The following is a 72089-nucleotide window of genomic DNA, read 5'->3' as shown; positions in this document are numbered from 1 at the left end:
TATGGGCAAATATAATACGTGAGTTTTAATTATGGAGGCATGTATTATTTTAAAACTATAATGGCTGAAAACTGAGAAATAATGATTTTTTTTCCGTTTTTTTCTTATTCTTCCTGTTAAAATGCATTTACAGTAAAGTGGCTCTTAGCAAAATATACCACCCACAGAAAGCCTAATTGGTGGCGGAAAAAACAAGATATAGATCAGTTCATTGTGATAAGTAGTGATAAAGTTATAGGCTAATGAATGGGAGGTGAACATTTCTCACGTGAAAACGACGGAACCTGAATGGGTTAAGTAGGAGAGGAGAACAATTTGTTAATGGTTGCCACTGCTCATCATTAACAGTACAGTACCAATGAAGAGCTAATAGACTGGTTGTAAGAGGGTCCCTTGCCCAGGGGTCGCTGTGGGGTCACAACCTCTGCATCCCCTATTATGGCTACACCACTGAATCCTGCTCTGCTGTTGTGGCTCCCTTGTCAACTCGCACAGTGCAGTGAGCCATGCTGTGTGAAGCACACAATGCTGACAAAGTAATTTCACAGGGAGATTTTCTGTATGCCACTAAGGCTACACATTAGCCTCAATAACAGGTTCTTTGACTGTCAGATCTGCACTGAACCAGTCTGGGGTTGACCTAGTCAGATACAGAGGCAGCAGCATTATAAAGGACATGCTGAATCTTGCTCTACCTATCAGGGCCATCGTGTTCAAGGAGCTCCTAGAGGGACCGTTGAGGGGAGGCTATGGATTCCTCTCATCTTTCAGGGTCATTAGTTCTGATGATGGTAAGAATGACCTTGAGGACTGGAGTGATGTTGTTTGCACAACTGTAACTTTACCCTACTACACATATGAGGAAAAGAGGTGCCCAAAGTAGGGTTAAATACAGACTGGGGTGCTCAGAGTTTGGCTCCATTATTATTTTTGGCACAATTATTGGCCAGAGGAAGTGGACAAAAGCCCACGAAACGCATCGCCAATCTTTGTTCAATAAACTATTTTTGGGGATTTTCTAGCATCATCCTTGGAGGCGTACGCCGACTTTCTTTTTTTCTCATTTTAATTAGTTTTATCCTATCTTGGACGCCTCTTTGTTCCTTAGCATAACTTAAAACTCCTCCCTTTTTGGGCGGGACACTGGTCCCCAGCAGCACAGCTATTAGCTGGTACCGTGCTTGTTTCAAGAGGGTGTGACCACTCCTTGCCTGTCCAGGAACAGCCGCGTGAAGACGGGAGGATAATCTCAAACCTGCCTCATTGGTTGGTTTCCCTTCTAGGAAGCCCATTTTGTGAGAACCATTCTGTCCATTTCCACTTTCATCACCATCCTAGTACATATTGCACTATTTGGGCTTCTGTTGTCATGTCATCTTATCTTACCCCGCATACTACACATGAAGCCGTGATCTGTGTCGTAATCGGCGCGGTGAAACGATTTGTACACCACGTAAAGTGCAGCGGTGTAGTAATAGCCATAGCAGCTGCTATGGTCCCTGAAGCAGAGGGGGCCCAGAGGATACTTAATGTATTCGCCAATAACTTTCTTGTGTTTCTCCACCCTCTAACTTTGTGTTAGGCCTGGTCCACACTAGGTCCGGAAACGTATCCGTGGCTGCGTTTTTCAAACCTGATGAAAAACGGAGTCTCGGATACTAATGTTCAAAATAGCAGCCAGCCTCACCCAAGTAAAAAACGGATCCGTCTGCGTTTGCGGGGACCCGTTTTCAAAACCTGAACGGAAGGTCCGGATCTGCTGCATTTTCACGCAACGGATCAGGACCACGGATACACGCAGGGGTAGTGAAAAGCAATGAGAAAACGCATCTCCAGCTCCACAGGCAAAAAACTGATGTGAAAACGGATAGCCTGAGCTTTATGTTTGGCCAAAAAAAACCCTCCCACTCCTTCCTAATGATAGAGACGTTTTCTGTCAGGGAAAAACTGAACAGAAACTGATGCAAAACTGATGCACTTTCATCAGTTTGCAGTACGGTGGTACTTCCCCTAATCTTCCCCTGATCCGGACTGCAGTGTCCGTCCTGCAACTGTGTCTAGTGTGGACCTAGCCTTAGTGAACATGAACTATGTACCGTTTTTATTGCATAAGAATGTAAATTGCCCAATTAACTCATATCTATAGGGTGGGGGCAGGTGGCATTGCTTAAAGAGGAACTTCAGCCTAAACAAACATATTGTCATTAAGTTACATTAGTTATGTTAATTAAAATAGATAGGTAATATAATCTCTTACCCACCCTGTTTTAAAAGAACAGGCAAATGTTTGATTTCATGATGGCAGCCATCTTTTTGGTTGAAAGGAGGTGACAGGGAGAATGTCCTGTCCTGTGTGCTGATCCCAGTTGCTTGGCAGCGTGAATAACAACATAGGAAATCCCATCATGCTTTGCACAGCATCAGGGAAAAAAAGCCCGGGCAGTCTTCTTTGATGGGGCGGAGCTTAGCTAAAAATGCAGCTAAAAATGAGACTTCTATAAGAAAAGCAAAGTTCTGATGCTGTGAAACTGTTAAAGAAACACAAAGCCTTTTCAGTGCTGCTGAGTAGATTTTTAGTCTGGAGGTTCACTTTAAAGAAAACCTGTAACGAGAAAAAGTTCCCTTGGGGGGTACTCACCTCGGGTGGGGGAAGCCTCCAGATCCTATCGAGGCTTCCCCCGTCCTCTTGTGTTTCGCTGTGCCCCTCTGAACACCGGAGATGTAAATATTTACCTTCCCGGCTCCAGTGCAGGCGCAGTATCGGCTCTCCGCTCGGAGATAGGCGGAAATAGGCGATCGCTGTCGGGCCGCACTACTGCGCAGTTGCAAGTCTCCTGCGCCTGCGTAGTAGAGCGGACCCGACAGAGATCGGCTATTTCCGAGCGGAGAGCCGCAACAGCGCCCCCGCTGGAGCCAGGAAAGGTACATAAATCTAGCTTGTCAGGCTTGTCTAGCCAGGATTGCGGGACGCTTCAGGGAAACCAACGCTGGATTGCCTGCAGCTCATGCTTCCAGGACTTTTTCACTGTAAAACTACACACACATCCATTTTTTTTTTAATAAATAATTACATTTTTTTTACATTTATAATTAGCTGTTAACCTCCCACATACAATTTTTAATACCAAAAAAAAAAATTACAATAAAAAACAAAACCATAAATAGTTACCTAAGGGTCTGAACTTTTTAAAATATGCATGTCAAAGGAGTATATTAATATAATTTTTTAAAGTATGGGCTTTTAAATGGTGATGGATGCAAATTAAAAAATGCACCTTTATCTCCAAATAAAAAATCTGTGTGTAATGATCCGCTCAGCTGTCTGCACAGGCAGACAGCTGTTTGTCCATTCTTTGGGTCTGAGTGTTGCAGGTCTCTGGAAAAGAGACCTGTCTTCGCTATGCAACTTTCAAAGTTGCTGTGCTGGTGAGGAATTTGCATATACTTGTCATGCAAATTGTTTAGCTGCCTCCTTTGATGGCTTGCAGTATAAATACCTTTTGCTCCAAGAATTCCTTGCTGGTCATGATGGTTTGTTCCTGCTAAACTCTCCTGGAGTGTCAGTCTTGCTATTGTTTGCTAAAGATTATCTTAGAGTATTCCTTGGGACTGCACCAGGCATCCCTTCTGGTGCAGTCAGGTTGTATTATCTGTATTGCCTTGTTCTGTCTCTCTGTCTCGATTGTCTTGTCGCCAGCGGTGGTCGACAGGAAATCGTTCTGTCTGTCTAGGAGTGTAGGCCAGAGCTGCGGTTGCTACTGGCTGCTCCATCTGTCTGGATTGCATTCGCCCTAGTGGTAGTGGCTGTGCTTCCTTCTGTATTCTGCCTTAGGGGTGCTAACCAGAGCAGCGGTTGCTACTGGTAGCCCTATCTGCTTGTCTGTCTGGATCGCATCCGCTCTAGCGGTAGCAGCGGTGGTTCCTTCTGTATTCTGCCTTAGGGGTGCTAGCCAGAGCAGCGGTTGCTACTGGTAGTCCCATCTGTCTGTCTTGTCTGGTACGAACGCTTGCTGTAGGCTCGGTGAGGTAACCGTTTAGCAAGCGTTCGCGTTCTCTATTTCATGTTTGTGTTTCATTGGTTAGTTAAGGTGGCACGCTTATCACTGGGCGCCTAACGCGCGGTGATCGTGTCTTAAACGTGTTCGCAGTTGCGAATGAGTGCGGTGTTCGCGTTTAGCTAGCGTTTGTTATTTTCCTTGTTGTTTTGATCGTTGTTATGTGCTATGTCTTTCTTGTTACATTTGTGCTCTGTCTGATTCAGTCGTGTCACTTTTGGCAATCGCCACTCTTGCGATTGCGTTTCCACTTCGTTTCCCCTGTTGTGTGTTCACCGTCGCTGGGTGGCGACTAGATTGGTGGACACACATACATTCTGTCTTTGTGCTCTTTCTCTACACTTGTGCTCAGTATAGTTCGGTCTTGTGTCACTATTGTCAATTGCTACACTGCGATTGCGTTCCCACTTCGTTTCCGTTGTTGTGTGTTCACCGTCGCTGGGTGGCGACTAGATTGGTAGACACACATACATTCTGTCTCTGTGCCCTCTTGCTACTGTCGTGCTCTGTCCTGCTCGGTCTTGTGTCACTGTTGGCAATCGCCAGTCTTGCGATTGCGTTCATACTTAGTTTCTGCTGATGTGTGTTCACCGTCGCTGGGTGGCGACTAGATTGGTGGCCACACATTCATTCTGTCTCTATGCTCTCTCTCTTTTAGGGCTATCCAGCCCTGCATTGCTTCAACTCGTACAATTCCCATCTAGCATCTGTGGCTGTGCAGAGGCTGTGTTCGTCTGCACTCCACAGCTCCATCTGCCGGTGGGAATCTCCCTCTACAGGTGCATAGCACCATAGCTGGGTTCTCTCTAATTACACGCTTGTGGAGGATTTCCGTAGTGTCGGCGCGCGTCCTGTGCGCTGACCACGGAAATAATTCCGCAATCGTTACACTGTGCTATACATTGTGATAGGGACATAATTTATATGGTGTAATAAGCTGGACAAATGGGCAAATAAAATACATGGGTTTTAATTACAGTAGCATGTATTATTTTCAAACTATAATGGCCAAAAACTGAGAAATAATGATTTTTTTTTCCATTTCTTTCTTAATATCCCTGTTAAAATGGATTTAGAATAAAATAATTCTTAGCAAAATGTATCACCCAAAGAAAGCTTAATTGGTGGCGGAAAAAACAAGGTTGTGATGAGTAGTGATAAAGTTATTGGAAAATGAATGGGAGGTGAAGTTGCTCAGATGCAAAAAATAAACAACCCTTCGGGCTTAAAGGTGCGTACACACGCACTACCAAATGCAACGACGGGTCCGCCGGACCCTCCCGCTGGGCGGTCTTTAGCCGACAGTATGCGTGTGTGTACGCGCTGTCGGCGGACTGATAAGGCTGTTTCTGAACAATCCGCTGAGCGGATCGTTCAGAAACAGCCTTATCAGTCCGCCGACAGTGCGTACACACACGCGTACTGTCGGCTAAAGACCGCCCAGCGGGAGGGTTTGGCGGTCCCGTCGTTGCATTTGGTAGTGCGTGTGTACGCACCTTATGTGGTTAAACTGACACACCTTTACTGATAACACTAATGATACTTTACCTGTGCTAGACCCTGACACCACTGATACTGTTTGTATTGGGACTGCTGATATTAGTTTTTTGTGCCAAACTGTGTTCCTAAGTGTCTCACAGGGAGAGGAGCCCTCTGATTAATTTTACTGGGTGTTCAGCTGCTGCTGGAGGCTACAGTGCCCTATACAGTGAGCTACAGTCTTACTAGGCTACTAGAACCGCATCCTCCTAGACCTAGCAGAATCATTTCACCTATGAAGATACTGTACACAGGTTAACTGCCCCCTGCTGGCCACCGAAATGCTCAACACCAGCTTTGAAAGTGTGACGAAAATAAGATCGAAAAAATCCTTATTAAAAATGATAAACGAAAAGGCATAAATAATCTAGCCTCTTCACTGCACATATAACAATGTTTAATAAAAAAAATGAAATAATGCTCCAATTAATATGGTTACCTGCATTATTCAATTGCTTTCGGTATCCTTGTAATGTGTTATGACTGTTTTTTCAGGATGTAGTGAAGAAGGTGGATTGGGGAATGTTTTCCACAATACTTGAGCAAATCACAAGGTCCCTTAAAGGACAACTGAACCCTGAGGGATGTGGAGGCTGCCATATTTATTTACTTTTAAAGGACAACCGAGGTGACATGTGACATGATGAGATGCCAAGCACACAAATAACTATGCTGTGTTCCTTTTTTTTCTTTCTCTGCCTGAAAGAGTTAAACATCAGGTGTGCAAGTGACAGTTTCTGTCTGGGTCAGACTATAGCATAACTCTCACTGATAAGAAATTACAGCCATAAAACACGTTCCTGTTAGTAAATGGCTTCTCAGAGCAGGAAAGAGATACAAAGGATCTAAATAGTTCACATATATGAGCTCGAGCACACTTCAAGGAAGGTGTCATTGAGCAAAAACAGTAAAAACCTAAAAACTAGATGTAAATATAAAATAAAACAGTGGGGTATCCAAAAAAAGTCATTTTTAGGAGAAAGACAATAGATAAAATTGTTTTTCTCACCAGTTTATTTTCACATTGGATGTCTTTTAAGTAATACCAGTTGCCTGGCTGTCCTGCTGATCCTCTGCCTCTAATACTTTTAGCCATAGCCCCTAAACTAGCATGCAGCAGATCAAGTGCTTCTAATATTATTGGCAGATTTGACAAGATCAGCTGCACGCTTGTTTCTGGCATTATTCAGACACTACTGCAGCCAAATAGATCAACAGGGCTGCCAGTCAACTGGTATTGTTTAAAAGGATATAAATATGGCAGCCTCTATCTACCTCTCACTTTATTTGTCCTTTAAAAGCGGGAACCTGTGAAAAACAGCATGCCAGGCAGAGGCTGCGGTAACTGCGCATATTGCCCAGGGTTTGCCATGTCCCCAGCTCTGTTTACCTAGCAGATGGGCACACACATTCTCTGTATGCCACCTTGCGATTATGACACATCTCTTGATCAACTATTATCTTTCTCTCAGCCGCAGGGCAATGTGCGCACACCCAGTACAGAAAGGAACAGGCTGTTTGCACAGTAGAGACGCCCGGTGCCAACAGGGGGGTAGAATGGGGATGAGGCTGCCGTATAAGCAAACAGCAGAAGCAGACAGCAAACAGACTCACTGCCTTTTACTGCTACTCTGCAGTCTGCATGTCATAGAGAATTACATACCATAGGAAGACAAAGAACCCATTATGATTTTATTTGTCTTAGTATACTTTCTCGTAGTGGTTTATATGCATTGAAAGACGACATACATTTTATTTGAATCGCTGTATGGATCATTTGAAGTGTGGTCCAGTGTTAGTCGAGGAGCAGAAATGCAGACATCAAACCAATAATTGTTGATTCCGGTGATATCTTTAAAGAGAAACCGTGACCAATAATTGAACTTCATCCCAATCAATAGCTGATACCCCCTTTCCCACAAGAAACCTTTTCCTTTTCTCAAACGGACCATCAGGGGGCTCTCTATGGCTAATATTGTGGTGAAACCCCTCCCACAGTGTGATGTCAGGACCATGGTCCTGACAGTTTCCTGTCTGTGAACCTCATTGCATTGTGGGAAGTAACATATGTTTTACTGTTTACAGGTGTTTCCAACTGCCAAAAAAGCAAGCAGCATCTCCTTCCACTGGCATCACCTACCAGCAGTAAAAATGTCACCTTGTGATAAATGTCAGAATGTAAATTATGGAGAGTAAAGATTTTACAATGATTTTAGATTTTACTAACTAAATCATTTATACATAATTATTGAAAAAAATGAAGCACTTTTTTTTTATTACATTAGTTCCTATTTAATGACTAACTGTACAGGGTTTATTGCAAGCTTTCGAAACTTTAAGTTTCTTCTTAAAGAGAACCCGAGGCTGGTATTTTAATTCTTAAGAGGACACATAGACATGTTCTGTGCATAATCACATGCCTCTGTGTCTCGCTATTGCCGCCTCTAGTCTCCCCAGGGTCTCCTGTGCCCCCCTGAAAAAAGTGCCAGGCTAGAAGTACCTCCCAGGTCGCGGCTTAGCCTCCGATTGGAGGAATCTCACGGAGGCGGACAGTGGCGGGGACAGAGGCTCGGGAGCGCAGAATTTTTGACAGGCTGCAGGTAAATAGAAGACTAGCGACAAGTAGATTGTCGCTAGCCTGGTGCTTTTTTTCAGGTAGGCACAGTAGACCCCGGGGGGGGGGGGGAGGGAGGGGGGACTAGAGGTGGCAATACAGAGACACAAAGGCATGACATTGTACACAGAACATGCCTCTGTGTCCTCTTAAGATTTAAAATACCTGCCTTGGGTTCTCTTTAAGGCATTATACAGAACTGGATCAAAACCGTACAATAAGAAATTTTGAATCACACACAAGGGCTTATACGGCTATCTAAATTGGATAAGGGGTGCTACCTGGTACTAGGGGAACATCTGGCTAGCAATACTGGGGAGGGGGGCTACCTAATACTGGCTGCTCCTCTGGCTATCTAAATTGGGTAAGGGGTGCTACCTGCTAGTGGGGGAACATCTGACTAGCAGTACTGGGGAGGGGGGGCTACCAAATACTCACTGCTCATCTGCCTATCTTGATTGGGTAAGGGGTACTACCTGATACTAGGGGGAACATCTGGCTAGCAATATTGGGGAGGGGACTACCTAATACTGACTGCTCATCTGGCTATCTAAATTGGATAAGGGGTGCTACATGATAGTGGGGGGACATCTGGCTAGCAATACTGGGGGAGGGGGGGGTACTACTTTATGCTGGGTGCACATTTGCTACCTATACTGGGTGGGTACAACTGGGGGCACAATTTGGAATCTGCCTCTAGTGCTGGAGAACCTTGTTCCAGTCCTGATTAGTATAGATGAAAACAGAACAATAACAATGTAAAAACAAAACAAAACTACATTTTCAATTTATTTTTAAGAAAATATGTAATCAGTTTTATTTGGATTAAAGTTTTACTTTATTTATTGTAAATAGGCATTGGTCAAAAATGACCACCTTTTCTATTCTCCTGGGACGGGTTGGACGTCTGGGGGTCCCTTATTATCATTATATACCACCACTGGGAATCCCCAGGGATTCTCCTCACTTTACACTGGACGGGGGCAACTTATAGAGCCATAACAATTGATTACAGTCGAAAATGGGGCTACAAAGCCACCCCGGCTTTGTAGCCCCATTTTTAGACTGTAATCAATTGTTATGGCTCTAGTCCTGCTCAGGGGTCATAACCCCGTGTTGGTGAGCCCTAAATTGTTGGATTGTACCAGCCTGCATTAGGGACAAATAACTTTGGACAAGCCCCGAGATGTACGAAGGGGTGGTATGGTGGATGCAGGGCCGTTTCTTGGGCAGTCTGGGCAGGGCGACTGCCCTGGGAGCAGACCGGCAAGTAGAAGAAGGGGGGTACAGGCGGAAGGACATAACCGCTGGTGATGCGCAGTGCAGCCAAATGGAATAAGAAAGAAGATTACCAGCGCAATCACCTTCTTCAACTCCTCCTGGGCTGCCTGCATCAGACGTCAAGTTATCATGATGTCACCACCATGTGATGACACTTGATGTCCTGTAGCAGTACTGCAGGCTGTCAGTGCGCGGCGTCCATGGAGGAGTCGGCTTTCTGGGCTCTCTTCGCCTGTGTGTTTTCCTGGTCCCTGCTTCCTCCTGGATGAGCGGCTGGTCACTAGTAAGTAGGCAGATCTACTTGTGACCTGTGGCTGTGTGACTGTCCCTAAAGAGTAAGGGTTCACGAGTCCACGGGGGTGGTGGGAAGGGAGCGCAATTTTTACACCCTCGCCCTGGGTGCAATTTAGCCTAGAAACTGCCCTGGGTGGATGGATTTCTATAACAGTACGGGCAGTTTAAAGAAAACCTGAAACGAAAAGTATATGGAGGCTGCCATATTTATTTCCTGTTAAACAATACCAGTTGCCTGGCAGCCCTGCTGATCTATTTGTCTGCAGAAGTGTCTGAATAACACAAGAAACAAGCATGCAGCAAATCTCATGCAGGGCTGGATTTGTACTCTTTACCGCCTAAAGCTACTGTTACCAGCCTCCCCCCTTCAGTATAGGTAGCCAGATGACCCCTCCTCCCCTTCCCTCTAATATAGGTAGCCTAATTCCCCCTCCCCTGTATAGGTAGCCAGATGATCCCTCCCCCTTCCCTTTAGTATAGGCGGCCTGAAGACCCCTGGTGACTGGAGGCTGCTATTCCACTTCCTCCGCTTGCAACTCTGCAATGCTGCCTGAGTCCGTAGCCACCCTTCACAATGCCAACGTGCACAGAGAACAGGGTGGACGCTGCACAGACGGCTAGCAGGAGAGTAACACAGTCAGTTGGCTCACCCAATCTCCCTGCACTGCAGCATTTGCAAGCTAGCAAATGCTGCACCAGTTTAGCCTGCTGCCCATCCGCCCTTGCTCCTGTGGTGCTCTAGGCCATGGCCTAGGTGGCCTTTGCCTAAATTTGGCCCTGATCTCATTTCAGATCTAACAATAATGTCAACAACACCTGATCTGCTGCATGCTTGTTCAGGGTCTCTGGATAAAAGTATTAGAGGCATATGATCAGCAGGGATGCCAGGCAACTGGTATTGCTTAAAAGGAAATAAATATGCATAGCTCCCAACTGTCCCTCTTTTGGAGCCTTGTCCCTCTTTCCCCCTCATTTGTACCTCTTTCAGGACTTTGTCCCTCCTTCCTCCTCATTTGTCCCTCTTTCAGGACTTTGTCCCTCCTTCCTCCTCATTTGTCCCTCTTTCAGGACTTTATCCCTCTTGCTATGTAAATATATATATTTCTCTACTAAAAAATGTGTTTGACTGACTCTAAACTTTATTCCCTTCCTTTATTGATATATTACTAATTTTAAAATGTTAACATGAAGGAAATTGAACCAGGATAGAAAGGTCCAGTGTGGTTTGAATTATAAAACAACACATTTTTCTTATGAAATCTTTAAGGTATGCATGGCTACGGGTGTGATGGGGGCGTGATCAGTGGCGTGGCAAGGGCGTGGCTTAAGTGTCCCTCTTTCTCATCTCAAAAAGTTGGGAGGTATGAATATGGCAGCCTCCATAGCTCTCTCACTTCAAGTTCCCTTTAAATGTAATTCTGAGTATAACAGAAAGCCAGTGAAGGATATTGTGAAGTGGAGCAGCTGATGAGGAGCAATTGTTACACATACAGAGCTGGGGGGGGGGGGGGGCAGTGGTAATTCTGCACTAGTAGCTACACCACTGAACCCTGGCATACAAATTCCACTTTGGTAACTGGATTTCATATAGTTTCAGTCTGTGAATGGGTTACCGAGGTGTTTGTTCCACTTTATTAGTATATTCTGTATTATAGTCCACACAGCAGCCATCTTGGCCGATGCGGTCTGTCTGCACAGACCACATGATGCTGTTATCTGTGCGGCAGTTCTTTTGTGTTTCCTGTGTATAACTAGTGTTTATAAGCTGTGCGTTTTTCATTGCTTTATTTACTAGTAGCGAGGCGCGGAGTGGCCGGCGAACGTTTACTGCACTCCCTTAAAACGCATGCAGCCCTCCACAAACATGTTCCCGTTTATTTTCACTTCATCTGAACCTGATTGCATGTTTGAAGTGTCCCCAGTAAAGCCTCAATGCTCCTCTCTGCGTGTCTCTTCAGCAAATCATCCCCTTTCTCTCAGCACAATGTTGCTTCCTCTCGGCAGCACGGGATAATAGCCACTTCCTTTCTGCCGCGCGGCCTGTAATTTCCCTATTTAGACACAGATCCAGAACTGAAACCGGACTGCCTTTCTTTGCTGCTGGGTTATCAGATTTCAAATTTAAAGGTATCGACGCGCGTTATATCGGGAGACTCCATAATGCGTCCAAAGGAATTATCCTCCAAGAAATATCAGTTATTGCAGTTAATACTTAAAGAAAACCTGAACTGAAAATTAAAAGTCAAAATAAACATACTCCCATCATACTTACTTCCTGTGTAGTCTACTCTTCGATCTCTTTTTCCTCTCCTGCATCCTGTTTGTCCTCTGTGATCAATGGAATTCTCCGTCCTCCATTTTGAAAATGGCCATTACACCATAACAGCTATCTGGTCAGCACACAGTTAAACTGTAACATTGCCCACTTGAGCCATAGGGAAACATGGACACATCAGTTCTCCTCTCAGCTGTAACTGACAGCAACTGATATATAACTGACAGCAACTGATATATTTCAGTTCTGACAAAATGTTGTCAGAACTGGAAGGGATCATTGTCAGAAGAAAATGGTGAGCTTCTGAGAGGAACTGATGGCAAGGTAACTATGTAGTGTTTATTTGAAGTTACCTCATTTGTTTATTTTAAATAATTTTACTCAGTACAGGTTCCCTTTAAAGGGTACCCGAGGCGACACGTGACATGATGAGATAAACATGTGTATGTACAGTACTAAACATATTAATAACCAGGCTGTTTTCCTTGTTTTATTTTGCTGCCTGAAAGAGTTAATTTTTAAGGATGGGAGTGACAGCTTCTGTCTTGTCTGTACCTTGTCAGGAATATAGTAAACATTACTGATAAGCAAATTACAGCCATAAAGGTTTTCCTGGCAGAATACATTTTTCTACATATTCCTGAGAGCAGAGGGAGAGAGAAAAGGCCAATATAGTTCATGTATTTTCACTTAGGGACACTAAGTAGACTGCAACTGAGCAGAGACAACAAAACATTCAATCTACTTTCTAAATGTTTAAATATAAAATAAAATCCTGGGATGTCTAAGAAAGTCATTTTTAGGTGTCGGGGGATAAATATAATTGTTTATTTCAGTTTATTTTCACCTCGGGTTCACTTTAAAGGAATCATCAATCAAATCCTGCTACTCCCAGATCTACATACCTGGGGCTTCTTCCATCCCCGGGCAGCCACTATGTCCCTCGAAGCAGCTCTGCTCTCCTCCGCTGGCTCCCGATCCCTGATGGTGCCTCGCCAGGTCGTCCTCTACTGCACCTGCAGCAGCGCCGCTGTCAATCACCTCCATGTGGTGCGGAGTGTACTGCGCAGGCGCAGAACTACTGAGGTGATTGGCAGCGGGGCTTGCACAGGTACAGTAGAGGACGACTTGGAGGTCGGCCTGCGCACCGCCGGGGATCAGGAGCCAGCAGCTGAGAGTGAGGCTGCGGTGAGGGACATAGTGGCAGCCAGGGGCTGGAGTAAGCCCCGGGTAAGTAGATCTGGGGGTAGCAAGATTTGACTGATGATTCCTTTAAAGGGGACCTGAAAATAAATATCCTTATAACTAAACGTCAGTTATAGATTGCCCAACATGCTCATGGAGAATTTAAACGCCTAGCAGTGTGTAAGGGGCTGAAAAGGATCAAAAAGCCTTTTTATTAAGATGCTACTGTATGTAAAAATTAACTTTGCCTTCTTAAAGAAAACCTGAGATGGGAGATGGCTTATCGCGCCCTCACCGCGGTCTTCCTCCACGGCTCCACCTCCTCATTCTCCAGCAATTGGCCCCAGAAAGTCCTCCGGTTTGCACATGCGTGGCACGACCGCACGTGCTCATGCGTGCTCCCGCTGCTCTCATACTGCACATGTGCAGGAAGCTCGGGGCAGCGGGAGGGTGATCGAGGTACAGTGGCCATCGATTCGCTCAGTCGCCGGAACCAAAGGTGGGGGCACTGCAGGGGACTGGAGGAACGCTCAGTGACAGCGAGGGCACAGGGCGGCTGCAGGGGGTATAATCCTGCATCAAGTCGGAATTATTTGCATCTGATTGACTATCCCTAGACAGGGCTTGTTGGATGAAGGGCAATGCTTCATTGGCCATACAGTGCAGTTTTTACTCACTCCTGAGTCATCAGCGCCTGTGTCTGGAGACAGTTAGCAGGGTTCATCCGCGATACAGAACAGTGGCAAAGTTCATAACAAAGCGACAGCTACACTGCAGCATTCTCACCAGAGAAGATGAAATGGCCTACTTTTCCTTTGCACAAAACACACACTAGTTACAGTAAATGATAATAGTCACAGACATACACTCAATGAGCAGTCACAAAATATTAGCCAGAGATTCCCTCAAATACTGGACTGCGTGAATCCCAAATATTAGCCACCAAATATCACATGACGTGAACTCAAATATTAAACAGGAACGTCAGCCTAAACAAACATACTGTCATTAAGTTACATTAGTTATGTTAATTAAAATAGATATGTAATATAATCTCTTACTCATCCTGTTTTAAAAGAACAGGCAAATGTTTGTGATTTCATGAAGCAGCCATCTTTTTGGTTGAAAGGAGGTGACAGGGAGCAGGAGACACAGTTCCAACTGTCCTGTGTGCTGATCACCCCTCCCAGTTGCTAGGCAACGTGAATAACAACATAGGAAATCCCATCATGCTTTGCACAGCATCAGGGAAAAAAAGCCCGAGCATTTCTCTTTGATGGGTGGAGCTTAGCTAAAAATGCAGCTAAAAATGATGCTTTGGTAATAAAAACAAAGTTCTGATGCTGTGAAACTGTTAAAGAAACACCAACCCTTTTCAGTTCTGCTGAGTAGATTTTTAGTCCGGAGGTTCACTTTAAGCAGAGTTCCCCCAAGTTAGGCCCCTTCCCCACTTGAGTGTATCGGGAAAAGGAAGTGCTGTTGTAATTTTTCAGCAATGTGATTGTGATTCCAGTCATTATAATGAACGGAAATTGCAACGAACATGCTGAAACCAGCGCAGGAGATTTGGGGGCAGCCGGCGCCACCATAGGCCGTAATAGGAATTACGGCTATAGCAGCGCACAGGGAGTAACTTTGGCGCAGTCACAAGACAGAGCTGAAGTTACTTTTATAACACAATAATTCGCCCTCCAGCAATTGCTGAAAGCCGAATTATTTCACTCCCCACCATCCATGGCGGCCTGGAGGGGGAATAGTATTTAACACGGCCCGGACTTGTGCAGGAGCAGGATCAGATCAGCCATATACCAGCTGTATCCTGCGCCCAAGTCTCCAGCGCCGTTATCTCTCGTACGCAATTGCAATGCATGTGCGGCAACCGTCTGTTACGATTCTGCGTTAAAACGCAATGCATGGATGGGGACACCAGACAGTACTGATGTCCCCCCAAAGATCGCGTCACATTGTGTTGCCACAAACTGCATCAAAAAACGTGAGTGTGAAGCAGCCTGACTCTGTTCCCACTTGTGCTGGACCACGTGCAGCCAGTGAGAGGGGACAGTATTATATTCGCTTTGATGGTCCCCTGTGATCCGACTGGAGCCCGGGGAGGATGCGCTCCCCATGGGCTAATTGGGGGACCGCATGCGCCTACCCAGGATTATCATGGACTGCGCAGAAGTACGGCCCACTTACTGCCATGAATCCTGCGGATCCATTGCAGCGTGACGAGTGTGAACAGCGCCTCTTTATAAAACAGGAGCCGTTCACTGTCCCCTTAGCAATGAGAGGAAAACAGACTAAAAATGTCTGTTCTCCACTCAAGTGGGAACACAGCCTTAGACAAAGAAACGTTAACCCCTGTTAAGGCAGAATTTTACCCAGTAAGGCAGAGAGTGACCCACAAATAATGGGCAGGGTATTTCCTAATAAGGCAACGTGAACCCCACATACTAGACATAGTATGCCCCAATTAAGCAGAGTTCCCCCAAGCATTGGCAGCATTGATGTTTTAGTGGTGCCTGTAAAAGACACCATGTTCACTGCTGGGAGCAGACCTGTCACTTGCTGCATCAGGACTGAACCTCCTGCACTCTGAGCGCCGGTTACACTATTGCACTTTCTCAAGTGGTTTGTTTGGGGCAAGTGAGTCGAGACGAATGTTCTGGGCTGTCGCAGCTGCACTGTGGGTGCAGCTACTCCACAACGAGATGCTAAACAATGTATGAGCACACTGTGATCATTCCTGTCCTGTGCTGAAGGATGCTGGTTGCTCCTGTGCCACTAGTTGTCCCTCTGCGCCGCTGAAAAGCAAAATGCTGCGCTTTTGCCACTAATGGAAGTCTATGGGCTGCAGGAAAAAATGCGTACAGTTTAAAAACGCTGGTTTTGTTGCATAACCTTTAAAAACGCATGAAAAAATGCACATAACGAAACTCAATGGAAATGCAATGGTATGCGTTTTACATGCTTTTTTTTCTATGCGTTTTTGGTTAAAAAAAATGTTTTTTGATGTATTTCCGCTTCCTGTTGTCTTCCTAGTGATTTGCATAAAACACAAAAGAAAAACGCATATGCGTTTTGTATAGGCGAACTGCATACACATTAAAACGCACGCAAAATGCTTGAAAAATGCATCTGTGTTTTTTGAAAAAAAAAATGCATCTGCAGTAAAAAAAAAACGCAAACGCACCAAAAACGCAGTAAAAATGGAGCAGAAACGCACAAAAATTGCACACAACATAAAATTAAACAGTGGCGCTACCTCTTTGTGTAAATTTTTGTGATAGAGTAGAGGAGGCGAACCAACGTTTCCCTTACATTGAGCGGGTTCATACATACAGTATAATGTTTTACAGGTGTCAGCGCCATTGTGTTCTTGTACTATAAGGCTTCTTTCCCACCAGGACGTTGCGTTTAGGGGTGGCCTGGTGGTGTAGGAGCAGGACGCTGCCAAGAGCCGCGTTAAAAGCAGCTCTTGGTGCGCCTGCTCTGTCGGAGGCACTGCGGAGACTACGTGAGCGGAGCTCTCCGCATCACGTGGTCTCGCCAGCCAATCCGCGGCCGCTCCAGGATGTAAACACTGCAAGTGCAGTGAATAATAAGTAGCCATGTGCCTGGCTACGTAGCGGCATCTCCCCGCCTCCTCTACGCCCACAAAATAAGAAAAAACACCCATACTGAGCATGTGCAAACAGTCTAACGCGGCTTAAGCTGCTAGAATGCACAGTATGCTGCACTTCAAATGAACGTGCAGCGTTACTGTGTAACGCAACGTGGGCACTGTGAACAGCCCATTGATTTTTCATTGCTGTGCGTTGGGGTGCGTTACAGGCTGCTCTAACGTGCGCCTGTAACGTCTTACTGTGAAAGCAGCCTTAAATGAAACATGACAAAAAACGCAGCTGTTCATGTTGTTATGTGTACACCTACCCAGAGAGATCAGAGGAGAATGACTAGACTTGTCAGCTGACACAGGCTACAAATAACCAATCGATGTTACAAATTGAGGGCGGGGGTGAATGCCCTCGACTTCTCAAATATCAAAAACAATAGAATGACAAAAAAATGTATCTGTCCCCTAGGTTATACGTAAATGGGTCTAACATAGTACATGCAAGCTATAATAATAAGCATGATGAACTCTAGTCAACGGCAGTGGATCAAGATAATGTAAAAACATTTAAAAAATAGCTTTCAAAACTTTATTTATATTCAAGTGCTTAGATTAAAATCTGTAGTTGCTACAAACAGATTAAAGGGGAACTTTTGTGAAAAGGGGAAAAAATCAATAAATTGCAAAGTGAGAAATTACAAAATAGAAGAGAGATTAAAAAATAATTGATATTTACCATGTAATTTGTTCATGTTGTTTGATCCACAATCAGCCTGCAGGTCATCAACTTTACTACTGGCAGACAAGAAAAAAAAAAAAAAAACAGTCAGCACCAACTGCCATTATGTATATCCACACCCACTAACAATTCGATAGGCTAAAAGAGAGTTGTTGTTTTTTTTGTTATAGATATACAGTACATATGCACAGAGGGAAATAAAGCTTGCTTGGCAGTTGGAAACAGCTGTTATATCCTAAAATTGCAACAAGGTTCACAGACAGATAACTGTCATGACCTAGGTCCTGACATCACACTGTGGGAGGGGTTTCACCACAATATCAGCCATACAGACCCCCCCCCCCCCCCCCCCCAATCATCTATTCCAGAAAACGTAAAGATTTCTCATGGGAAAGGGGTATCAGCTACTGATTGGGATGAAGTTCAATCCTTGGTAACAGTTCATCTTTAACTGGTATGCATTGTACAGCCCAAATACGGAATCTACGTCAGTACAGGCATGCATCTAAGTGCACAAACAGCAGTAATAAAATGGTATTATCCTTATTCAGATACATACTGTAAGTATTGTGGAATCACAGAGTGATATTAGTAATATAACATGTTCATGGAATGAAGCGTTGGCTTATGGACTGTATGGGTACATAGCAGTTAATATGTTCCTAGCAACCTGGGACTTTGATCTAATGACCAGTTTCATATGTGTACAACACTGCGTGTGTGAACTTGAATTACACTTCAGATATGATCAGTGTATAGAGATACTCTGCTGCATTTGCCAGGGCCTGGGCTCCGTGTCGCAGTGTGTGATACACAGGGACAGTGGTGTAACATTAGCCCCATGCCCCTGTGCAATCATGGCCCTTGGGGGGAGGGGGCTATAGATGCCCATTCCAATTCCCCCTTCTGCATATTTACCTGCTCCAGAGCTGCATCACTGCTCCTCTGTTCTGCCTGGCAGACTGGCTCTAATTTGATTCAGCTGTAATACAGAGCAGAGTCCCCACTATACAGCACCAGGGGGGATCGCATGATGCCGGATACATGTGCTTGTCGGTTGCTTGAGCAATCAGCCTAAAATGCACAAACCTCCCCCCTGAAATACTTACTGAGCCTCCAGCGACGTCTGGCAGCCTTCCTTTGACAATAAAAACAAAACAAGATCTACTTACCCGGGGCTTCCTCCAGCTCCTGGCAGCCTATCTGTCCCTCGCTGCAGCTCCGCTCTCAGCCGGTGGCCCGGGTCCCCTCCGTTGCAGATGCCGACCGGCATTTTCTGTGCCTGCATGAGCACACGGCTGCGACCATGTTCACATAGCCTGGAGCGTCCTGCGCAGGCGCAAAAGTACTGCACCTGCACAGAATGCTCCCAGCTACGGGAACATGAGCGGTGCAGCCGCGCACTCACGCAGGCGCAGAAAATGCCGACCTGGCAAGGCATCTGCGATGGAGGGAATCCTGGGAGCAGAGCTGCGGTGAGGGACAGATAGGCTGCCAGAAGCTGGAGGAAGCCCTAGGTAAGTAGGTCTTGGTTTGTTTTGTTTTTAAGCTCGGACCTTCTGTGCTGTGCTGTCTTTAAAGAGACTCAGAGATGAAATTAACTCAAGCTCTGATACTCACCCGGGGCTCCTCCCACCCCATAAACAAATCTAAGTTCCACGCCGTCTGCCGGTCTGCCGCAGTGAGCTCCGTTACCAGCCTCAGTGACGTCAGTCCGGGTCTACTGCGCATGCATGGGAGGTCTGTGCATGCGCAGTAGACCCTGACTCGCATAGACTGAGGCTGGTAGCAAAGATCACCGCGGCTGAACGGCAGACCGCGGGAAGACGGCGTGGGAGCAGCAGTAACAGCCACTGATTAGCAGCTGACACTATGCAAGCAGCAGTAACAGACACTGATTAGCAGTCACTACTGTGTCAGCAGCAGTAACAGCCACTGATTAGCAACCACCACTGTGTCAGCAGCAGTAACAGCCACTGATTAGCAGTCACTACTGTGTCAGCAGCAGTAACAGCCACTGATTAGCAGCCACCACTGTGCGGGCAGCAGTAACAGCCACTGATTAGCAGCCGCCACTGTGTCAGCAGCAGTAACATCCACTGATTAGCAGCTGCCACTGTGCTAGCAGCAGTAACAGCCACTGATTAGCAGCCACCACTGTGCCAGCAGCAGTAACAGTCAGCCACTGATTAGCAGCTGCCACTGTGCCAGCAGCAGTAACAGCCACTGATTAACAGCCACCACTGAGCCAGCAGCAGTAGCAACCACTGATTAGCAGCCCCCACTGTGCCAGCAGCAGTAACAGCCACTGATTAGCAGTAGCCACTATGTCAGCAGCAGTAACAGCCACTGATTAGCAGCTGCCACTGTGGCAGCAGCAGTAACAGCCACTGATCAGCAGCTGCCACTGTGCAAGCAGCAGTAACAGCCACTGATCCGCAGCTGCCACTGTGCCAGCAGCAGTAACAGCCACTGATTAGCAGATGCCACTGTGCCAGCAGCAGTAACAGATAATCAGTGGCTGTTACTGCTGCTGTCACAGTGGTAGCTGCTAATCAGTGACTGCTACTGCTGCTGGCACAATGGCAGCTGCTAATCAGTGGATGTTACTGCTGCTGGTACAGTGGCGGCTGCGAATCAGTGCCTGTTATTTCTGCTGGCACAGTGGCGGCTGCTAATCAGTGACTGTTACTGCTGTTGGCACAGTGGCGACTGCTAATCAGTGACTGTTACTGCTGCTGGTACAGTGGCAGCTGCTAATCAGTGACTGTTACTGCTGCTGGTACAGTGGCAGCTGCTAATCAGTGCCTATTACTGCTGCTGGCACAGTGGTGGCTGCTAATCAGTGGCTGTTACTGCTGCTGGGAAATAACCCATATACCATGTGCAGTTGGCACAGAGGCAGCTGCTAAGCAGTGGCTGTTAATGCTTCTGGCACAGCAGCAGCTGCCAATCAGTGGATGTTATTGCTGCTGGCACAGTGGCATCTGCTAATCAGTGTCTGTTACTGCTGCTTGCACAGTGGCAGCTGCTGATCAGTGGCTGTTACTGCTGCTGGCACAGTGGCAGCTGCTACTCAGTGGCTGTTACTGCTGTTGACACAGTGGCGGCTGCTAATCAGTGGCTGTTACTGCTGCTGGCACAGTGGCAGCTGCTACTCAGTGGCTGTTACTGCTGTTGACACAGTGGCATCTGCTAATCAGTGACTGTTACTGCTGTTGACACAGTGGTGTCTGCTAATCAGTGGCTGTTACTGCTGCTGGCACAGTGGCAGCTTCTAATCAGTGACCGTTACTGCTGCTGGCACAATGGCAGCTGCTAAGCAGTGGCTGTTACTGCTGCTGGTACAGTGGCGGCTGCTAGTCAGTGCCTGGTACTTCTGCTGGCACAGTGGCGGCTGCTAATCAGTGACTGTTACTACTGCTGGTACAGTGGCGGCTGCTAATCAGTGACTGTTACTGCTGCTGGTACAGTGGCGGCTGCTAATCAGTGCCTGTTACTGCTGCTGACACAGTGGCGGCTGCTAACTAGTGGCTGCTAATCAGTGGCTGTTACTGCTGCTGGCGCAGTGGTGGCTGCTAATCAGTGGCTGTTACTGCTGCTGGCACAGTTGCAGCTTATATTCAGTGGCTGTTACTGCTGCTGGCATAGTGGCAGCTGCAAATCAGTGACCATTACTGCTGCTGGCACAATGGCAGCTGCTAATCAGTGGATGTTACTGCTGCTGGCACAGTGGTAGCTGCTGATCAGTGGCTGTTACTGCTGCTGGCACGGTGCGGCTGCTAAGCAGTGACTGTTACTGCTGCTGGCACAGTGCCAGCTGCTAATCAGTGGCTGTTACTGCTGGTGGCACAGTGGTGGCTGCTAATCAGTGACCGTTACTGATGCTGATACAGTGGCGGCTGCTAATCAGTGCCTGTTACTACTGCTGTAAACAGTGGTGGCTGCTAATCAGTGGCTGTTACTGCTGCTGGCACAGTGGCGGCTGTTAATCAGTGGCTGTTACTGCTGCTGGCCCCTGCATGCAGCACAGCAGCTAAGACCTGCGGATTGCATGGAATTAAGAGACCTTTGGGGGCCAGTACAGATGAGAGCTATGATACAATCATTGACATATATCCCAGATCCTTACCAACTCTAGACCTGAATACTTGCATTAGGGTTAGGATTGCTTTACCGAAATACCTCCAGACTGCTCACATTTATCATTCATAGTCGAATTAAAACCTAAAACTTTGATTACATAATCAAAAGACAGAAGTAGCTGGAAAAGACCTTAACTTTGAGGTAAACTTGAAAGGGGGCAGCAAATGTTTTCTCACAGAACCCCCTGGCTTTCCACTTCTCTACAATTCCTCACTGAATTCCAGCTTTCCCGAGTCCACGTTGACAGTGTGGGCATCTTGCCCTTACCCAAAATGGCGGCTGCCCGAGTACTGCAGTCTCTCCTCCTAGTAAACATTTCAATGAAGCAGTGAGCTGGGACGCTGCTATTGGTGGAAGTCCAGACGTGGTTTAGCCGTCGCCCTCCCTCAGCCAATGGTAGCCGGATGCGGGAATGATGTCTTTCTGTATCGCCACGCCCCCAGCGTTCATTGCATCGGTCTGATTGCTAGACGGACGGGCGCACTGACCGGCTGAGCGGGAGGAGATGGCGCCTCGGGATCTGATGGGAGCTGCCGAGGAACTGGCCGACCAGGTAACAATTTCATCCAGTCATTGCTCCACGCCGCGCCCAGTCTCTCGGTTCTGACAAGTCAGTTCGGTTTTATCCCCCCCCCCCTCCCCTTGTTATAATGATATGGTCCATGCTTTCACTTTCCTCCCTCCAGCAGCTGTTGGTACGCGCCGGTATGTGCATTTGTTATTGAAATATGGGAGAAACCATGTGATAAGAGGGAGAATCAAAATGGTCAGTACTTAATGGTAGCTATACACTGTCCCCTAGTGTATATGGTGTTACTTCACCATCAGACATCTTCCCATGCCCATGATATGTTACAGGCAGTTTAAATGTGATGATGGTTCATTTTGCCTGCTTCCTGTCTTTGCAGTGTTAGGCAACCTGTGGCTTTCCAGCTGCTGTACAGCTGTGTGATGCCCATGTCCTCAGGGGAGGTAGCATCTGCTGGACATTGCAGCTGGTTTAAATCACTCTGTCACCCTGCCTGTCAGCCTGGCCTAGAAACTGAAGCTTTTGGGTTTTTTCTTCTGACATTACTTTTACTTAATTTTCTTATTAATAGTTCCCCAGTGGCTACTGTACTCTCTGTATGTAGGAATTATTAATTCAACTAAACTACATTTTGGGAACTAGAAAGAGCAGGGGCTGCACCAAAATGTTTCATGGGGTCAGATGTGTGTGTTCTTTCTGTTTACAGTAAAGCTGCATGCTCTTTTCCACACTGTATGCAATTCAATCAGATTTTGGCAGCGCATGTGTTTTGACAATTGCGAACGCACCATGATTTACATAGTGATTGCTGTGCTTTGTACAAAGTGTTGTGATACATTTTGGCCGCATTTGTGATGCATGCTGCAGTTTGCCTGTGTTTGCGATTGGGGTAAATGAATGGGAGCGCATCAGGGGTTTAACTAGTAATCACTGGGCCCCCTACAAAACTTTAGATGCCCCACTCCCTCACTTTCTGCACAGGTAAACTGTCAACCAATTTTAATCAATTGGCTAGTGCGCACTTTAATGTGTTTTCCCCATGCAGATAAAAACAGACAGCAGTGAAGCACTGCACACATTTCCCCTATCAATTACATTAGCTTCTGTGATAAAACATACAGACACACATGTTGTTGTACAGAAAATGCATACAGAAAACCAGCGGACGAGTGTGCTCCCAGCCTCAGCATATTACACTCACTCTGTCCACCTCTGATGGGGCAAAACTGTCTCTGCAGACCTCTCTAGCATCACTACAGTACAGAGCTCTTGGAGAGGGGTAGAGAGGTTGGGGGCTGAGTGTCTACCCATGCTGCTCACTGAATAGGGACTGTCTACAAATCTTTGTCTGCAAAACTTTGTATGATTCGTTATCACTGGCTGAGCAGATGCAGTCATTAGAACAATTGTGGTTCTCTCTGTTCCCTTAGTTTTCAGTCTGTCAGTACCAGTGATGCTCAACTCCAAACTTTGGGTGAATCTGGATAGTCCTATCCGAATTTCACCAGATACCTGTGCGGGGTGGGTGGGGGTCAATCTTACCTGTCTGATGTCTTCTTCGGTCCGTCTCTCGGCGCCTCCCATGATGCGGTCCAAGCGGCGGTCACGTGATTACAAACACTTCCTCCTTCTGGGTTGAAGGAGGAAGTGTTTGTAGTCACGTGACACGCGTGGAGCGCATCGTGGGAGGTGCCAAGGGACGGACCGAATAAACCATCAGACAGGTAAGATTGACCCCCACCCACCCCGCACAGGTTTACTGGGTGATATCCGGATAGCAACTATCCGGATTCACCCAAAGTTCGGATTTGAGCATCACTAGTCAGTACAGCAAAAATAAACTTCTCCCCCCCCCACAGGTCACCCCTGCGGCCGCATCCCTTGCAGGGTCTATTGTTACGCCCCTGCAGCACATGCATATTGCATGGCAGACACAGTGCTTTGTGTTTTGATATGTGATCTTCCATTTGAAAAGACTTCCCTTTTTTTTTTATGTCAGGGAAATGCAATGTCAACTAAAGATCACGACGAAACACTTACATGTGAAAACCGTGATCGCAGCGCACCAGAATTGTGATTTTTGTGTATGTGGAAGGGCCCCTTAAAGTGTACCCGAGGTGACATGTGACATCATGAGATAAACATGTGTATGTACAGTACTAAACATATTAATAACCAGGGAGTTTTACTTGTTTTATTTTGCTGCATGAAATAGTTAATTTTTAAGGCTGGAAATAACAGCTTCTGTCTTGTCAGGAGCTTGTCAGGAATATAGTAAACATCACTGATAAGCAAATTACAGCCATAAAAGTTTTTTTGTAACAAAATACATTTTCTACATATTTCTGAGAGCAGATGGAGAGAGAAAGGGTCAATATAGTTAATGTATTTCATTTAGGGACACTTAATAGACTGCAACTGAGCAGAGACAACAAAACATTCAATCGACTTTCTAAATGTTTAAATATAAAATAAAATCCTGGGATGTCTTAAAAAGTCATTTTTAGGAGTAGGAGGATAAATATCATTGTTTATCTAATCAGTTTATTTTCACCTCGGGTTCACTTTAAGCCGGTTTTACACCTGGCCTGTGCAATGCCCAGCCCCATCACATCGCAACACACAGAATGTGAATTATATGACCCTGGGGGAGAGTGCGCTGACAGGGTCATATGTCTAGCCCCGCCCCTCGCCCAGTTACGTACTCCCTGCTGGACATGAAGTACGTCACTGGGATAGCTGGGTTTCCCCGCTGTATTCCCGTCATTGCGCGCTGTCGTCAACATGTTTAAAATTTGTGTCGACCATTGACTTATATTACTGGTGCCGCGGAAGGCCGACACTAACGTGCTGTTGACTTTGTGGCGGAGCGGGCACTTCTGGCGCAACACGACACACAACGCCGTAAGTGTGCTAGGCCCCATTGCCTTGCATTGCTGTTGCGTTACCCTGCAACAAAACAGTGTGATGCAATGCAGGTTTGCAAAGCAAGTGTAAAAGGCGTCTCAAAGTCCACATTTAGGATTCTTTCCGTTTTAGCTCCAGTTGATGTGGTCTTGACTTCCTATAGCAAGCTAGAGGAGGTTATGTAGCAGAGCTCTGTTACCCTAGGGATCTGATGCCACTCCCTGCTGGGCAACAGAGTTGCCATAACGCTAAACATACAGATGATCAGCCTCTGGTTGGCGCCATATGTGTTGGTATGCGGTGGTGGGAACAGAGGGACGATGATGAAGTGCAACACCGCGGTTTCTAGTCAGCGGGGGAGAAGCAAGAAAACTGGCATAGTGTGGAGGTCGGGCATCACTAAATACCCGACACGACGGATCTTTGGCAACTGTCAGGTGGCAACTTGTGCGCACCCGACGAAATCGGAGTGCTCCGTTGTTTTCTTTACCGCCAATTTTGTCGTCCCACTGTTGTTCGGCGGGTATAGGCCTTTGCTCTCAGCCTGCTGTCTGATGGATGATGTGGCTATAGCGTGTGTACAAAGCCTCAGGGCTCAGGCACACTATAAGCGCTTTTCGGCCATAAGAGCTTTCTGAGAGCTTTTTAAAAAATGTTCCCATTGACTTACATTAAAATTGCGATTGCAGTAAAATTCAGGGCTGTGGAGTTGGTACAAAAATCTTCCAACTCCGTCTCCTCAGATTCTGAAACCACGACTCCCATCTCCGACTCCGGGTACCCAAAATTGCTCAGACTCCGACTCCTTAGTCTAATATATTACAGGGCTGTGTATTTTGTACAAAAATCTTCCGACTCCTGACTCCGACTCCTCAGTTTCTGAAACTCCGACTCCGGGTGCCCAAAATTGCCCCGACTCCAACTCCGACTCCACAGCCCTGGTAAAATTACACAATTTTATTGCAATTTTACCACAATTTTAATGTAAATCAATGGGAGCGTTTTTTGAAATGCTCTCAGAAAGCTCTGAGGGCCAAAAAGCGCCCAGAAAAGGGTTTGTAATGTGTCTGAGCCCTAACAAAGCTTATCATACTGCAAGTAGTGTAGGAAGTGTTTAGAAAGATGAAGAAAACGTGGAATGAGATCAAGACAAGAGAATAGCAACAAATGCAACAACAACAAACATTTGTTAAAGAGACTCTGAAGTCTCTTAAAAATCCTTTTTTTTTAAATTACAAAATCCTGTTTAGCCCTACAAACCGCCGCATCCCCGGGGCTGTAATCTATCTCAATTCCCCCCCCCCCCCCCCCCCAACTCCCTCCTCTCTCTCCCTCGCAAAATCTACGACTTTCTTGGTCGTGGACTTTGCTGCTGTTGGAGGCAGAGCTATGAGCCGCAGCTATCGGCGGCGGATCTCCGCCTCTACCCCGTCCCTCTCAGTGAAGGAAGACTGAGAGGGGCGAGGGAGAGGCGGCGATCCGGGCTGATAGACGTGCTAAGAGGCAGAGCTGCGGCTCATAGCTCTGCCTCTCACGGAAGCGCTGCCCGGATTGCCCCCAGGGAGTTTGGGGGGGGGGGGGGGGTTAGTGAGATTACAGCCGTGGGGATGCGGCGGTTTAGGTAGGGATAATATGTTAAACAGGATGTTGTAATAAAACGATGATTTTTAACAGACTTCAGAGTCTCTTTAACTGCTCTTCTCCCATAGGACTCAAAGCGCATATGCATGGCTCAGAGCAGTAATTGGTTGGTTGGTAAATTTTGATACAGAGGAAGAATTATATAAGTCAGCAAATGCCAGGCTAGACAGGTGGCTTTTCTGTCTGGATTTGAATGGCTCCAGGGATGGTGCTGGCTTTACTGGATGTGGTAGGGAGTTCCAAAGAGTGGGGGCAGCATGACAGAAAGCTCTGGCTCACAAGCATTGAGCCACCTGTGCAGTATCCCGATCGGATTTAGCTTTTTCCATCTGGGTCCAAGCTACTGCGCAGCTGCAGTGTGGACGTGTTTCGGGGTGTCATCGCTGGATTGGCCTGACTGAGGAGGATGGCGGAAGCTTCTTTGGGATCTAGAGGCTTCCCCCTCGCGAGGTAAGTTTCTAAATTTACTGATGGTTAACCGCACAGGTTTCCTTTATGCTGGGAATACACCATGCAGTTCCTGTCAGATAGATGCAGTGGTTTGCAAAAGTATTCGGCACCCTTGAAGTTTTCCACATTTTGTCATATTACTGCCACAAACATGAATCAATTTTATTGGAATTCCACCTGAAAGACCAATACAAAGTGGTGTACACATGAGAAGTGGAATGAAAATCATACATAATTCCAAACATTAAAAAAAAAAAAAAAAAAAAAAAAAAAAAACTGCAAAGTGGGGTGTGCATAATTATTCGGCCCCCTGAGTCAATACTTTGTAGAACCACCTTTTGCTGCAATTACAGCTGCCAGTCTTTTAGGGTATGTCTCTACCAGCTTTGCACATCTAGAGACTGAAATCCTTGCCCATTCTGCTTTGCAAAACAGCTCCAGCTCAGTCAGATTAGATGGACAGCGTTTGTAAACAGCAGTTTTCAGATCTTGCCACAGATTCTCGATTGGATTTAGATCTGGACTTTTACTGGGCCATTCTAACACATGGATATGTTGTGTTTTAAATAATTCCATTGTTGCCCTGGCTTTATGTTTAGGGTCTTTGTCCTGCTGGAAGGTGAACCTCCGCTTAAGCCTGCTTTAAATTTCTCAATAACTTTATCCCTGACCCGTCTGGTGTGTTCTTTGGACTTCATGGTGTTGTTGCTCTCAATATTCGCCCATACACACGGGATACAACTGTCTCCGCAACCACGTGGCATGCGTGTGTTGCGGTGACAGGTCGCCCGTGTGTATGAGGCGCGCACCCCGAACCGTCGCTAGTCGCTGCTGTCGCCAGGCGATTGGCGCGGCCAATCACCGGCAACAGCTGTCGCCGCAACTGTCGCTAGTCCGCCGTGTGTATGCGGACTAGCGACAGCAACTCCATACACAATGTATGGAGCTTCCAGCGGGCGGGAAGGAACCTTCGGCGACAGCTTCCACCGAATCTGTGTCCCTCTGTGCGCAGTGTGTATGGCTGTTGCACAGAGGGACCTGGCGACAAGCTGTTGCTGCTTTTTTTTTTTTTTTTTTTTTTTTTTTTTTTTTTTATGGCTCGAGCCACCACTGTGGCTCATGTGTATGAGCCTTTAGACATCCTCTGAGGCCGTCACAGAGCAGCTGTATTTGTACTGACATTAGATTACACACAGGCACACTCTATTTAGTCATTAGCACTCATCAGGCAATGTCTATGGGCAACTGACTACACTCAGACCAAAGGGGCCTGAATAATTACGCACACTTTGCAGTTATTTACTTGTAAAAAATGTTTGGAATGATGTATGATTTTCGATCCACTTCTCACGTGTACACGACTTTCTATTGGTCTTTCACGTGGAATTTCAATAAAATTGATTCATGTTTGTGGCAGTAATATGACAAAATGTGGAAAAGTTCAAGGGGGCCGAATACTTTTGCAAAACACTGTAGGTCGATAAATAATTTCTGACAGGTCTGATTTGATTTCAATTTTTTTTTCTAATCGATTTTTCTGATCACTTCTATACAAATCAATCAGAAAAATTATCGGAAATCAGACCAGACCTCTCAAATGATCTATCGACCCATCTGAAAATTGCAAGATGTTTTTCCAGCATTAATGTACAGAAGGGTCATATGACTGTAAGGGGGGGGGGTCATTCCAGGGCTGTGGAGTCAGTACAAATATCATGCGACACCGACTCCTCCGCTTATGAAAACTCCGACTTCAGGTACCCAAGAATTGCACAGACTCCGACTCCACAGCCCTGTCTACTGAAACAAGTAGTTTATTGACGAATGTGTACTCATGATGTTTTTGTTTCTAGAAATCATTTGTGACAGTTGTGGTTGACTTTTTAACTGTCCTGCATAAACACACTGTCAGAATTCTTAAGGTGCCCACTAGTGATACAATCTTGATTGTACAATTTTACCAAATCTACGTATTTGCAAAATCGCTCCGCTCCCAGTGGCCCCCAGGTCTTACTGTGTCACCTGTTCTGTACTGTACTATGGAGATGTAAGGCGGATGGGTAGAAGGTGGCTTTCTGCAGCTGGTAGAGGCAGCTAAAATAGTGGTCAACTGAGTATTGACCGCCTTGGCAGTATTCCCGAGCCTGGGTCGGGGTAACCCCCGGGAGGAATCTGCAGAGCGCTCAGTGGTGCGGTGTTTAGAGCTCTCCTCCTCCCAGGATCTGGAGACTCGAAGCCTATCTTCTTCTGGTCCTCCAATGCTCCCCATCTCTCGGGTGAGATCGTCATCTGTCACATGAGCGCCACTTGGAAGGCAAGAGGAAGAATTGTAGCACTGCGTCCTGGGGAGGTGAGATCTGTGCAGGGGCTGCTGGAGAATCTCTCTGGGGTATGAAGCCTCAGGCAAACACGTATCCAGCGCAGGAGATTTGGGCGCAGCCGGCGCCACCATAGGCCGTAATAGGAATTACAGCTATAGCGGCGCACGGTGAGTAACTTTGGCAACGTCAGAAAAGATGGAGCTGAAGTTACTTTTAAAATACTGTAATTTGGCCTGCAGCAATAGCTTTCCCACTATCCACGTGGACCTGGAGGGGGAATAGTATTTAACGCCGCCGGTACTTGTGCAGGAGCAGGGTAAGGGCCTGTACACACTGCTGCACTTGCGAATTTTAAATCGCAAAGCCTTCATGAGAACAGAAAAATCGCATTGCACCAGTGTGTACAGGTCTTTGCGATTTTCATGATTTTCCAAAAGACCTTGCAATTTAAAACCACATGCGGTTTTAAAAGCGGCTATTTCGTACGTACTCGCCCCAGGTAAGTAAAAATCCTGAGGTGTTCATCATTTCAAGTTTCCTTTAAAGGGAAGGTCCAAGCAAAATAAAAAAAAATGAGTTTCACTTACTTGGGGCTTCTACCAGCCCCATGCAGCCATCCTGTGCCCTCGTAGTCACTCACTGCTGCTCCAGTCCCCCGCTGGCAGCTTGCTGACCTTAGAGGTCGGCGGGCCACATTGCGTACCTTTTACGCATTCCCGCTTGTACAGGAACATTAACACATACATTTTTACGCATTACTGGTTCAATGCGTAAAAATTTACACATTGAACCAGTAATGCGTAAAAATGTATGTGTTAATGTTCCTGCACTAGCGGTAATGCGTAAAAATGTACGCAATGCGACCCGCCGACCTCCAAGGTCAGCAAGCTGCCAGCGGGGGACTGGAGCAGCAGTGAGTGACTACGAGGGCACAGGATGGCTGCATGGGGCTGGTAGAAGCCCCAAGTAAGTGAAACTCATTTTTTTTTTATTTTGCTTGGACCTTCCCTTTAAAGTGGACCTAAACTCAGAACTCCTCTCTGCTCTAAAAGATACACACCAGCATAATAACCTTTTAAAGAAAAAATGTATTTGTTACAGCTCATACAAATCCTAAAATAAATTTGCACAGTTTCTACTTCCTGATTCATGGAAGCAGACATATTGTTTACAGCCTGTGCTTTGAAATGAGCTTATCTGCCATAGGCTGTCATGTGACACAGGGGAGGATCCAATTACAACTTGTGATTAGACACAAATGAGGGGGAGTGAAACAGGCTAAAGTCCCTAAATACATACAGGGTGCATTTCTCTGTTTTCCTTCTATCCTGTGCAAGAGTTCAGGTCCACTTTAAGCTCAGCAGATTAAGGAGTCGTACCTTGTCTGGATGAGAAAAATTCAACGGTGTGTATGTAGCTTTACTACAAACTCCTGTTCTGGAGACAACTGTCAAATTTAGGTACGGTATTTAATTCACTCTCTCAATTCCAAGTGTTTTAAAGGCCGTGGAGAAGGGGAACATGTTTCCAACAGTGACTTACGAAACCTTCCTTATTGTGACACAAACTAGGAAAAATGGTTTGGCTGTCGTCCTGGTTTAAACTAGAAGAATGAAGACATATGTCCACTTTTTTTTTTTTTTTTTAAAGCAGGATTGTCAACAACAAAATCAAATTCCATTTACCCACTGCTCTTTGTGTATTATGCAGTCTGAATTGCAAACATTACTATATAATCATAAATGAATCTTAGCTCAGTCAGCCTTGTTCCTTTGTGGTATATTGCCAAGGAAAGGGAAGCTTATTATCCCCTTCCCACATTCATGCTCCTTACTGATTGGCTAAGGGCAGTTCGGTGTGACACGAGGATGAGAAGGGAAATGCACCTCACCCCTTTGCAGAAGCTGCTGAAAGATGATCTACTAGCCGACCCGCGGCGTAGCATACGCCGCATAAGAGGGTAGAGGGCAGGAAGGGGGTTTTGGGCACAGCGTCGGGGAGGGGGGTTGGACCCCCCCTCAACTGGGTCCCCCATGTGTGCTCTACCTCCAGCTTAAGCTCAGCTGGAACCCCCCTCACCTGAGTCACCCATGTGCGCTCCCCCTCCATCTTAAGCTCAGCAGGACCCCCTCCTCCCTCACCTGGGTCCCCCATGTGCGCTCCCCCTCCTGCTTAAGCACAGTAGCAGCCGCCACCATTAGTAAGAGGCAGCGGGAAGGGATGACACACCTCTTCCGTGTTCCATTGTGCGTTCCACTGTCATCACTTCCTGCAATGCCGCACACTGTATTCGTGTAATTTGGCTTTTTAAAACAGAAGGAAATCTGCAATAATTAAGCTATAAGTGAACATCTGTGGTTACCCACAATACACTGCTACTGAATATGCAAATTACCCCTTTTCCCCCTTGGTAAGCCAAGCAAGCGTCCAGAGCCGCTGGTGTATAGCAAACATTTAGCTTTAAATTTTACACAGTCATATCAAACCCACATGTAGACAGCCTGTTTCAGACTTTTGGTCCTCATTAGTACATGGCAGGGATTGATACGGCTGTATGAGATAGGGCTTGGACCAGTACAACAGAGTAACCAAGCAGCTCAGGGTGACCCAAACCACTCGGAATGTATAGGGGGATAAAAGGGACCAAAAAGACCTTCTACTAAAAAAGCAAAGCTTGGTGTAATTTGCCTTCCTAAAACAGAAGGAAATCTGCAATACTTCAGCTATAAGTGAACATTTGTGGTTGCCCACAATGCACTTCTACTAAATATGCAAATAATTCCTTTTCACCCTTAACCATTTCAGCCCGCGGGGATTTTTCACCTTATGCATCGGAGCAATTTTCACCTCCCATTCATTCGCTAATAACTTTATCACTACTTATCACAATTTATTGATCTATATCTTGTTTTTTCCGCCACTAATTAGGCTTTCTGTGGGTGGTAAATTTTGCTAAGAGCCACTTTACCGTAAATGCATTTTAACAGGATTAATAAGAAAAAAATGGAAAAAATTCATTATTTCTCAGTTTTCGGCCTTTATAGCTTTAAAATAATCCACGCTACCATAATTAAAACCTATGTATTTTATTTGCTCGTATGTCTCGGTTATTATACCATTTAAATTTTGTCCCTATCACAATGTATGGCGACAATATTTTATTTGGAAATAAAGGTGCATTGTTTCCGTTTTGCGTTCATCGCTATTTACAAGCTTATAATTTAAAAAATGTTTGTAGTATACCCCCTTCAAATGCATATTTAAAAAGTTCAGACCCTTTGGTAACTATTTGTCTTTTTTTTTTTTTTTTTTTTTTTTAATTGTTGTTTTTTTTTTCCATTAAAATTTTTATTTGGGGAATATTTTGGTGTGGGGCATAAACAGTTAATTTTTAATGTTGTTATCTGTGTAAATTGTAATATTTAAAATGTGTAGCTGTAGTTTTACTATTTGGCCACAAGATGGCCACCTTAATTTTTGTTTTCCGTCCTTGTACTTCCTGCTAAGCGGAAGTACAAGGGCGATGCGAAACTCTCTCCGGGCAGAAGAACTGAAGCCTCACAGGTGAGCGCTTCGTTTTTTCTGCGGGGGAAGGGATCGGTGATCGGGAACCATGTTCCCTTTCACTGATCCCAGGGCTACCGGGCGGCACAGCGGGGATGCGGGGGCGCGCCCGCGATCGCGAGCGAGCCCAAGCGCGGGAGCGCTGCAGAGCTGCCGCCCGGACGTGAGCTTCACGTCCGGGCGGCGGAAATGGTTAATAAGCCAAGCAAGCATCCAGAACCACTGGTATATAGCAAGCATATAGCTTTAAATTTTACACAGTCATATCAAACCCACATGTGACAGCCTGTTTCAGACTTTTGGTCCTCATCTGTACATGGCAAGGATTGATACAGCTGTATGAGATAGGGCTTGGACCAGTACAACATAGTAACCAAGCAGCTCAGGGTGTCCCAAACCACTTGGAATGTATAGGTGGATAAAAGGGACCAAAAAGACATTTTACTAAAAAAATCAAAGCTTGGTGTAATTTGGCTTCTTAAAACAGAAGAAAATCTGCAATAATTCAGCTATTAGTGAATATTTGTGATTACCCACAATGCACCACTACTAAATATGCAAATTATTACTTTTCACCCTTGGCAAGTTTAGCAAGCCTATAGCTTTAAGTTTTACACAGTCATATCAAACCCACATGTGACAGCCTATTTCAGACATTTGGTCCTCATCAATACATAGCAGGGATTGATAAGGCTGTATGAGATAGGACTTGGACCAGTACAACAGAGTAACCAAGCAGCTCAGAGTGACCCAAACTACTAAGAATGTATAGGAGGATAAAAGAGACCAAAAAGCCCTCCTACTAAAAAAAGCAAAGCTTGGTGTAATTTTCCTTCTTAAAACAATCTGCAATAATTCAGCTGTAAGTGAACATTTGTGGTTACCCACAATGCACTGCTACTGAATATGCAAATTATCCCTCTTTGCACTTGGTTTGATATGACACTACTTCTTCTTCTTGCTTGAAAGATTGGACCAGCCCCTTCTTCTTGCTTGGACCGGCCCTGGGGGCAGGGCGCTACTTCTTCTTCTTGCTTGAAGGTTGAGGCACTTACTCTAATAAAGATAGATAGATAGATAGATAGATAGATAGATAGATAGATAGATAGATAGATAGATAGATAGATAGATAGATAGATGCTGTGCTCATATGTTTACAAAGCAAGCTAGATATGACCGTGCAGTTTCTAGGAGAAAAAAAAAGTGTGAGGGAGGAAATGACATCAGGATTAGCTTCAATCAGAGGCAGAAAAGATGGGAAATGCCTGGAACAGTTTTCTCTTTATTTACTATATCAGATTCACTGATCTCAAAACGTGGACTGTACAATACATATGTTATGTACCGTATTTTCCGGACTATAAGACGCACTTTTTCTCCCCCAAAAGTTGGAAGAAAAAGTCCCTGCGTCTTATAGTCCGAATACAGGGAATCCCCGACCTACAGATCACCCGCCGAGAGGAACCGCCGACCCGCCGCAACCTCGGGGATTCCCTGTATTCACTGTGTCCTGCCGTCAGCCTGTAGGAAGGAATCAGCGGCAGCCGCTATCACTCACCTAATCCAAAGAGTGCCTGCGGCGATCAGCTGCTGTTCCCTCCTTGCCGCTGGTCTTCTCCGGGTCCCCGATGTCCTCCTCGCCCCCGCACTGCAAAAAAGAAATCATCGGCGGTAGCTGCAGGCATCACTCACCTCATCCGGCGGCGATCGGCTGCTGTTCCCTCCTTGCCGCTGGACTTCTCCGGGTCCCCGATGTCCTCCTCACCCCCCGCACTGCAAAAAGAAATCAGCGGCGTTAGCCGCAGGCATCACTCATTTCATCCAGCGGCGATCGGCTGCTTCTGCCTCTTTCACTCCTTCTCCTTAGCGGCAGCACTTCCTGGTCAGACGCGACCAGCCGCTAAGGACAAGGAGTGAAAGAGGCAGAAGCAGCCGATCGCCGTTTGAGGAAATGAGTGATGCCTGCGGCTACCACCGCTAATTTCTTTTTTGCAGTGCGGGGGCGAGGAGGACATCGGGGACCCGGAGAAGACCAGCGGCAAGGAGGGAACAGCAGCCGATCGCCGCCGGATGAGGTGAGTGATGCCTGCGGCTACCACCGCTGATTTCTTTTTTGCAGTGCGGGGGCGAGGAGGACATCGGGGACCCGGAGAAGACCAGCGGCAAGGAGGGAACAGCAGCTGATCGCCGCAGGCACTCTTTGGATTAGGTGAGTGATAGCGGCTGCCGCTGATTCCTTCCTACAGGCTGATGGCAGGACACAGGGGCATGGGAGCAAAACACAAAGAGGGGCCACCTGGAGCCAGACAAAGAAGGGGATTGGAGGCAGACACAGGATGGGCAGTGGGCAAACAAAGGTGGACAGGTGGCAGGCTCAGGTGGACAGGGGGAAAACCCGGACAGGTGGCAGGCTCAGGTGGACAGGGGGCAGGCACAGGGTGACAGGGAGCAAACACAGATGGACAGGAGGCAGGCACAGGGGGCAAACACAGATGGACAGGAGGCAGGCACAGGGGGCAAACACAGATGGACAGGAGGCAGGCATAGGAGGTAGACAGATGTCAGCCACAGGGGGACAGTAGGCAGACTTAGAGAGGTACAGTTGACAGACACAGGGGGACAGGAGGCAGACAGGTGACAGACACAGGGGGACAGGAGCCAGACACAGAGAAGGAAAGGTGACAAACTCAGGGTAACTGGAGGCAGACACAAAGGGAGAGAGGAGAGGACACAGAGGACAGGAGGAGAACACAAAGAGGGACAAGAGGAGGACACCATGGGGGTTACAGGAGGAGATTGGGGGGAGAACATCTATAAGACACCCCTGCACCATAGGCACACCAGGTTTAGTATATATATTTTTTCCTGGGTTTTTGCCCTCTAAACCTAGGTGCGTCTTATAGTCCGGAGCGTCTTATAGTCCGAAAAATACGGTAAGTAGATCAAGTATTTATCTACTTCTATATGTTTGGGTTTTTTTTCCCCTGGGATAGTATGGCCGTCCCTGCTGCTTTAAAAAAAAAATGACTGCCATAATTATGGTGGTTAGATGGTTTGGAAATGTTTGCCCTAACGAGTGCAGAAATGGTGCGCAGCTCACTACCTGTTTTGGAAGTTTTCACAGTACAAACCCTAAATTACCAGAGATTTTTACCGTGTCTGGCAGACAACCGATTATCAGAGCTTGTCTGCCGAGGAAATTATGGAGTGCTTTGTGCTTAGATGTAAATAAGTGTCAATTATATGTTTACTACTCAGCACCTTCCTCTGTAACTGCATATTACTGCCAGTGTCTCTGGGGATGCTATCTCATTCCTTTACAGGAGCACCAGGGGTAACCACAAATCATGGGCCCCTCAGAAAAACCATGACGGGCCCCCCCAACGCTTACACCCTTTCACTTGCCAACCCCTGATGTCCCTCACAGCCTGGGGGCCCATCTCACAAGGGTCATAAACAAGTGTGGCCATCGTGATCTTCACACCCAGAACTAATGCAGCCACAAAACACCTGATCTGAAGGATGGGCTCCGTTATCTGAGGGAATAAAGTAGTAGCTGGGGGGCCCCCTTACAGCTCTGGGCCCCTCTGCTGCTGCAGGGACTGCTCCTCTCTAGTTACACCCCTGAGGAACACTGAAGTCAGAAAGCAGGATGGCATAGAGCAGTTTCACAGACCTATGATTTAAGCTCTAGCATATACAGTAACAGTGGTCTGAAGTTAGAGAACCCGAGGTGGGGCTGTAAATTAAAAAAATGATCGGGGGTGGGGCGAATCAGGTAGCCACCGATTCGGTGGCCTGCGGTCAAATGCTTTCACTTTCGTGACCCCTGGGGTCACGATGCTGGAAGAGCTTGCGGGGAGGCGGGGGAGTGGTAGGGGGCGCGGCCGTGAAGAGACAGAACTGCCAAATGGCAGCTTTGGAAAGCCTGCAGGAATGCCTCTAGTGGGCATTTAAGCAGGGAAAACCTCTCTCCTCCCTTACCCGCCAAAATGGCGACATTTTTTAAGGTGTATAAAACAGCCCTAGGCTAGGGAATTCTCCCCCCAGAGTAGAGCAGGCCGGACTATTGGCTTTAGAACTCTCAGTAAACAAACAGTCCTCAGAGCTGCACCTGCATGACACTTAAAGAGAACCTGTACTGAGTAAAAATATTTAAAATAAACACATGAGGTAACTTCAAATGAACATTGCATAGTTACCTTGCCATCAGTTCCTCTCAGTAGCTCACCATTTTCTTCTGACAATAATTCCTTCCAGCTCTGACAATATTTTGTCAGATCTGAAATATATCAGTTGCTGTCAGTAAAATATCAGTTGCTGTCAGTTATAGCTGAGAGGAAAAAACTGATGTACCAGGTAATGTTCATGTTTCCCTATGGATCAAGTGGGCGATGTTACAGTTTAACTGTGTGCTGACCTGAAAGCTGTTATGGGTAATGGCCATTTTCAAAATGGAGGACGGAAAATTCCCTTGATCACAGTGAACAAATAGGACGTGGGACAGGAGAAAGACACTGAGGAGTAGACTACATGGAAGGTAAGTATGACTTGTGTATGATTATTTTGACTTTTAATTTTCAGTTCAGGTTTTCTTTAAAGAGGACCTCCAGTGAAAATAATGTAATAAAAAAGTGCTTCATTTTTTACAATAATTATGTATAAATGATTTAGTCAGTGTTTGCCCATTGTAAAATCTTTTAAATCCCTGATTTACATTCTGACATTTGTCACATGGTGATATTTTTACTGCTGGCAAGTGATGTAGCTGCTGCTTGCTGTTTTGGCAGTTGGAAAGAGCTGTAATCGGCTATTTCCCACAATGCAACATGGTTCACAGACAGGAAACTGCCAGGAGTACCACGGTCCTCAGTTTCTTGTGGGAGGGGTTTCACCACAAGATCAGCCATACAGAGCCCCCTGATGATCAGTTTGTAAAAAGGAATAGATTTCTCATGGGAAAGGGAGTATTAGCTACTCATCGGGATAAAGTTAAATTCTTGGTCACGGTTTCTCTTTAAGATTTCACCACCAGTCATACATTTCAGAATGTAAATTGGGAGAGGAAAGATTTTACAATGGGCAAACTCTGATTAAATCAATATTTTTTTTTTTTTTTTTAAATAAGCAATTTTATTCATTGTTTTGATTACAGTTCCTCTTTATGCTAAGTACACACTTGTGATAATTGTTGCCCGATGAGTATTGTGAAATTATCCCTAGGGCAACAATTTGAAGGCTGATGCTGTACAGACGCATTACTAGCCCTCAGGCTATCGATGCGTTCTGTTTCTATGGAGGGGCGGAGGGAGCACAATTGGCATACGACAGAGAGGGTTCCTGCATGTGGGGGGGAATAAAAATAACATTGCAATGGGACCTGCTCCGGCATCGAAAGTCATTAAGGGGCTACTACATTGGTGTTTTGGCTCACATATAGAATGCAGTGGGAGCCCAATAGGAAGTGCCCTCATGATTTGATTGGGTTGTATTGTTAGCTCCTCTGAGGATAGTCAGTGACATGACTATGTACTCTATAAAGTGCTGCAGAAGATGTCAGTGCTATATAAATACGTAATAATAATATGGCAGGACATTAGACAATGGTAGGATTAGATTGTTAGCTCCTCTGAGGATAGTCACTGACATGACTATGTAGTCTGTAAAGTGCTGTAGATGTCAGTGCTGTAGAACTACATGATAACATTGGTCACATGTTTTATGTATTTAGGATTTTTGTGTGTATATAGGAATTGTTTTATGAAACGGGAACCCTGAGGAGATGGCCATCTAGCCTAAAGTGTACCTGTAGCGACAAAAAAGAGCCCCAAATGGGTACTTGTGTCAATAGAGGGAAGCCTCTGGATAATCCAAGGCTTCCCCCAGGCCATTCTAGCCCTGTGTCCTCCGAGGACCATTGACAAACACTTGTCCACGGCTTGCGCAGTAGCAGGAACCCTGCTAACTCTGAAGGTTATCTAGACTACAGTTCGTCTTTACGCTAAGTACACACTTGTGAAACTAATCCCTAGGGTGACAATTCAGAGACCAATGCTGTACAGACGCATTGCTAGCCCACAGGCTATTGATGTGTTCTGTTTCTATGGAGGGGGCGAAGGGGCGACGATTGGCATTTGACAAAGGGGATTCATGCGAGTGGGGGGTAGGAGGGTGTTGGGAATGGAAATAACATTGCGATTGATCCTGCTCACGCATCGGAAGTCATTAGTGATCCAAGCAGGATCTATCAGTGGTCACTGTACACAGACTGTTGTCGCTATTGGCTGTCTCGGCTGACAATTATCGCATGTACCTATCCTTAGTTGTGGCCAGGGTCATATGGGGCCATGGTCCAGGGGAGGAGTTCCCACACAGCTTATTAAACTCCACAGCTGAAGATTTCCTGTGTGCACCTGCCAAATCACTGCCTGTAGCACCTGTGTGCGTACACTGAACCAGGACACTGATCTGACAGCATGACAATGCATTACACTGTGACCAATGGGTAATAGTAGGTTTCAGCGCAAGGTCAGGTGTGTGTAAACACTGTGAAGAATAATTTGCGCATCAGCTCCTCCCCCACACTGTGTAAATCATTCACATTGGTCAGAATGCATAAGGGCCTTTTCCCGCTGCACATGGTTCAATCTGAATTTTTGTTTTGTTTTGGGAGTGCACATGATTTGGCCATCGCAAGGACACCTGCTTTTTCAGGCAAGTTGTGCTGCTCCCTCTCTACTGGCCAAAGTAACGGGACCTGATACCGAAGCTGCAGGCAGCGGCGTGGGAACGATCCGTGCGCATGGGGCTGGAGGAAGTATAATTTTTTTATTTTTGATCTCTGGTACACTTTAATGTAGACCAGAGATGGAGCAGGAGAGAAAATGTATACATATCTGGGTCTTCCTCCGGCCCCCTCCGGCCTGATCGCTCTCTCGCCAACGTCCTCCGCTGCCAGCAGACTCCGCAAATTGCTCTGGAAAGTCCTCTGGTCCAGAGGCAGAACGCTCCTGGCCATGGGGGAGCGTGCAACGCCATACTATGCCTGCACAGACTGTCCCAACCGGATGACTTGCAGGCGCCAGTTGCGGAGGATGGCGGCGTGGGAGCAATCAGGCTGGAGGGGGCTGGAGGAAACCCTAGGTATGTATACCAGGGCTGTGGAGTTAGAGCAATTTTGGGTACCTGGAGTCGAAGTTGGATTTGGTGGTTGTATAAACTGAGGAGTTGGATGAATTTTGTACCAAATCTATCGCCCTAGTAAGTATTATACTATGGAGTCTGAGTCGAGGAGTCGTGGGCCATTTTGGGTACTTGGAGTCTGATGATTCTTGTACCAACTCCACAGCCCTGATGGATCCCCCTTTTTTAAATTTTTTTATTTATTTATTTTTTTAGAAATATAGAGCCGGCACCATCCAATTGTATCATGCTCTTTTATTGAAGATTCATAGCGATCACAGAAAACTACGTTTCGGGGCGCAGCCCCTTTCTCAAGTTGGTGACAGCCTGACTCAATAAAACAAATGTACAATATATATACCCCCTCCCAGATTCAAACTGACCAATCCTGGGCTGGGCTAGGAACAGGTTCCTACGCTCACTGCGATGGACGCCACCTTAGAGGCATGCCCCCTCCCCTAACGGGTCAGGGAGACGCGCTCATTGGCCCGCCGGCGGCGTCACGCAGTCATGTGACCACGCAGCCGGAGGGGGCAAGACGCGTCAGCGTGGAGCGCAGATGTAAAGGCGCAATGTACACGCCGGAACGTCAGCATGCCTCTAAGGTGGCGTCCATCGCGGTGAGCGGAGGAACCCGTTCCTAGCCGTTATGTATGCACAGGTAGGCTCTTCAATGTTCTATTGGCTACCCAGACCACATATGTTTTCTATCAGGTCCGACTCGTGCCCTAATATACCTGATTGGCTGAGAGTGCATCCAGCCCAGGATTGGTCAGTTTGAATCTGGGAGGGGGTATATATATATATATATATATTGTACATTTGTTTTATTGAGTCAGGCTCTCACCAACTTGAGAAAGGGGCTGCGCCCCGAAACATCGTTTTCTGTGATCGCTATGAATCTTCAATAAAAGAGCATGATACAATTGGATGGTGCCGGCTCTACATTTCTACTGCAAGTATCCGACTGGTTATCGGTTAGCCTTGGCACATCCTTCCTGTTTTCATTGACGGTGTGCTGCCTTCTGTCAACTCAACTTTATTTATTTATTTTTGCCTCATCTCCGGTACACTTTAAGATTGTTCTTGCTGTTCTGTGTCTCTTTTCTCTCTGAATTTCCCTCTCTAGACAGGAAGTTGCTAAATCAGAGACCGGAACAAATAAATGTAGAGAGGAAAGGACATTTATACTGCGTCTTTCTTTGGCTTCAATTCGCTAAGCATTATCACATGCAGAAAACGGCTGATTTTACATCTCAAATATGAATTCACTAAGGCTGTTACCACATAGAAACTGACATTACTGACTAGTGAGGTAAATTGCCTCAATAAATGTTAATTCACAAAGATTCAGGGCTGGTTCACGCGGCGGTACTGCGACGGTAAACGACGGCCTCGTCTGAATGGATGGCAGTAAATGCCATCCTTTCCGATGAGCGGACAGCCGTCGGGACGATCGCTTACCGCAAACGCTGCATTTTTGTCCCAACTTTCGCCATCGTCTCCCCAGCACTTAGCCGATCCTGGATGCAAAATGTTGCTCCCAGGATCGTTTACTGCCACGCTTCCGTGCCCTTCTGTGGGGGTGAAAAATGCTGCTCGCAAAGAAGCACCACCAAAAGCCAACATGCTTTTCTGCAAGAGTGCAGGAAAGCATTTGGAACGAGACTCCAGGCTGCCGTGGGTGGCTGGTTCAGATGGCTGTCTGCACCAGCCCTACAGCATGCGGTAAACCATGGGAGATGTTTGGTATTTTACCTCCATCCTGGAGCTGTCAGTAACTAACAATCAGCCATTTGGTAAAATGAATGGACAAAGGAACCAGCCAATAGCAGAAACCACCCTGTCTGTTTCAAACATTTATATTAAAGTTTTCACAAAAAGATATCACAGCCCAAGCTAAAAGCAGCAGCAATGGCACAACAGTAGTCTCTCAGGCCTTGAAGCACACCTAGAACCAGGGGCTCATCAGCATTTGGAACATACCATAAATTCAAATAAAAAAAGACAAGACGCGACAAGACCCTCGGTGTTCTCCCCAGGCTCTTTTAGCCGGGTGCTGCACCCGGCTAGTTTTGATGAGCACCCGGCTGTTATCAGCTCACCTCCTATTCTGTATGCATAATTCTTCACAGAAGCACTGACCCTGCATTCTCTCATCTCGCCCCACCCGGCTACTTTTTCATGCCACCCGGCTACTATTTCATGACACCCGGCTGGGAAAAAAATTCTGGGGAGAACACTGACCCTGGACATTTTATATGATTTTCTCCTGGCGGACTCAAAGCGCCAGACCTGTGTTATAATTTAAGTAGGCCTCAGTTATTTGGACTGAGTTAGTCAAAAAGGCTTGAGGAGCAGACCTGCCCTTTAAGGCATTTTCTCTTAGAGAGAAAATCTGCAGTTCTGTCAGCAGAACTAGAACATACCAAGAAGCTGTTCTATGGACAAGGCCGCAGGTCTCACTGACCTCAGCTTGTACGCCACTAGAACAATAAACATCAGCCATGTTTTATAAACATCCACATTCCAGTAAGTAAAGGAAAGGTGACATTAAATATTAATCGAGTGGGTGGGTATTATGACACCACGAGGTGGTCCAACCAATAGTCTGGTCTAGGGGAGGGCAAATATGTCACATTTAACTCTTTCCTAGTCGGTATTAAAACCGAGGTGGGCGATCAGAGCTCACTCTGCTTCTGACTTTCCCACTAGATCTAAAGGCTGACTGGAACCTCTATTTTCATTCCATATGTAATCTGATATAATGTATGCTGTACATACTGTAGGTAGTCTAGTGTAACGTAGTTAGGAAGAAGGTACCTGATTGACTTCAGCAGGAAGTCTAATCAAGAAGCTTGTAACGCAACATGAAGATTGGCGTGGCTAGGATATGATGAACTGTGTCTATCTGTATTTCTGTTTCTTGAATAAATAACGTAAACCTTGAAGAAGCCTGAGAAAGTCTATCTCCTGCTTGCTGTGTTGAGAGTCAAGTGATCTCACAGTCTGTGAGACGCAACTGTTAGAAGTTAATGGTGTCGAAGCAAGGTGATATAGAACAGGTTCGAACAACCTGCAGCCACTAGGCCGCGATCTATAGGCAGTAGCAGTGTTAGGGAGCCTAGCCCAAGGTGTCCTCACTAAATAGGTGCTCTCAAGAAGCTGGGCCCCCAGACCACTCCCTAGTTGTCTCCAATCACCCCATGCCATGCTCTCCATACATCGAATTGTGCACATTTGTCTTCAAGAATGCCAGCTAACTGTTCCTGCACCATGCCCCCCAAGACCCCCATCTTAACTTCCTCAAAGGAAACAGATTGAGTTTTCCAGGATCTGTCAATTGTTTGCTTAGCAGCTACAAAAATAAAGTTTACCAGTTTCTGCTGCTGTTTACTAACGTCTTCTATTTGAAAATGCAAAAGAGCAGCCCAAGGGTCTCTCGAAACTGCCTTACTTATAAGTTGTCTAATAACCTAATAGACAAATATAGTTGTCTTATAACCAGGACTAATGGATATTGGCCCACATGCAATTAACGTTTTCTCTTGCGTTTTCTCCTAGGTGATATTTTTAAGCCTGTCAACAAAAAGTCTTTCAAACCACTAGAAAGCAAGAAAAAACTTAGAGACTCTGTAACAAAATTTTCAGCCTTATTTCTTCTATCCTATAAGTTCCTATACCTGTTCTAGTGTGCTCTGGCTTACTGCAGCCTTTTCTAGTTGCACAGTGGCTGTATTATCTCTGTTATATAATCTAATCTTCTTTCCTCTGTCGGCTCAGGCATTTAGGCTGGAATGTGCAGGTCTGCTTGTGATAGGATAGAAGATATACACACCCTCTCCACGCCCCCTGCATACTCTGTATGACTCACACATTGAGCTACTCTCAGCCTATCACATGCTGTTAGCAGCCATGTCTTTTGTTTCTAAACACTGCCTAAAACTGGCAATTACAAGCCAGGATTGCAGCAGGGAGTGGCAGAAACAGCACAGAGGGATCCAGGAGAACATAATGAATAGAATTATATGCTTTTTATTGTAAGAATTTTAGTACATATTCTCTTTAAAGGACAGGTCCGAGCAAAAAGACAAAAAAAAAATCTGTCCCTCACCGCAGCTCCAATTTCCCAGGGTCCCCTCCGTTGCAGATGCCAACCTCGCATCTGCAACAGAGGGGACCCCAGGTCGCTGGCTGGGAGCAGAACTGCGGCGAAAGACCTGTCCTTTAAAATAATTTTGAAAGCACTCTTTACCCTATTTTTTTCAATTTTTCAAAAGTGTTGAAAAAATTAGGCTAAATAGAAGTTTAATAATTATCTCCTAGTAGAAAACTCAGGTGAAAAAGTTAATTGCATATGGGTCATAATGTCCTAAGTGAATCAGTTCTCCAAAGCCAGAATCGGACAATGAAAGGGTGAAAGGTAGGCAGCGTCCAGAGCAGCTCTTAGTGGTAGGATGTGACCGATGTCTGCATTAGAAAAAGGAGAAGAGAGCAATACCTTATGCATTAGAAAAAGGAGAGCGAAGAGAGCATTAGAGAAAGGGAGAGAAGAGAGCATTAGAGAGAATTAGGAAAAGGAGAGAGAAGAGAGCAATACCTGACAATACCTTTAATTCAGTTTGCACATTGCAAAAGAAATGCCTGTACACGATCGCGTAAGCTTGCAAGCATATCTCGCATGCCCAATGTTCCACTCCTCGGACTTCAGCCATGGCCAGCGTGGGACATCAACAAAGGCACATGGTAGGTCTGGAGTCCAGGCAAGCTCCTTGTGCTGAGTGATTATGACGTGTTTCGCCACACCAGTGTGTCTTTGTCAAGTCAGGATACTAGCACCGGAGAGGAATGGCACTTATAGCAGGGCTAGCCTGGTCATGTGATTTCTGGCAAGGTAGTCATTTGGATTTGCATCTTTTGGAGCAAAAATTAATATAAGACCCTGTTCTATTTTGGGGAAACCAGGTATTCTAGCTTTCGCAGTGGAGCTGCTACCGCTTGTCTATACCCCCCACCTTCCCCAAGCATGGAACAGATAACTCACCAGTGTGTCTTTACAGCAGTCATTCCGAATTATTGTTCTGAATGATTCTGAAGGATTGCTCAGGAGACAGTTATCTGGCCTCTGTAGGATCCTGGACTGCACAAGAAGGAAGAAGTATTTAGAGGAGGGGTGTGACTGTTTGATCTACTTGACACAAATTTTGTTCAACAATGGGGTTAATTGTCGGTGTATTTACAGAGCTGTCATTTAAGGTTTGCTGATTTGGCGTGCCACGGATTGGCAGTGAGGTTTGGCACCGGGCGATGTGTACACAAGCGTTTGTCATGTGATAACCTCTGCTGCAAGTTCCCTGGGCACGGGTTCAGGATAAGGTACAACAAACTGCACCAATGAGCATTGTTTCTGTTATATATTGCTCTGCATCGCTGAATGTTACAAATCCGTTACATAATCCTTTTCCCTTAAAGCGGACTTAAAAATGTAGAAATAAATTCCACACTTATCAGCACAGTCCACAGAGGTTATATTAGAGTAGCATGAATAAAGGTTTAAAAATCAGGGCTGTGGTACAAAAATCATCCACACCTCAGTTTATGAAACCACGACTTCCAATTAAAACTGACCTTTTGTGTCATAAAATCCAGGTTTTGTTATTTAGCCACGCCCCCTCCTCAAAAACTGCAGTTTTCTGCCCTTGCAAATGCATCTACAGGTACCCATACACTGGTGGATATTGCCAGCAGATAGATCCCTCGCCACTCACTACACACAGATTTTCAATCGATTTCAGCATTGAAATCTTTAAAAACTGTGTTCCCACCGGGTCTCAGTCCCTCATCTCCCCCTGGCTGTGCATTTCTCACCTGTCTGCCGTGTGGTCTGTCCCGGTCTCTGCTTCTTCCGCCCGTCGGCTGCTCAGTCTTATTTCCAGGTGCATGTGTGATGTAATACAGGGGACAGACACTAGGGGTGCAGTGACAATTAGTGGCTCCTACTTTCTATCCCCTGCATTACACAAGACAGGCACCCGGGAACAGGAAGTGAAGGAGACGCCGGCGAGAAGCAGAGACCGTGGACCGCTGCCTTGCGGCAGATATGTGAGAGTACCTTCGTTCAGCGATGCGCTTCTGATCTGCCACCAATTGACCCCTAAATTTTCTGTCCTGGCCGATCGACCCAGTCGAGCGATTTCGTTCAAATGATCAGGCCAAATGCTGCAACGATTTCTCACTGATTCGATCACAGCGATCGAATCGGCCATATATCGACAGGATAAATCGGTGTGAGTATGGCCTGCTTAAGAGATTGTGCCATAGGAGGGCAGGAGGTGTGTCATGTGCCACTTAGCCAGCCAATCAAAAGAGAAAAGGGTGAAGAGTGGAGGAGTGTACTGCCAGCTACGGTAGTCACAGTGACATACGCAGTATGACGCACACAGCTGCTGCAGGGCTTCCCTTTAATACAGAAATCTCATACTGCAGTCATTGTGTGAGGGGAACAGTCATTGTGTCATCATTCTGGCTCTTTTTTTACTTTGGAATTTGCACTGAGGTCCACTATAAGGGTGCCTTACCACTTATTGATTTATAAAGCGCCAACATATTCCATGGAACATTATTATTTATTATTATTATTTAGTATTTATATAGCGCTGACATTTTCCGCAGTGCTGTACAGAGTAAAATCTTGTCACTTAACTGTCCCTCAGAGGGGCTCACAATCTAATCCCTGCCATAGTCGCGTCTATGTATGTATTGTGTAGTGTATGTATCGTAGTCTAGGTGGAAGACAATTAACTTATCTGTGGGTTTTTGGGATGTGGGAGGAAACCGGAGTGCCCAGAGGAAACCCACGCAGACACGGGGAGAACATACAAACTCCTTGCAGATGTTGCCCTGGCTGGGATTCGAACCGGGGACCCAGCGCTGTAAGACAAGACTATCTACTACGCCACTGTGCTGTACAAAGTGAGAAACCAACAAATACAGATAATGGTTTACACCAGGGGTGCCCGCACGTTTTCGGCTTGTGAGCTACCGATATACAAAATACAGAGCTAGTAAAAAACACAGAATTGGTAATTACAGTGACAAAAGCAATGTGCTTAATACTGTATAACTAATTCCAAGACACAACAGGTTGAGAGCCCTGCCCTTGTGAGCTTACAATCTACAGGAATGGGGGGGGGGGGGGAAGAGACAAGAGGTGGAGTAGTATTCAATATTCATACCTAGAGGCAGTATTTTTAGGTTATTTAAAAACAGCTTGGCCAGAGGTAGAAGGTGGAATGGCCTTATCCCTGTGATTTCGCCCCCCCCCCCCCCCCCCCCCCCCCCCCCCTTTATTTATTATTATTTTTCAATTCTGTTTTTTTGTTTTGCGATTGTGCATTTGTATTATATAGCGATCTCTTTTTATGACAGAAGCTTGTGCTGTTGTCCGTTGTGTTTAATTACTCTGAAAAGGGTCTTGGGACATGTCAGTGCTATAAAATGCAAGTAATAAGTAATCCTCTGATGTATTGCAGTTCCTCCGAGTCACCAAGCGGTTTCTGCCCCATGTGGCGCACCTGTGCCTGATCAGCACCTTCCTGGAGGACGGTATCCGCATGTGGCTGCAGTGGAACGAGCAGCGGGATTACATCAACATGTCGTGGGGCTGTGGGATGGTCCTGGCCACCATCTTTGTGCTTGTCAATATGCTGGGACAGCTGGGTGAGTGCGGTGGGGCAGAGGACACTGTTGTATGATGTGTATGGTGATCGTGGTGTGTGCAGGTAAATGCCGCACCTGAGCTGCAGCCCATTGTCTCTGGTGCCAAGAATATTGCTGAATGGGGAATGCTGGTGAAACATGTAAATGATAAAGCGACACCTGAGGCGCCCTGGTAAAATGGGCGCCGCCATAGGCAGGGGGGGAGGGTCTTATAGTGTACCTGAGATAAACAATATAGGCATATTTATACTTACCTGGGACTTCCTCCAGACTCATTAGGCCTGTGGGCTCCTTCTCCGGCTGCTCCGTTTTGCCGCCATCTGGCCCGGTATGCCAACCCGTTGTGCCCTTCCGCGCATGCGTGGCTCGGCCGTGTGAACCCCCAACATGCTCTCCTGTACCCGGGAGCTTTCTGCAGCTGTGCAGTACTATTGCACGGAACGCTGCAGGAGGGCTACAAGCTGCGCATGCACTGAAAAAGCATGGCCGTTCCGATCACCGGGCCAGATGGCGGTGGAACAGAGAGCACGGCGAGGGGACCCATTGACCTCATGGGGCTGAAGAAAGCCCTCAGGTAAGTATAAATATCCCTATATTGTTTATCTCTTTATTTTTTATTATTAATAAAAAAATACAATATTCATTTACAAATGTTTTACTCAGCGTTTATACATTTTAAAATCTTTCCTCTCTTTGATTTACATCTTGAAATTTATCACAGGTGGAGAAATCTTTAGTCCATCCAGGTGATCTCTGCATAGAACTCTCAGTAAATGAACATTCTGCTATTCTACAAGCAACCTTTGTTTATACACTATGGCCCCCTTTGTACATGTATGCAGGGCACAGAGGGAGGCACAGTGTATTTTTACCACCACAATCTCAGCCCTTGATTTGTTCACCTTAACCACCATCATTTTATCAATAATTAGCTTTTTGAGCATGATGGATCAGCGGCCCTGTTTTTCTTCATTGATTACCTTAGGCTTTGGTTGAGAGGGGTAGGTCGGGTCAAGGTTAGGCTGGCAGGGGGAGGGTCAGATTACAAATAAGTCAACTTGACGGATATCTTTAAACAGGCTGAACCTACATGAAGGGACTGGAAAAATGCACTAACATTTGTAATGTTTTTTTGTTTGTTGGACTCAGCAGCTAAGGAGAGCAAGCTACCCTGGCTGTGTGTGTCCCCCAGTCCTAGTCTAGTACCCCTTCCATAGTCTGAACTTAAACCCTCGTGACAGTTTGGGTCAGAGTGCTGTACAGACCAGCGACGCGTTCTTTGGCTATTCAGTGGAGTGGAGGGCCGACAGTGTGGCGTGCAATGGAGAGGGAGGGGTAAGGGCAGAACAGGAGCCTCGGCCTACGCTCAGAGGAGATGGCCCAGCTGGCCTGATCTCTCGCTAACTTATCAGGGCTGCTGTACACACACTAGATTCTTGACAGAGGTCTCCGCAAGGGGCCGAGTACTCTCTAGCATGTGTAGAAAGACTTCTGGAGAAGCACGTTACCCTATCTCATTAATGGCTAACCTTTGCACTCCAGCAGTGACAAAAGTACAAATCCCATCATGCCTCTGGCTCCCCGAGTTATGCTTAGAGCTGTCAGAGTATTGCAATGCCTCATGGGACTTGTAGTTCCACCACAGCTGGAGTGCCAAGGTTAGCCATCACTGCCATATCTATGTTTTTGGGATGTGGGAGGAACCTGAGTGTCTGTATATAATTAGGAGAAAGTCTACCTGACTAATAACAACAAAAATATCCTTATCAGAGTAGTCCTCCGCATTCCACTTTGTCATATGTTGAATTTAAAAGGATAGCAGGTTCTTTAAGTAACTACAGGAATGTATTGCAGTGCAAAAAATATTGTAAACTTTATTCATTCCAATATGTAGAAAATGTCAGCAAAAATCATAGAATTATTAACATAGATTAGTAGGCTTGGTAGATACACATTACCAATAGTTATGTAAAGATTGCACATAAGCTTGAGGGAGGTTTTTACAGTAAATTTAGGCAACACTAGTCCGTTTTGGCCATAGTTTGCCTTTTATCAGGTCTTTGCAAACCGTCTCCTCAAAATGACAAAACTGAATCAAAGTTCTGCGATATGGGGAGGGGCATTAACACAAATCAAAAACGCATCCTAAAGCTAACAGTGGAATACAACTGTCCAAAAGACTAGTAACATATGCCTGCAACCCACCTTTATAATTTATTTATTTTTTTGTATTGAACACCTACCCCCTCTCCTCCCTTTCCCGCCAATTATTCTTTCACTACAACCCCAGAATAAAACTGTACTTCAAATATTAGCTATAAACCAAACCACAGACAGTATAAAAAGCCCAGTAGTGAAAGAATATACCCTGTGAATGGTAAACCCAGACTTTTTTTTTTTTTATAAATGGATCACAGCATCCAGGGATGTGACTGGTCATGTGACCTCCTATGAGATTCCTGTACCAATGGGGGGCAAGGTGCCTGCAGCAGCATCATTGCCAGTTCTACCTGAGAGTTTTAGAAACATGTTTTGGGCTTACTACAAGCACCCTTGCTTTAGAAGGGGATTGAGCGGTACGTGGGAGTTTAAAAAAAAAAAATAAAAATGGTTGCTTTGAACAGTAGGGAGATAGATGATTTTTTCTTTGTTAAAGCAATATTCCAGGAAAACTGCAGAATGTGTCTGAAGCTCACATGTTGCCCTTGTCTCCGCGCAGCTGGATGTGTCCTCGTCCTGGCCAGGAAGTTTGTACCTTACGCTTGCTTAGGCCTCTTTGTCATCATTTTCCTCCAGGTGAGTGACTGAATGATCCAATTACCACAAAAGTTGATTGAACTATGATGAGTAGTGATGCTCGTGTGCAGCAGAATTAATGGAGAGGCATGTGGTCAGGTGATGGCTCCTGTATGGATCTGGTTTGCTTGTCGCAATCTGTTTCCTGTGTGAGCAGGAAGTCATTACAGCAAATCGGAGCCTCCCAAATCCATCACCTGATCAAAACCACTCACATTTCTCTGAGTTCTGCTGCACACTAAGAACTCTGGTGGTGAATACTGCCAGAGATGCCGGCTGCTGAAATAAAGGCAAACAAGGGAACAGAACTGCTTTGTTGGCAAATCCACCCATCACATTAGAGAACCAATACGGAAAATGTGTGGGTGGATGGGTGGGACTAAGTTTCACTTCTCCAGAAAGGAAACCCATGTCTTGGAGTTACTGACCTTTGTTGATCTTCAATAAGAGGCATAACTACAGAGTGACAACCCCCTCCCTTCCCCCTAAGTATTTAGCTAGCCCTCATTACAGTGAGGCGGTCCTTTGTGCAATTTAAGGCAGAGCAGCAGGGCGTTATACATTATCTCCTCCTGGCGGCAGGACAGGTCCTCTTCACCCCTGCTCGTTGCCGTGCTGTGCAGCCAATAACCATGCGGCTCTGGCTATATGTCACCTCAGCCGCAAGCTTTGTTGAGCTGGAGCGAACAGGACCTGTCCTGCAACTAGCAGCAGGTAATGTATAATTCTCTTGCTGAGATCTATTGAGAATGGATGTGCTGTTTGTGGCAGGAATCAATCCCTCTGATCATATTCCAATCAGAGAGGGATCAATCATTTTGCCACATCTTTCTTCTGACGTGCCCGATAGATAGATCGACATCTGATCAGAGGGGGGTCTATTACTGCCACACACTACACATCGATTTTTTGTTTTTTTTTGTTTTGTTTTTTTGTTCCATAGATTTCACTTTGAAACCTTTTAAAAACCTATAGGACCGCCACTACTGCAGCACCCGGTACTGATGCTACTGCCGGTGAGGGGCTTCCTTGGTCTACCTCCAGCCCCCCGGGGCCCCTGTAGAGTATTAGTGGCAGCGGAGCACACTCACCACTCCCCTTATCTAACACACACCTTCCTGTGTCTCTCTGCCATCTCCAGTAGGGGCGACCATGTGACTTGGTGGCATGTATGACCCCACATTCACCGCCGAGTCACTGAGTACAGGCACCAGGAGATGACATAAGAACGCAGGAGGAGCACACAGGCCAGGTGAAGTGAGTGACTAGTGCGCTCCACTATGCTAATACTCTGCAAGGGCCCGGGTAGCAGGTCACCTGGGGGGGAGGGGGGGCTGTTTCATACACATGCTGCCGTCATACATACAGTTCCACCCTCTTTCGACTGCAAATAAAACAGACCTTTGTCGGTCATTTTATATTTTTTTTTTAGCTGTAAATCTATCAAAAATGTGATCGTACGGCCATGTTGGGGCACTGATCTCAATCATATACTGAAAATCTTATAGTGCAGGGGCAAGGAACCTATGGCTCGGGACCCAGATGTGGCTCTTTTGATGGCTCCATCTGGCTCACAGACAAATCAGTAGGGGTTGATTCACTAAGCTACATTGCTCAAGCAGTGCAGCTTAGTGTTGCAGTGGGAGTGACATTTTCAAAGTAGGCACGCTATTGCTGTAGCATGCACTACTAACTTACTCGCTCTCCCCCCAAAACTAACAGCCGCTCCAATTGTCCCACCCTGGCCCTTGTCGGGTCCAGTGACTTTGTGGGATGAGATCCCCGCACTTTGATTGGCCCAATAGGATGCCGGTCACTTGACAGGTAGCCTATTGAGCCAATCAAAGTGTGAGGAACCCATCCTACAAACTGAATCAAACCCCCCCCCAAGTCAGCTCACCGCGTATCAACCGGTCTACAAAAGCATTACCAAAACCAAACAGCGCCAGAAGTCACATCAATGGTAAGAAATACTTTATTCATCATTGGTTAGCAACAGCATACCAACGTTATCAAAAAGATTTCAGAAGCTTATTGTACTGTACTTTAAAAGAGTTAGGCTAGGTTTCCACTTGTGCGTTTTGTGTCAGATTTTTCTCTCAAAAAATTTGCATTGATTTTGCAACTAATGGTGGTGAATGGGGCCGTTTCCATTAAATGCGAATTCTCGTTAATGTTCGTACGCGTGAAAAAAATCTGAGGTCCTGTATCATTTTTTCAGACATTGCGTATGATTCGCGTACAATGCTTTGTATAGGCAATGCGAATTTTTGCGTTACTCGCCCGAAAATTCGCATTAGATCCATGGTTACAGGAAGTCTTCAGCAGTCATGACTAAGCTGTTACTAGGCAGATTATGCATATTTAACTAATGCGAATTTTCGTACGCGAAAAAAAACTCGCGCAAATTTACATGCGAATTTTCCCCAATCAGAAAAATGTTATACGATTTTTTTGCAGGCGAAAATGTCACGCTACAGTGGAAACGTAGCCTTAGTCTTACATAAAATGCACATTTAGGGCTGGTGCACACCGAGCGGCTTTTTCAGCGTTTCTTGGTCAATGTATCTCAATGGGGTGGTGCACACCAAAGCGGGAGGCGTTTTGCAGAAACGAAAAATGCTGAGGTGAGGCATTTTTTGGATTTCGGATGCGTTTCTGCCTCAATGTTAAGTATAGGAAAAACGCAAACCGCTCTGAAAAACGCCTGTTCAGAGCGGTTTTGCCGGCGTTTTTGTTACAGAAGCTGTTCAGTAACAGCTTTACTGTAACAATATATGAAATGTACTATACTGAAATCCGCTGCAGCAATCCGCAAAACGCCAAAGAAAAATAAGAAAAAGCGTTTCAAAATCAGCTAGCATTTTGCGGATCTGCTAGCGGTTTTTGGTGTACACCGGCCCTTACTTGTATTTAGTTTGAAACATATTGTATGGCTCTTATGGAATTACATTTTAAAATATGTGGCGTTCATGGCTCACTCAGCCAAAAAGGTTCCTGACCCCTGTTATAGTGTATGAGCACCTTAACATCCAGGAGGGGCGGGCACTTACGCTGGCATGGAGATGAATCAAGGGCAGGGCACTGGTAGGGTGACTATTAGTCATTTATGATCCATCCTAGGAAGATGCTAATCAGACTTGGGTAACTCTGACTGGGAAAGCCGCCTCCCCATTGCACATATTCCTGCTTGTGTATGATGCAGACAGGCTATTGCTTGGAGTCGCCGTATATCACCCGAGCTTCATCCTCCTGTGATATGTCTATAAAGTTATGTATAGCCAGTAGGCACCTGATCTGTCTTCTGGTCCTGCAGATTTGCCAGTATTGGATGACTACATCTTGGTGAGTGTATCCGTTTAGCTGTTAGCGCCCAAGTAATTAAGAAGAAAGGGCAATATATTCCTTCTAGCACCATACAGACAAGCATGTCTAGTATTCATCAGGAAATGCTGCACTCTAGTGGCCATCACTTGTTATTGCACACATAGGGGAACATTTTTATATACATTATGTGCACTTTTTCTAGAGGAATATTTTTTATTTTTTTTTCAGTGTGAAAATTAATTTTTTTTATAAATTTAACGTTTTGTAGATATTTTTTTTTTTTTTTTTTTTTCCTTGCAGATCCAGGCCAAGCATTTTATGTGATCGTTCCCCATTATGTATCTAATAGTCCCCTGGCTGGGTGATTCCTTCTGTAGAGGCAAGGGAAAATTAAAGGGAATCTTAAAGAGGATCTGTAACCTCAAAAAATCCCCTGGGGGGTACTCACCTCGGTGGGGGAAGCCTCCGGATCCTAATGAGGCTTCCCACGCCGTCCTCTGTCCCACGGGGGTCTCGCTGCAGCCCTCCGTGCAGCCGTGACGTAATATTTACCTTCCTGGCTCCTGCGCAGGCGCTCTGACGGCTGTCGGCTCCGAACTACACGAAAATACCCGATCGCCGTCGGGTATGCTCTACTGCGCAGGCGCAAGTTTCCGGCGCCTGCGCAGTAGAGCGGACCCGACTGAGATTGGGTATTTCCGTGTAGTTCGGAGACTAAAGCAGCCACAGCGCCCCCGCTGGAGCCAGCAAAGGTAAATATTGAAATTACAGTCGGGCCTGTCGCCGGCTGTTCAGAGGGCTGCAGCGAGACCCCCGTGGGACAGAGGACGGCGTGGGAAGCCTCATTAGGATCCGGAGGCTTCCCCCACCCGAGGTGAGTAACCCCCAGGGGATCTTTTTCATGTTACAGAGTCTCTTTAAAGTGGAATATAACCCTGCATTTCAACTTTGCTCTAAAACATTATTTACAGCATATTATATGCAAACAGCATTTTTTTTTTTTATTACTAGACCAGCATTGGAAGGGTTACACACAGAGGTTTAAAGTTCCGTGGAGAGATATGCAGACGCATCCGAAGTTCAGATAGATACATTTAACTAAATAGAATGAAACAAGTGAGAAATGTTACACATTCTTTGGCTGTCCTCCAGCTCCTGCACAGTCAGAGAGAGTGAGTCACATTCCACACTTAGATACATTTAAGTAAACAAAATGTATCTATGTAAGCTTCGGATGCGTCTGCATATCTCTCCAGGAACTTTAAAGCTCTGTGTGTAACTCTTCCAATGGCTGGTCAAGTAAAAAAAAAATGCTGGTTGCATATAATATGCTGTAAATAATGTTTTAGAGCAAAGTTGAAATGTAGGGTTATATTCCGCTTTAAGTGAGATAAAAAATGGATGGTGCCATTATCAGTTTCTTTAAAGGCCTCACTACTGTTTCCTAGACCTGTGGTGAAGTATGTTTTTATCTTTATATAAGCATCTTCATTAGCTAATGTCAGGTCTAAAGTACCTGGCCAGGAGTCCAGTTATTGGCGACTCTTTGCATCCCAGACTTGTCTGTGCTATAAGCTACAGTCTTCTCAGGCAGATTCCAACTGTGCCACCCCCCTTGAATCTTCAACAGTGGGGATGATGTAATCAAAGCAGCAACTGCAGCCACACCTCCGAATGCCTCACTCAACTTCGTGCTTCTGGTCATGTGATCAAAATTACAATACAAGCCTTAATTCACACACTAAAAAGGGCATTTCAGCACTGTGGTTGCTAGGCTAATAGATGCTATTTTTAAATCTATGTCTAGAAATGAAGTGGCCCTAGTCTAATTTAAGAAACCCAGCAGGAAACCTCATAGTTCAGGGGAGCTCGCCCACATTGCACAGGCGCAGACAGCTTTCACACTAGCACAGAGCTGAACGGTCTTGGCTTTTTCTGTTTTGCCTGAGTGGTGGCTCTGTGGGTCTCAGTGCTTGAACAGAGGCATGGGGGAAGCCTCTGTAGGACCCAGATGCTTCCCTCTCCCAAGGTAACTATCTAGTTTACTTTAAGTGTAGGGGGAGTGACTTGGGGAGCTTGCAGCCGCCTCAGGGCCCTAGGGGAATTGCCCAGGTTGCCCTATGGTTGTGCTGGCCATGCATGTAGGATACAGCCATGCATGTAAGATACAGCAAAAATGCATGTAAGATCGCTTTATTAGATTGAAAATGCCATTATATAACTTAATTTTGATGTATAACTTAATTTTGAGGGAAAACAGAGGTTTGTGACCACCAGTGTAGTTTTTTTTTGTTAAAATGACCGGCAAGCTCTGCAGACCCTAAGACGAGAGAACAAGGGAGTATGACCCACCTCAGAGGTGGTTCCTCAGAGTTGAGGTGTTCAGAAACTTTTTGTAATCAATGAAACCTATATTCCATGACTTGATGGAGAGGGAGCTATTTTATTTCGAATAAAAAAATGACCAGTCAGGAAATTAAGTTGGAAGCTGCAAGGACTTGGTACCTGGCTTGTTTCGTATGCGCTAAGAAAAGCTGTCCAATTTGTACATTTCTTATCCTGTTTTTTTGTTTTTGTTTTTTAGAAATGTATTCTTTTTTCAGAAAAAGACAGAATCTAGCATATAAAAGCTTTGTAATTGTATGAGGTGTTCTTATATTTATACTATACGTGGTGACTGAACAATTTTTGTTTTTTTCAGACCATTGTGTACAACATTCTCTGGGATGTGAAGTTTCTAATGAGGTAAGTGATATCACCGTTACAGCTCTTATGCCTTCCCATGCTCAGTACAACTTCCTTCATCCACTCCTTAGTCTGTGATTGGAAGGTGACCGTGTTCACAGCAACCAACCAGGTTCCAGCTTTTTTGTTCCTCATTTGTCCCGACTGAACCCAGTTGGAGCTTTGAATGGGGGACATAGCTCAAACTTGGATGGGAAGCTGGCAAAGTTGAGTCCATAGTATTTATGTGGGTATAGAAGAAGCTCTGGGTGTGGTCACCTTGTTCAAGTTCAGGTACCCTTTAAATTAGATCTAGACTCAGAACTTCCCATCTGTTCTAGAAGATCAGCCACTGCATGTTACAGGTAACTTTTAGGAGGGAAAAAAATCTTTAATTGCAATTTATGGAAATCATTAAAAAAAATCAATTTTTAATAGAATTAACTGTGCAGGGAGCATAGAAAAGGTTAAGTTCCATTCTTTCTTGCAGAGGTACAGCTGAGCCAGAGCCCCAGCACTGCCGTAGGTTACATCTGCTGATAAGCTACTTACACTCTGATGTAGCTAAACAAACACACAGGGCACACTGCTATTGATTTTTACAGCACATATATATATTACACACACACGCCTACCTGGTCCCCTTAATGTGAACTGGCACAGGGGTCTTGTATTGTGGCCACTGCCGGGCTAGCACTTACTCAGTAGTGCGCACCTTGTAACACTTACGGAGGGGGCCAAAGGTGAATGGGGGGAGCTGTGGGCATGGAGACTCCTGCACATACATGCCTGGAACCTCTGTTTGTACAAAGGAGTTTGCCTCAGTTATCCTTTAAATTTTACAATTTTTCACAACAGTGCTCCTTTAATCTAAGACTTTCCTACTCAAGCTGGTCATCTGACAACCCTCAGTTAGTTGCCGCCTTTTCCTTTTCACTGAGGTGTGGAAAATTCTCCTGATGTCTTGTTGGTCACATGACACTTTCGAACACTGTGTAACCCAGCTCAGCCCACTGGGGAGCAGCACCCAGAAGACTAATATCACTGCCCATATCTTTTTTAAAAAACAGGTAGGGTTTCTTTTGCAGTTTGCATCAGTGTGCTGCTTCATAAATGGGATCCTAGGTGCACACTGTGAGCAGAATGATCTGGATGCTAAGAACAATGGTACCGTAGACCAATTTTCAGTTTCAGATTGTTACAGCTAATGGGAATTGAAAATATAAAAACAAACAGATACTTGCCTAAGGAGAGGGAAGGCTCTGGGTCCTATAGAGCATTTCCACTCCTCTTCCGATCCCTGCGTTCCATTGCCTTAACCACCGGTAGCAGTATTCGACCGATTGGTCAAATACTGCTCTCTGCTGCCACAGGAGGCTTCGGGAGCCTGAGTGCTCTCGAAGACGGGCAGCCCTATACTGCACCTGCGCGACCGCCCTCTCTTGTGCACTCGTGCATGCACAGTACAGAGTCGCCAGCCTTCGGTCAAATTCAAATGGGGTGACATTGCTGGAACGTGGGGAAGATGAGAGGAGCAAGTAGGCTCTATAGGACCCAGAGCCTTCCCCCTCCTTAGGTGCGTATCTGTTTTTGTTTTTTACCAATTCCCATTAGCTTTAAAAAGAGGCCTGATATAACTTCCGTATTCCATCTGATTTGTCTCTTGTTTCTGTCTTGTGATTGGGCCGGTGAGGTAACCTCTTCCCTTGTGTTGTAGGAATTTGGCGCTGGGCGGCGGTCTCCTGCTGCTGTTGGCAGAATCCCGTTCTGAAGGGAAGTCCATGTTTGCCGGAGTGCCCAGCATAGGGGAGAGCTCACCTCGCCAGTACATGCAGCTGGGGGGCCGGGTGCTGCTGATCCTCATGTTTATGACACTGCTGCGTTTCAATGCCAGCGCCTTCTCGGTGAGTATTGCCAGGGGAGTACAGGCCAGAAATCAGGGCGGGAAAATAATGCAGAGCATTGCTGGTGCCTTCATACTCCATATTGCATTTGTTAAAGAGGAGTTGGGTTGTATATTAATAAGGGTGAAAGCCTTTAATGTAAAGCAGTGTGTTTAGTTCTGCAAGGATTGGTGGCTGTCAGTGGCAGTATGTCACCCGCTCGCCTGTACAACATTCCTGTTTTTTTTTAAACTCCAGGCACCCCTCCCATCCTCATCAGCAAGACTGCCCCAGCTATTTTTATCCCAAATTTTCTGAAGCTCTGTGGCCACCCCCACCTGCATTACCACAGCCTGTACCCCCCCCCCTCCCAGCTCAGCTTCAGTGGCTTCTGAGCTGGGGGTGGGCCTAGGAGACAGTGTCGCAGTGCTTCAGGGGGAAAAAAAAGCAACAGTGGTTTTGATGATGGAGGTTGGAGTTTCAATATCAAAAGATTTAAGGGTGAGAGCCACCGCTGACACCTGCTGATTCTTGCAGTGCTTTCAATTAACCACCCTGGCGTTTTATTGATTGCGTCAGGGTGGCAGCGCTGCAGTATTTTTTTTTTTTTTTTTAAATCGCGTAGCTAGCCTAGCGCTAGCTACATGATTCCCCCCTCCCTGCAGCATCCCTCCGATCGCCGCCGGCGATCAAGCCCATCCGGAAATCCCGTTCTGAACGGGATTTCTTTTAGGGCTTCCCCCGTTGCCATGGCGACGAATGGAATGACGTCATCGACGCCGTGACGTCACAGGAAGTCCCTATCCACCCCTCAGCACTGCCTGGTACTGATTGGCCAGGCTGCGCATGGGGTTTCGGGGGGGGGGGGGGGGCTGTTGCACGGCGGGTATCAGCGGTGAGCGGCGGCGATCGCGTACAACACGCAGCTAGCAAAGTCCTAGCTGCGTGTAAAAAAAATTGTGCAAATCGGCCGAAGCGGTGCACAGCGGCGGTCATGGACCGCCAAGAAGGTTAAGGCACGTTTCCCACTTATGCCAGATCATGTGTGGCTGGTGGGATCTTACAGTGTAGCGTTCACTCTGGTGGTCCGGCTGTAGCCCGGGGCAGATGTGTTAACCCCAGAGGCTATGTTGGGGAACACTTCTGCCTGCCTAGGATTATCGCGGATTGCACAGAAGTGCGTCCCACTTACCGCAATGGATCCATTGCAGAGTGACAAGTGTAAAAGGATCCTATATAGAAATTGGTAACAGTTCATTGTCAGTTTCTTGGTGAGCTGAGAACGGACATGTATACATACCTGGGGCTTCCTCCAGCCCCTTTCAGGCTGATTGGTCCCTCGCCATCCTCCAAGGCCGCCTGGATCCTCCGCCAGTTGGCGCAGTCCTGCCGTGCACGCTCCCCTCCTAGTAAAGCGCAGGTGCAGAATGCTCCCAGCAATAGGAGTGCGATGGGGTGCGCGTTTTTTTTGTTTTGTTTTTTCCCCATTCGCCTCAGGTTTCCTTTACATTTACAATCTTTGTACTCTTTAAAGGGAACCTAAACTGAGAAGGACATGGATTTTTCCTTTTAAAATAATACCAGTTGCCTGACTCTCCTGCTGATCCTGTGTCTCTAATACTTTCAGCCACAGCCCCTCAACAAGCATGCAGATCAGGTGCTCTGACTGAAGTTAGGCCTGGGGCACACCAGAGGAGTTTTTCTGAGCGTTTTGAGTTTTTAAATCTGCTGCTAATGTTATCTTATGTGTCTGTGCACACTGGAGCAATGAGGTTTTGTAAAAAAAAAACATAGCATTACATTGGGAAGAGCTTTTAGAGGTTTCAAAAGCTCTTCCCAATGTAATTTACAAAACCTCATTGCTCCAGTGTGCACAGACACATAGGATAACATTAGCAGCAGATTTAAAAACTCAAAACGCTCAGAAAAACTCCTCTGGTGTGCCCCAGGCCTATGACTGGATTAGCTGCAGGCTTGTTTCAGGTGTGTGATTCAACCACTACTGCAGTGAAAGAGATCAGCAGGACTGCCAGGCAACTGGTATTGTATAAAAGGAAACGTCCATATCCCTCTCAGTTTGGGTTCCCTTTAAAGTGGACCCAAACTAAAAATACAAGATTTCAGAAAGAAATCTATCTATTTTATAAATTATAATAATAAATAGCAGCCTTTTTTCAGCTGCATGATGACAAATATAAAATATTTTACATTTATTGGAGAAACCCCTCCCTTCCTTTCATATTGCCTGATATAATCCAGCAGACTGGTGGAGTAGATGGTGTCCAGCAAAGGAGGAATTGCTAATGGCTGCCCCCAGTATAACCCTGGTTATGCAAAGAGGAGGGTGAAAAGCATGCACTGAAATGCTCATAGGCTTGAAGGAGTGTTTATTTATATTTGTATGTGTCAGAGTGGTGCAACTAAATATTTTGAATTAAAAAAAATGTTTGGTTTGGGGCCGCTTTAAAGTGTACCTGAAGTGAGAGGGATATGGAGGCTGACATGTTTGATTTTAAACAATACAAGTTGCCTGGCTGTCCTGCTGATCCCCTTCCTCTAATACTTGTAGACATAGATCCTGAACAAGCATGCAGATCAGCAGTTTCCGACACAAATCTGACAAGGCTAGCAGCATGCTTGTTTCAGGTGTGATTCAGACACTACTGAAGTCAGGAAGATCAGCAGGGCTGCCAGGCAACTGGTATTATATAATATGGCAGCCTCCGTAACTTTTCATTCCAGGTGTCCTTTAACAGTGGGATGGGGGAAAGAGCTGAGGCCTGCAGATAGTATGAGTTGCGTGCTGGGTTTGGTCACACTGCCCAGGTGAAGCAGTGTTTTTGATGACTGCCAAAGTCTCCCGCGAGGCGAGAGTCAAACTATGAAGCCTGCGGGGGAATGAGGAGAATGGGAAGGTTCTGTAGGACCCAGAGCCTTCCCTCTCCTTAGGAGAGGATCTCTTTTAATAAAAAAAAAAAAAAAACCCGCTTCAGACTTGCTTTAACCACTTGACGACCAGGGGATTTTTCATTGACCGGTGCTGCGCGGGCTCTACAGCCCGCAGCACCGATCAGGAGTGCAGCAGGGCGATCAGACTACCCCCCTTTTTTCCCTACTAGGGGGATGTCCTGCTGGGGGGGGGGTGTCTGATCGCCGCCGGCTGCATTTGCTTGGGGGGGGGGGGCTCTTCAAAGCCCCCCTCCGCAGTGTTCTCCGCCGTCTCGCTCGCTCCCTCCCTCTCCCTTCCCCTCTGAGCGGCGCAGGACTGATATCAGTCCTGCGCCTGATAGGATAGGCTTCTGCCTATCAGATGGCGGCGATCCCCGGCCAATCAGAGGCCGGGGATCGCCAATCTACGTCACGGCGCTGCTGCGCAGCAGCGCCGTATGATGTAAACAGCGGGGATTTCTTCCCCGCCTGTTTACATTTTGCCACGATCGGCCACTCTCCGGCTGTTCACGGAGACACCCTCCGTGAACTGACATGGAAAGGCCGCTCGTTCCCATGGAAACCCTCAGACAACCAGTTTACGCCAATCGGCGTTAGCTGGTCGTCAAGAGGTTAAAGGGAATGTCCAGGCATCTTAAAACTAAAAAAAAAAATCTACTTATCTGGGGCTTCCTCCAGCCATTGCAGCTGACATGTCCCACGCCCGGGGTCACCGCCGGTGCAGAGGTCGTCCTCCACTGCGCCTGCGCGAGCGCCGCTGTCAATCGAGTCCACGCTGTCCGGAGTGTGCTGCACGGAACTACTGCGCCTGCGCAGTACACTCCGGACAACATGGACTTGATTGATAGTGGCGCAGGCGCAGTAGAGGACGACCTCGTGGGGTCAGCCTCTGAACTGCTGGGGACCCAGACCGGTGTCTGAGAGCGGAGCTGTGGCGTGGGACATGTCAACTGCAAGGCGCTGGAGGAAGCCCCGGGTAAGTAGATCCTTTTTTTCTTTTCTTTTAAATGTCTGGACATTCCCTTTAACCACTTCAGGACCGCCCCCAGCCGATGAGCCCAAACAACCGCAATACGCCCATCGGCGACGGCGGGCGTGGTTATGCGCCGTTCTCGTAACGCGATTAGGCGCCGGCGACAGCCGCCCCCCTTGCGCAGTGACCTCCCGGCCGTTCGGAAGCGCCGGCGGGTTACTAGCGTCCAGATCACCGCCTACAAAGTGTATAATACACTTTGTATTGTATACAAAGCGTATTATACAGGTTGCCTCCTGCCCTGGTGGTTCCAGTGTCCGAGGGACCACCAGGGCAGGCTGCAGCCACCCTAGTCTGCACTCAAGCACACTGATCCCCCCCCCCCCACCCTTCCCTCTGATTGCCCACAGCACCCCTCAGACCCCCCCCTGCCCAGACCACTGTTTGCACCCAATCACCCCCCTAATTACCCATCAATCACCATCTGTCAGCGCAATTGTTTTTTAAATTTCCTAAACTGCCCCCTGGGGACTCCTGATCACCCCCCCCCCCTGTATACTGTATGAATCTATCCCCCCTGTATTAACCCACTGATCACCTGCCAATCACCCATCAATCACCCCCTGTCACTGCCCCCCATCAATCAGCCCCTAACCTGCCCCTTGCGGGCAATCTGATCACCCACCCACACCATCAGATCGCCCGCAGACCCGACGTCAGATCACCTCCCAAGTGCATTGTTTACATCTGTTCTCTCCTCTAAACACCCACTAATTACCCATCAATCACACCCTATCACCACCTGTCACTGTTACCCATCAGATTAGACCATAATCTGCCCCTTGCGGGCACCCAATCACCCGCTCACACGCTCAGATTGCCCTCAGACCTCGCCTTATCAATTCGCCAGTGCATTATTTACATCTGTTCTTCCCTGTAATAACCCACTGATCACCTGTCGTACACCCCCTGTCACTGCCACCCATCAATCAGCCCCTAACCTGCCCCTTGCGGGCAATCTGATCACCCACACCATAAGATCGCCCGCAGACCCGACGTCAAATCACCTCCCAAGTGCATTGTTTACATCTGTTCTCTCCTCTAAACGCCCACTAATTACCCATCAATCACCCATCAATCAGCCCCTGTCACTGCTACCCATCAGATTAGACCCCTATCTGCCTCTAGGGCACCCAATCACCCGCCCACACCCTCAGAACGCCCTCAGACCCCAGCCCTGATCACCTCGCCAGTGCATTGCTTGCATCTATTCCCCCCTCTAATCACACCTTGAGACACCCATCAATCACCTCCTGTCACCCCCTAGCACACCTACCCATCAGATCAGGCCCTAATTTGCCCCGTGTGGGCTCCTGATCACTCGGCCAAACCCTCAGATCCCCCTCAGACCCCCTTCCGATCACCTCCCCAGTGCATTGATTGCATCTATTTTCCCCTCTAACCACCCTCTGAGACACCCATCAATCACCTCCTGTCACCCCCCCCCCCCCCCCCCCCCAGCACTCCTATCCATCAGATCAGGCCCAATACAACCTGTCATCTAAAAGGCCACCCTGCTTATGACCGGTTCCACAAAATTTGCCCCCTCATAGACCACCTGTCATCAAAATTTGCAGATGCTTATACCCCTGAACAGTCATTTTGAGACATTTGGTTTCCAGACTACTCACGGTTTTGGGCCCGTAAAATGCCAGGGCAGTATAGGAACCCCACAAGTGACCCCTTTTTTAAAAAAAAAGACCCCTCAAAGGTATTCTGTTAGGTGTATGACGAGTTCATAGAAGATTTTATTTTTGTCAAAAGTTAGCGGAAATTGATTTTTTTTTTTTCTTCACAAAGTGTAATTTTTCACTAACTTGTGACAAAAAATAAAATCTTCTATGAACTCATTATACTCCTTTTTTCTAAAAAGGGGTCACTTGTGGGGTTCCTATACTGCCCTAGCATTTTAGGGGCCATAAACCGTGAGGAGTAGTCTAGAAAACAAATGCCTCAAAATGAGCTGTGAATAGGACGTTGGGCCCCTTAGCGCACCTAGGCTGCAAAAAAGTGTCACATGTGGTATTGCCGTACTCAGAAGAAGTAGTATAATGTGTTTTGGGGTGTATTTTTACACATACCCATGCTGGGTGGGAGAAATATCTCTGTAAATGGACAATTGTGTGTAAAAAAAAAAAAAAAATCAAAAAATTGTCATTTACAGAGATTTCTCCCACCCAGCATGGGTATGTGTAAAAATACACCACAAAACACAATATACTACTTCTTCTGAGCACAGCTGTTTTTTGCACCCTAAGTGCGCTAAGGGGCCCAAAGTCCAATGAGTACCTTTAGGATTTCACAGGTCATTTTGCGACATTTGGTTTCAAGACTACTCCTCACGGTTTAGGGTCCCTAAAATGCCAGGGCAGTATAGGAACCCCACAAATGACCCCATTTTAGAAAGAAGACACCCAAAGGTATTCCGTAAGGAGTATGGTGAGTTCATAGAAGATTTTTTTTGTCACAAGTTAGGGGAAAATGACACTTTGTTAAAATAAAAAAAAACAATTAAAATCAATTTCCGCTAACTTGTGACAAAAAATAAAATCTTCTGTGAACTCACCATACTCCTAACGGAATACCTTGGGGTGTCTTCTTTCTAAAATGGGGTCATTTGTGGGGTTCCTATACTGCCCTGGCATTTTAGGGGCCCTAAACCGTGAGGAGTAGTCTTGAAACCAAATGTCGCAAAATGACCTGTGAAATCCTAAAAGAGAACCCGAGGTGGGATTTAATTATGTTACTGGGGCACAGAGGCTGGTTGTGCACACTAAGACCAGCCTCCGTTGCCCCATTGTGTGCCTCCATGTCCCCCCTGCGCGCCGCTATACCCCCGCAGTGCTGGCGACACGCAGCGCGTCGCCAGCACAATGTTTACCTAAGCGCTGTCAGTCAGCACCGCTCCCCCGCCTCCTCCGCATCAGCGCTACCCGCCCGTGTCCCTTCCCTCCCGCTGATAGGAGGACCGCTATGATTAAGGACCAGTAGGTCCGAAACATGTCAGCTTGAGATTCGATGTTTTAATACAGGACATGTCCTGACAATAAAGAGGATTCGTGGTGAATTGGTGCGGACCTTCCTTTTGTCGAAGTATTTCTGAGGTCTTGCTAACCTGGTCCAGCACAACTATCCATTGGTGGGGTAGAGCGGTGTTTCCTCCATTAACATTGCCGATGCGGGGGAGCGGCGCTGACTGACAGCGCTTAGGTAAACGGGGGGTCAGGGGAGGCGGGGGGTATAGCGGCGCGCAGGGGTGGTCATGGAGGCACACCATGGGGCAACAGAGGCTGGTGTTAGTGTGCACAACCAGCCTCTGTGCCCCAGTAACATAATTAAATCCCACCTCGGGTTCTCTTTAAAGGTACTCATTGGACTTTGGGCCCCTTAGCGCAGTTAGAGTGCAAAAAAGTGCCACACATGTGGTATCGACGTACTCAGGAGAAGTAGTATAATGTGATTTGGGGTGTATTTTTACACATACCCTTTGCTGAGTGGGAGAAATATCTCTGTAAATGGACAATTGTGTGTTTAAAAAAAAAATAAAAAAAAAAAATTGTCATTTACAGAGATATTTCTCCCACCCAGCATGGGTATGTGTAAAAATACACCCCAAAACACATTATACTACTTCTCCTGAGTACGGCAATACCACATGTGTGGCACTTTTTTGCAGCTTAACTGCGCTAAGGGGGCCAAAGTGCAATGAGCACCTTTAGGCTTTACAGGGGTGCTTACAATTAGGCAACCCCCAAAATGCCCGGACAGTAAACACACCCCACAAATGACCCCATTTTGGAAAGTAGACACGTCAAGGTATTCAGAGAGGGGCATGGTGAGTCCGTGGCAGATTTCATTTTTTTTTTTTTTGTTGCAAGTTAGAAGAAATGGAAACTTTTTTTTTTTTTTTTGTCACAAAGTGTCATTTTCCGCTAACTTGTGACAGAAAATAAAATCTTCTATGAACTCACCATGCCTCTCAGTGAATACTTTGGGATGTCTTCTTTCCAAAATGGGGTCATTTGGGGGGTATTTATACTACCCTGGAATTTTAGCACCTCATGAAACCTGACAGGTGCTCAGAAAAGTCAGAGATGCTTCAAAATGGGAAAATTCGCTTTTGGCACCATAGTTTGTAAACGCTATAACTTTTACCCAAACCAATAAATATACACTGAATGGATTTTTTTTTTCAGACATGTAGCACAATAAATTTGGACAAAAATGTATACAGAAATTTTACTTTATTTAAAAAATGTCAGCACAGAAAGTAAAAAAAAAAATCATTTTTTTGACAAAATTCATGTCTTTTTTGATGTATATAATAAAAACTAAAACTCGCAGCAGCAATCAAATAGCACCAAAAGAAAGCTGTATTAGTGACAAGAAAAGGAGGTAAAATTCATTTAGGTGGTAGGTTGTATGAGCGAGCAATAAACCGTGAAAGCTGCAGTGGTCTGAATGGGAAAAAAAAGGCTCTGGTCCTTAGTGGTAGAAAGACTGTGGTCCTCAAGTGGTTAAGCAGCACTGCTGTAGCAGTGTGATCGTTTTTGGCTTACTTAATTCCAATTAAGGGTATCAGATCTAGATTGATGTTATAGAACACCACCTGTGTCATAAGATCTAATTAAAATGTTTATTGATGTCATCATGACTAAAATGTTTATGTAGAAAAGCAGAATGGTGTAAACCTTTATGCACCTGCTCCAATGATCTGATAATTCACAATTAAAAGACTGCATAAACTAAAATTAAGCAATAATTGTAGTGCATCACCAAAATCCCCCGAAAAGTCACCATCTTTGAACCATTTATTATATAAGGCCTAGCAGGCTGGCTTAGCATCATCAATGAGCCTGAAACTCTACTGAGATCGACTGAGGCCTGTGGAACTTTACTGTAATCAACTTAATTAATAAAATTGCCTATTTTTACAGTATTCATAAACTGCAGGATGTGGGCAGTGTCTGCTTATTGTAAAATCTTTCCAGGGCTGTGGAGTCGAGACAAAAATCTTCTGACTCAGACTCCTCAGTTTATGAAACCACGACTCCGACTCCGGGTACTCAAAATTACTCCGACTCCTTAGCCTAATACTTAACAGGGCTGGGGATTTTGTACAAAAATCATCCGACTCCCGACTCTGACTCCTCAGTTTATGAAAACGACTCCGACTCCGGGTTCCCAAAATTGCCTCGACTCCGACTCCACAGCCCTGAATCTTTTGTCACCTTGATTTACATTCTCAAACTTCAGAAATGCTGGCATCTTTACTGATGGCAAGGTAAATAATTATGGACGTGTCCCCCCCCCCCCCCCCCCCCCCAATTAGTTACTGATGAGGAAATCAGTCAGAACGTTCAGTTTGCTAAAATGCTGGCCAGATATCCCCTCATGTGTGTCGGCCTAATGACTGGGCACAAGTGTTCTCTCTGTTTGAAACTGTAGGATGTGGTGAATAATGATTTACTCCACGAGTTTTAGGCTGAAACCGGCTCGGGTTACCTCTGTGCTCATTTTGAAGTGAAGAGAGGGTCCAATGAGGTGCCAATAATTGAAAAAGCTTTTATACATACCTAGGGCTTCCTCCAGCCCCATATGCTCTGATCGATCCCACGCCGCCGTCCTCCGCTACCCGCATCTACGAGAGCCGGCCCCCGTCACTGACGTCATCTGAATCAGCTACGCTGGAGAAGTGCGCCCTCTGCGTATCTCTCCAGCGGCTGCTGCAGAGATATGCAAACAGCGCACTTCCCTTACGCTTAGACTGGCTCCCACTGACGGAACAGCGGGGAGACGGTTCTCGTAGCTGCGAGCAGAGGAGGACGGCGGCGTGGGAGCGATCCGTGCGTATGGGGCTGGAGGAAGCCCCAGGTATGTATAAAATCTTTTTTCTGTTAATCTATGGTTCCCTTTAAGCACTTGCCGACCGCACACTCATACCGTGCGGCGGCAAAGTGGTAGCTGGAGGACTAGCGACGCACATCTGCTAATTAATCAGGAAAGCCGCTCGCGCGAGCGGCTGTTTCCTGTTAGATCACGGAGCGGGTCTCCGTGAATAGCCTGCGAGCCGCTGATCGCGGCTCGCAGACTAAATGTAAACGCAGGAGACGTTTGTCTCCTTTGTTTATATTGAACGGCGCTGCTGCTACAGCAGCGCCGTAAGGCAGATCGGCGATCCCCGGCCAATCAGCGGCCGGGGATCGCCGCCATGTGACAGAGGACAGCCTGTGCAGCCCGGATCGCCAGGGGTGAGAGGGAGGAGAGGGAGGGGGGGAATTTCGCTGCGGAGGGGGGCTTTGAGGTGCCCCCCCCGCAACACTCAGGCAGGCAAGAGCGATCAGACCCCCCCTGCACATCATCCCCATAAGGGGGGAAAAAGGGGGGGGGGGTGATCTGATTGCTCTGCCTGCAACCTGATCTGTGCTGGGGGCTGCAGAGCCCACCGAGCACAGATCATAAAAAAACGCGCTGGTCCTTAAGGGGGGGGGGGGGGGGTAAAGGCTGGGTCCTCAAGTGGTTAAGCTGGTCAAAATTAACATAAAGCATACATCAACTTAAATTGTATTCGCATCTCAATGACCGTCTGTATTTGGGGATAGTGATAGGCTTCCAAATAGCCCCACTGGTTCGTAATTTTAATTTACATCTTGCTGGACGCGGTGGGGGAGGGGTTAACTTACCCATGTTGCCGCCTATAGCTGATGTGGTCCGTGTCATATTCACTAGCGTTCCACGTCACTCCAATGGTTCCTCCTACAAACCCGGAAAGAGGAGGCTTGTGTAAGTTAACCCCCCACCACCCCGCCATGTCCAGCAAGTTGTAATCGAAATTACGATTACGAACAGTTGGGCTGTTTGGAAGCTCATCACTGTTTGGGACAAAGGATGGTTTTGCTTTGCTGAGTATATATTGAACAATATTTAGTCTTGCCATTTAGTGTCATTCTATAGATGTGCACTGCTTGGCTTTGCATAGCTAATACATTGGCTCGTAGGCAGTCCTTATTATATTTTTTTTAAGAAAAATATTAATAATCCACCTTTTTAATTTTTCTTCTCGCAGATTTTCCAGGACATCTTCGGCCTGGCGCTCATCATCTTGGTAACAATCGGTTTCAAGACCAAACTGGCAGCCCTGACTCTGGTGCTGTGGCTCATGGTCATCAACGTGCTTCAGAACGCCTTCTGGAACATACCATCGTACCGCCCGCTCCATGACTTCCTGAAGTACGACTTCTTCCAGACCCTCTCTGTCATGGGCGGGCTGCTCCTGGTCGTAGCACTGGGGCCTGGCGGGGTATCGATGGATGAACACAAGAAAAAGTGGTGACCCCGCCACACATGGACCTGCCTTATGTTATGCCTTCCCCAAAACCGATGTACGGAGACTTGAATGGAATATTCTTTGTGGAGGGGTGGGCGTTTACGCCTGATTGGCCCAGACCTTGGAATGTTCCATTCAGAAGGGGGAACTTGTCAAACTTTACATAATTGTTTACTAAGATGGTGACTGGAAGGGAATGTAACACAAACCCAGCTTCTGTTCAGCTGTGTGCAGTATCACCCCTGGCAGACACAAAGTACATATATTCTGGTGTGTGTGCAGAGGCATCCATACCTACCCTTGCACCTCCCTACCCCCCCTGACCATTTCATTCATATTTGGCAGTGGAGACTTTTAACTACACTCTGCTACTGGAATGGCGCCCCCTACCTGCACCCATAAACACTACCTGCATAATAAGTTGTCACAAGTTGTTTCGCACCCTCCTTTCTGGGTTTCATCAGCGTCACTGGAATACTTGTTTCAGTCATGGCTGCCAGCTATGCCTGAAGTATGAATTGGGGTCAGCATGAATCGCTGAAACCAGCAAGAGAAGTAACTTTTATTGTATCATGACTATTTGTATAAACTTTTTTTTTTTTTTTAATATTAAATTACTATTTTCAGATCAACAGTACAGTCTGACATTTTGTTATGTGATGATCTGTGTACGATTTATATTGGGTACCAGTATAATATCCACCCTCGCTTCCTGTTTCATGGACTTTCATGATCCTTTATGGCTTTAAAGAGACTGTAACAAAATTGTCAGCCTTATTTCTTCCATAAGTTCCTATACCTGTTCTAATGTGGTCTGTCTTACTGCAGCCTTTCCTAGTTGCACAGTGGCAGTATTATCTCTGTTATATAATCTAATCTTTCCTTTGTCAGCTTTGTCGGCTCAGGCTGGAATGTGCTGCTCTGCTTGTGATAGGAAGAAGCTATACACACCCTCTCTACGCCCCCTCCAGGCTCTGTGTGAGTCACAAACTGAGCTTCTCTCAGCCTATCACATGCTGGTTAGCAGCCATGTTTTCTGTTTGTAAACACTGCCTAAAACTGGCAATTACAAGCCAGGATCGCAGCAGGGAGTGGCAGAAATGGCAAAGAGGGGCCCAGGAGAACATCATGAATAGAATGGTATGCTTTTTTATTGTAAGAATTTTAGAGTACAGATTATCTTTGAAGTGAACATCGGTGGTCCTGGAGCAACAAATAGTGTAACTCCACGTCCCTTTGTGCAGCTTACCAGCTAATGTCCAAAATAGGGATGGTCAATGAGATACAAAACATTTAAAGGTGAAGCAGGATTTTGCATAGTTTTGTATGCAACTTGAAAATGGACCGATCAAATCCCACCTTCAAAGAAGCAGAAATGTTTCTGTAACCTTCCGCAGATTTGTGCCTCAAGACAATCCTGTCTCGGAGGTCTACAGACAATTTCTTTGACTTCATGCTTGGTTTGTGCTCTGACATGAACTGTCATCTGTGGGCCCTTATATAGACGTGTGTGTGCCTTTCCAAATCCTATCCAATCAACTGAATTTACCACATATGGACTCCAATGAAGCTGCAGAAACATCTCCAGGATGATCAGGGGAAACAGGAGGCACCTGAGCTCAATTGTGAGCCTCATGGCAAAGGATGTGAATACTTATGCACGTGCTTTCTAAAAAAAAAAATGTTTTTATTTTTAATAAATTTGCCAAAACCTCTAGTAAACTTTCTCATGTTGTCATTATGGAGTGCTGTGTGTAGAATTCTGAGGGGAAAAAAATAATTTGGTACTTATCCGTTAACCGGGCACATCCGGCAGGTGGCGCTGTTGTTGCTAATTTCAATGCTAATTACTTCACGTAACAAAACTGTGAATGAAAACGCCGCGGGTGGCGCTAATTGCATTCATAGTGAAGATAACAATAGGTGTAATAAAAAGTGATTTAATTAAATGAGAAATAAGCCGGCGGCAATGTAACAGATCAAGCCGCTGGCT

At 46.2% G+C, this 72089-nt stretch overlaps 1 protein-coding gene across 1 annotated transcript; it reads left to right on the top strand.

The window, feature by feature from the left end:
• The first annotated feature begins 22190 nt into the window (after window positions 1–22190).
• On the top strand, window positions 22191–71818 carry LOC137562655 (surfeit locus protein 4-like). The gene is made up of 6 exons (XM_068274203.1): window positions 22191–22297; window positions 47871–48057; window positions 50777–50853; window positions 56882–56925; window positions 58622–58808; window positions 69836–71818. The coding sequence occupies exons 1-6, from the start codon at window positions 22250–22252 to the stop codon at window positions 70100–70102; spliced, it is 810 nt and encodes a 269-aa protein (XP_068130304.1). The 5' UTR covers window positions 22191–22249; the 3' UTR covers window positions 70103–71818.
• The last annotated feature ends 271 nt before the right edge of the window (window positions 71819–72089 follow it).

This window comes from Hyperolius riggenbachi, chromosome 3 (genome assembly GCF_040937935.1).
Source record: "Hyperolius riggenbachi isolate aHypRig1 chromosome 3, aHypRig1.pri, whole genome shotgun sequence".
Lineage (NCBI taxonomy): Eukaryota > Metazoa > Chordata > Amphibia > Anura > Hyperoliidae > Hyperolius > Hyperolius riggenbachi.
The sequence above is the reverse complement of the archived record's forward strand: the minus strand, read 5'-3'. Positions and strand labels throughout refer to the sequence as shown.

What these genes read in the sequence shown, in the direction of transcription:
- LOC137562655 (XM_068274203.1), top strand. Translation starts at nt 22,250, where the DNA reads ATGGCGCCTCGGGATCTGATGGGAGCTGCCGAGGAACTGGCCGACCAG. An exon ending in CCGAGGAACTGGCCGACCAG is followed by an intron (nt 22,298 to 47,870) that starts GTAACAATTTCA and finishes GATGTATTGCAG; the next exon opens with TTCCTCCGAGTCACCAAGCG. An exon ending in CAATATGCTGGGACAGCTGG is followed by an intron (nt 48,058 to 50,776) that starts GTGAGTGCGGTG and finishes GTCTCCGCGCAG; the next exon opens with CTGGATGTGTCCTCGTCCTG.